This window comes from Cynocephalus volans, chromosome X, assembly GCF_027409185.1.
Source record: "Cynocephalus volans isolate mCynVol1 chromosome X, mCynVol1.pri, whole genome shotgun sequence".
Lineage (NCBI taxonomy): Eukaryota > Metazoa > Chordata > Mammalia > Dermoptera > Cynocephalidae > Cynocephalus > Cynocephalus volans.
This window is the reverse complement of record NC_084478.1, coordinates 133,276,260-133,348,348: the sequence shown is the minus strand read 5'-3', so window position 1 is coordinate 133,348,348 and position 72,089 is coordinate 133,276,260. Positions and strand designations below refer to the sequence as shown.

General features: G+C 39.6%; 1 protein-coding gene across 2 annotated transcripts; it reads left to right on the top strand.

Moving 5' to 3' along the window:
- Positions 1-13,816: 13,816 nt before the first annotated feature.
- Positions 13,817-44,496, top strand: LAMP2 (lysosomal associated membrane protein 2). 2 transcript variants are annotated; one of them, XM_063083285.1, is made up of 9 exons: positions 13,817-13,987; positions 23,922-24,040; positions 24,688-24,901; positions 28,461-28,619; positions 29,670-29,857; positions 30,637-30,759; positions 34,073-34,136; positions 34,556-34,720; positions 44,309-44,496. In XM_063083285.1, the coding sequence occupies exons 1-9, from the start codon at positions 13,924-13,926 to the stop codon at positions 44,446-44,448; spliced, it is 1,236 nt and encodes a 411-aa protein (XP_062939355.1). In that variant the 5' UTR covers positions 13,817-13,923; the 3' UTR covers positions 44,449-44,496. The 2 variants fall into 2 exon arrangements, with proteins under 2 accessions (XP_062939355.1, XP_062939354.1); XM_063083284.1 differs by lacking the exon at positions 44,309-44,496 and adding an exon at positions 37,095-39,611.
- Positions 44,497-72,089: the final 27,593 nt, after the last annotated feature.

Here is a 72,089-nt window from a genome sequence, read left to right as displayed (position 1 = left end):
GTCTAGTTCCTTTTCTTAAAGGAAAAGCTTTCAGTTTTTCCCCATTCAGGATGATATTGGCAGTGGGTTTGGCATATATGGCTTTAATTATGTTGAGATACTTTCTCTCTATACCTAACTTATAGAGGGTCTTTTTCATGAATGAGTGCTGAACTTTATCAAATGCTTTTTCAGCATCTATAGAGATGATCATATGGTCCTTGTGTTTGAGTTTATTAATATGGTGTATCACATTTATTGATTTGCGTATGTTTTTTTTTTTTTTTTTTTTTTTTTTTTTTTTTTTAATTTTATTTTGTCGATATACATTGTAGCTGATTAATGCTCCCCATCACCAAAACCTCCCTCCCTTCTCCCTCCCCCCCTCCCCCCGAACCATGTCCTTTCTGTTTGTTTGTTGTATCAACTTCAAATAATTGTGGTTGTTATATCTTCTTACCCCCCCCCCCGGTTTGTGTGTGTATGTGTGTATGTGTGTGTGTGAATTTATATATTAATTTTTAGCTCCCACCAATAAGTGAGAACATGTGGTATTTCTCTTTCTGTGCCTGACTTGTTTCACTTAATATAATTCTCTCGAGGTCCATCCATGTTGTTGCAAATGGCAGTATTTCATTCGTTTTTATAGCTGAGTAGTATTCCATTGTGTAGATGTACCACATTTTCCGTATCCACTCATCTGATGATGGGCATTTGGGCTGGTTCCAACTCTTGGCTATTGTAAAGAGTGCTGCGATGAACATTGGGAAACAGGTATACCTTCGACTTGATGATTTCCATTCCTCTGGGTATATTCCCAACAGTGGGATGGCTGGGTCGTATGGTAGATCTATTTGCAATTGTTTAAGGAACCTCCATACCATTTTCCATAGAGGCTGCACCATTTTGCAGTCCCACCAACAATGTATGAGAGTTCCTTTTTCTCCGCAGCCTCGCCAGCATTTATCGTTCATACTCTTTTGGATTTTAGCCATCCTAACTGGGGTTAGATGGTATCTCAATGTGGTTTTGATTTGCATTTCCCGGATGCTGAGTGATGTTGAGCATTTTTTCATATGTCTGTTGGCCATTTGGATATCTTCCTTAGAGAAATGCCTACTTAGCTCTTTTGCCCATTTTTTAATTGGGTTGCTTGTTTTCTTCTTGTAAAGTTGTTTGAGTTCCTTATATATTCTGGATATTAATCCTTTGTCAGATGTATATTTTGAAAATATTTTCTCCCACTCTGTTGGTTGTCTTTTAACTCTTTTAATTGTTTCTTTTGCTGTGCAGAAGCTTTTTAGTTTGATATAATCCCATTTGTTTATTTTTCCTTTGGTTGCCCGTGCTTTTGGGGTCGTATTCATGAAGTCTGTGCCCAGTCCTATTTCCTGAAGTGTTTCCCCTATATTTTCTTTAAGAAGTTTTATTGTCTCAGGATGTATATTTAAATCCTTAATCCATTTTGAGTTGATTTTAGTATACGGTGAGAGGTATGGATCTAGTTTCATTCTCCTGCATATCGATATCCAGTTATCCCAGCACCACTTGCTGAAGAGGCAGTCCCTTCCCCAGTGAATAGGCTTGGTGCCTTTGTCAAAGATCAGATGGCAGTAAGTGTGAGGGTTGATTTCCGGATTCTCTATTCTATTCCATTGGTCAGTGTGTCTGTTTTTATGCCAGTACCATACTGTTTTGGTTATTATAGCTTTGTAGTATACCTTAAAGTCAGGTAGTGTTATGCCTCCAGCTTTATTTTTTTTGCTGAGCATTGCTTTGGCTATTCGTGGTCTTTTATTGTTCCATATAAATGTCTGAATAGTTTTTTCCATTTCTGAGAAAAATGTCTTTGGAATTTTGATGGGGATTGCATTGAATTTGTATATCACTTTGGGTAGTATGGACATTTTCACTATGTTGATTCTTCCAATCCAAGAGCATGGAATATCTTTCCATCTTCTTGTATCCTCTCTAATTTCTCTCAGCAGTGGTTTGTAGTTCTCATTATAGAGATTTTTCACCTCCTTGGTTAACTCAATTCCTAAGTATTTTATTTTTTTGGTGGCTATTGTAAATGGGCAGGCTTTCTTGATTTCTCCTTCTGCATGTTCACTATTGGAGAAAAGAAATGCTACTGATTTTTGTGTGTTGATTTTGTATCCTGCTACTGTGCTGAAATCATTTATCAATTCCAACAGTTTTTTTGTAGAGGTTTGAGGCTGTTCGATGTATAGGATCATGTCATCTGCAAACAGGGACAGTTTGACTTCATCTTTTCCAATCTGGATGCCCTTTATTTCCTTCTCTTCTCTGATTGCTCTGGCTAGTACTTCCAACACTATGTTGAATAGGAGTGGTGAGAGTGGGCATCCTTGTCTAGTGCCTGTTCTTAAAGGAAAAGCTTTCAGCTTTTCCCCATTCAGGATGATATTGGCAGTGGGTTTGGCATATATGGCTTTAATTATGTTGAGATACTTTCCCTCTATACCTAACTTATAGAGGGTCTTTGTCATGAATGAGTGCTGAACTTTATCAAATGCTTTTTCAGCATCTATAGAGATGATCATATGGTCCTTGTGTTTGATTTTATTAATTTGGTGTATCACATTTATTGATTTGCGTATGTTGAACCAACCTTGCATCCCTGGGATGAATCCCACTTGATCGTGATGAATAATTTTTCGTATGTGTTGCTGTATTCTGTTTGCTAGTATTTTAGTGAGGATTTTTGCATCTATATTCATCAAGGATATCGGTCTGTAGTTTTCTTTTTTGGTTATATCTTTACCTGGTTTTGGTATCAGGATGATGTTTGCTTCATAGAATGAGTTTGGGAGATTTGCGTCCGTTTCAATCTTTTGGAATAGTTTGTAAAGAATCGGTGTCAATTCCTCTTTGAATGTTTGGTAAAATTCTGCTGTGAATCCATCTGGTCCTGGGCTTTTCTTTGTTGGGAGCCTTCTGATAACAGCTTCAATCTCCTTTATTGTTATTGGTCTGTTCAAATTTTCTACGTCTTCACGGTTCAGTTTTGGGAGCTTGTGTGTGTCCAGAAATTTATCCATTTCCTCCAGATTTTCAAATTTGTTGGCGTATAGTTGTTTATAGTAGTCTCGAATGATTCCTTGTATTTCAGATGAATCAGTTGTAATATCGCCTTTTTCATTTCTAATTTTGGTTATTTGAGTCTTCTCTCTTCTTTTTTTTGTTAGCCATGCTAATGGTTTGTCAATTTTATTTATCTTTTCAAAAAACCAACTTTTTGATTCGTTGATCTTTTGAATTGTTTTTTGGTTTTCAATTTCATTCAGTTCTGCTCTGATCTTAATGATTTCTTTCCGTCTGCTAACTTTAGGATTGGATTGTTCTTGTTTTTCTAGTTCTTTAAGGTGAAGTGTTAGGTTGTTTACTTGCCATCTTTCCATTCTTCTGAAGTGAGCATTTAATGCAATAAATTTTCCCCTCAATACTGCTTTTGCAGTATCCCACAGGTTTTGGTATGATGTATCATTGTTTTCATTAGTTTCAATAAATTTTTTGATTTCCTGCTTGATTTCTTCTTGGACCCATATGTCATTAAGTAGAATGCTGTTTAATTTCCATGTGTTTGTATAGTTTCCAGAGTTTTGTTTGTTATTAATTTCTAGTTTTAATCCATTGTGGTCTGAGAAGATACATGGGATAATTCCAATTTTTTTGAATTTATTGAGACTTGATTTGTGACCTAATATGTGATCTATCTTGGAGAATGATCCATGTGCTGATGAGAAGAATGAATATTCTGAGGTTGTTGGGTGGAATGTTCTGTAGATATCTGCCAATTCCAATTGGTCTAGAGTCTTGTTTAGATCTTGTGTTTCTCTACTGATTCTTTGCCTAGATGATCTGTCTAATATTGACAGTGGAGTGTTCAGGTCCCCTGCTATTATGGTATTAGTGTCTATTTCCTTCTTTAGGTCTAATAGAGTTTGTTTTATAAATCTGGCTGCTCCAACATTGGGTGCGTACATATTTATGATTGTTATGTCTTCTTGATGGATCAGTCCTTTTATCATTAAGTAGTGTCCCTCATTGTCTCTTTTTATGGTTTTTAGTTTAAAGTCTATTTTGTCAGATATAAGAACAGGTACTCCAGCTCGTTTTTCTTTTCTGTTTGCATGGTAAATCTTTTTCTATCCTTTCACTCTTAGTCTATGTGAATCTTTATGGGTGAGGTGGGTCTCTTGTAGGCAGCATATAGTTGGGTCCTGCTTTTTGATCCAGTCAACCAGTCTATGTCTTTTAATTGGGGAATTTAAGCCTTTTACATTAAGAGTTGTTATAGAAAGGTGTTGATTTATTCCTAGCATTTTATTGGTTGTTTGGTTGTCTTAGGTGTCTTTTGTTCCTTGCTTTCTGATTTACTGTTTGGTTTCTGTGTTTGTTGGTTCCTTAGGTTGTAGATAGTGTTTTTGTTAGCTTGTTTTCTCTTCATGAATGCCATTTTTATTATACTAGTGGGTTTAGATTTTTCTTGTGTTTTCATGGCAGTGGTAGTTATTTTTCAGGAACCAAACCCAGTACTCCCTTGAGGATTTCTTGTAAGGGTGGTCGTGTGGTAGTGAACTCCCGCAGTTTTTGTTTGTCTGAGAAATATACTATTTGCCCTTCATTTCGGAAGGATAGCCTTGCAGGGTAGAGTATTCTTGGCTGGCAATCTTTGTCTTTTAGTATTTTGAAAATATCATCCCATTCCTTTCTAGGTTTTAGGGTTTGTGATGAAAAGTCTGATGTTAACCTGATTGGGGCTCCCGTATAGGTGATTTGACGCTTCTCTCTTGCAGCTTTTAAGATTCTCTCTTTGTCTCTGAGTTGTGCCAATTTGACTATGACATGTCTTGGAGAAGATCTTTTTGGGTTGAATACATTTGGAGATCGTTGAGCTTCCTGGATCTGAAGATCTGTGATTTTTCCTATACCTGGGAAGTTTTCTGCCATTATTTCGTTGAAAATGTTTTCAATGGAATCTCCATTTTCCTCCCCTTCTGGAATTCCCATGACTCAGATATTTTAGCGCTTAAGGTTGTCTGATATCTCTCTCAGATTTTCTTCAATGTCCTTGATTCTTTTTTCTTTCTTTTTGTCTGCTTGTGTTATTTCAAACAGCCCATCTTCAAGTTCAGAGGTTCTCTCTTCAACTTCGACAAGCCTGCTAGTTAAACTCTCTGTTGTGTTTTTTATTTCGCTGAATAACTTCTTCAGTTCAGCCTGTTCTGCTACATTTTTTTTCAGGACATTGATTTCCTTGTACATTTCCTCTTTCAGATCCTGTATACTTTTCCTCATTTCATCATGATGTCTAGCTGAGTTTTCTTGTATCTCATTCAGTTTCCTTAGAATTATCACTCAAAATTCCTTGTCAGTCATTTCAAGGGCTTCTTGTTCTATAGGATCTAGAGTTTGAGATTTATTAACTTTTGGTGGTGTACTTTCTTGATTTTTTGTATTTCTGGTATCTTTTTTTTGGTGTTTATTCATTGTGGCAGGGGGTTTCACAGTCCACCGGTTTGAGACTAATGACTAACTAGGATGTTGCTGTGGTTGCCAATTTGGTATGGCTCCCTCCGTGACTGCTCAGTTGGCCTCTGGTGCCTTGTGTGTGTGGTTGCCTCGGGTCTTGGGCTTCTCCAGGGAGCCGCCTTTCTGGTCAGCTTGGACTCTGCTGGGCTGGTGGATCACGTACCACTGGGTGTGTGATCTCTGTTGAGCTTTCACTTCCTGTGCAGGACTTCTCCCCGTTCCGTGTGCTCTGGCCCAGGCTGTTAGAACGTGCAGTGGCGACCCCATAGGGTGTGTGGTTTCTGTTGAGTCTCCGCCTCCCTGGCCGCACGTCTCCCCACTCTGTGCGCACTGTGCTGGGCTGGGACGTGTCTTCTGCACCCCTCCTCTATCAGCTGGGCCTTCAAGACCCTGCTCGGCACCGCCTCACCCAGGAAGTCTACCAGGTTTCTGCTAGGCACAGACGACCGGTCGCTCTGGGTGCCTTTGTAGCACTGTGTAGATCTTTCTCGGGTCTTGTTCACCTTTGTATCCCCCCGGCATAGACCGAATCTAGCGCCCGCCTGCAGCCAGCTCTGTGGCAGGTTCAAGCGGACCTGGGAACTCTCCTACCACACTATTCCCAACCAGAAATTCGTTAGGCTTTTTTCCAAACTGGTGGCCACAGAGATGGTGTCTGCCTCCCAGTAACAGGAAGTTTACCGGGGGCCGGAGTCCAGGGTGTGGTGGAGTGACAGTTGGCCTGCCCGTACTTCCTTGCCCTCCCAACACTGGCCGGGGACGCCCCATGCCACCAGCCCCGCCAGATAACCGCGGAGGTAGTGGGAGGGGAGGCCAGCCCGCAGGCTCTGGAAAGCCCGGCGCCGGGCCAAGCAAATGGGAGGGCTCAGTGGCAGCCGAGGGCGGAGCTGCCAGCACCTTGGAAAATGGAGGCAGCGCCGGGGCAGTGAGTGGCCTGGTGATGCAGGCGGGCCCGGAACAGAGCTGGGCCAGGGGTCACTCACAGTGCTGTGCCAGGTCGGGTGCTCACTCTCTGCCTCTGGTTTGTTGCCTTCCCCATTCTCGGCCGCTGCCGCCTCGGGCTGTTCAGTCGTGGCGCGGCTCGTGCGCTCCCAGGAATCTTCTTTAATGCCGGCCTGAAACCTCGAATCCTGAATAGGGCAGCTGGCTGCCTTCAGCGCGGCCCCGGCCTCCGGGGTCCTGTCTGCATCCACAGCAGCCCTGGCACCGTGTTCCCTGTTTCGAGACTCGCTTTTGCAGCTAAGAAACAGTTCTTTTCCTGCTCCACACTTCAAAGCTGTTGCCTGTAAATGAGGCAGCCTCTCCTGCCGGGGGCAAAGTGGCGGTCACCCCCCCACGACCGGCCAGCAGCTGCGGTCGTCCCTTAAGAGATGGCGAGAGGAAGGTCCACAGGTTTCCCGGTTGCCTGAGGCCCAGTGGCCGCCTTTTCCACCTCAGCTACTCCACGCCAACCACCACAGCCTCCGCCATCTTGAAACCCGGCTGCAGCTCAGGGTTTAATGGTTGACCTGATGGGTCCTTCTGGCTCTCCAGAGACCCAGTGCACCTGGGTTGTGTAGAAACTCTGATCTGGGCCTGAGTCTTTTCATCAAACTGCACCCCATGCAATTCTATATTCCTGACCAGTCTCCTTTGAGTGGTCCTGTGCTGATTGGGGGGTGGATCTGCTGTCCTTGCTGTGCCCCAGTGTTCTCCCGGTGGGCCTGTCTTCCCCACCTCCCATGCTCCAAACAGTTCCCATGGGATGGGCCGTCTGCTGGTCCCTTGCAATGACTCACCGGCCTCTGTGTGGCTCCTTTTTTTCAGTTGTTGTGGCTCCTCGCTTCTATGTGGGTCCATGAGAACCCTATTAGTGTTCTTGCTGTCCTGGGGGCCACCAAGGCCCTCTTCTCCTCTGCCGCCTCCAAGCAACTCCATCTGAAGGGCACAGCTGCAGCTTCTGCCAGCTCCTGCTCCATGTGCAAAGCAGCTCCAGCTTTAAAGGAGTTGCAGCCCGAAATGCTCAGAGCAGTTTTTTCTTTTTCTCATTGTGGCTTCTCCCGCCTTTGTGAACTCTGTAGGTTTCTCCTCCTCTTCCCCTGAGCTCCAGCAGCCCCAGCTTGGCTGTTGGTGCTTTTTTATAGTTGTAAATTGGTTGATTTGTGGGAGAGAGTGATGCTGGGGACCATTTATTCTGCAATCTTGACCAGAAGCCTATCTGCAATTTCTGTTGTTATCAAATCACAAGTACTGAAAATATTATTGTGGTTTGTTGTTTACTTTAATAATTAAAGGAACTGCTAAATTTCAGTTAAGAGTTTGTGAACATAAAGATTTAATTTTTCCCACATATGAGGGTACTTGAAAAAATTGTGGAAAAATAGAATGAAAAGATAATACAAATCTTTCCATGAACTTTTTGAAGTACTCTCATATGTTCATAGAGCCCTAACTTCTTTCCCTGTACCTCAGATTAAGAACCCTTGAATTAGAAGGTAAAATAAATCCCATATATAAGAAATTGACATAAAAATTAATTGATGATGTGTAATTCATACCACAATGTGATATAATATATTAGTGTCTTTTTAAAAGAAAAAAGCTATGTTTTAAGCTTTATTGAGGTGTGATTGACAAATAAAAGTCATATACATTTAACATGTAAAACTTGATGTTTTTATGTACTTATTTTTATTGACTTCTATTAAATCCCTAATGAAGAGGTTGGCTGGATGGACTGTCTTTCCACTGTAAAGCCACTGAATGCTTATGTGAACAGTCAGCTTGAAAAGGGAATAAATAACATCTGGAAGAGTGAAGTTGCTAGGAAACTTACACATTTCAGTTCATAAGAGTGCTAAGGTCTCCATCAATAAATTCTGTACCAGAACTGAACAGGGCATTCAGTGTTTTCCTGGCCTTTCTCACTGACATAAAATTTTAATGAAGGGGGCCTTTTAGAGCACAGGACTTGAGCCAATCGAGAATAGAGCACTAGACAAGAAATACAGAGGTAAGAGTTCTATTCCCAGCTCTGTTGCCTACTTGGGCAAGTAACTTGACCCCTGTGGGCAAAATGAAGAGGTTGAAGCACACAAGGGCTCTTCTGATTTTAAAATGTCTGTCATTCCATATCAAGAGTTTGCAACAAGTAGCCCCCATCTTATGCCGAAGAGCTGGCTGCAGCCTTTTCAGTCACACTTGCAGAGTTAGGTTGTTGTCATCATCAATAGTGTTATAAAGGGCGAGGTAAGAAGTTTGGAATCTGAGCTCTCTCCTCCAAATCTCCACTGCAAAGGAAGAGAATAATATATTATTTCCTAAGTGATGCATCAGTTCACAGTTTGGCAGATCATAATGTCTTGGGATCATTCTGCTTCAAAATCTATTGAGTCGAAAGAGAAAATGTAGTCTGGCTGGTTGGCTGAGCTGATCGGAGCGTGGTGCTGATAACACCAAGGTCAAGGGTTCAATCCCTGTACCGGCCAACTGCCAAAGAAAAAAAAAAAGGAAAGAGAATATGGAGATCATAGTGCAGAGATAAGTAAGGGTGGCGTGACAGTGTGTGTGTGTGTGTGTGTGTGTGTGTGTGTGTGTGTGTGTGTGTGTGAGAGAGAGACAGACAGAGAGAAACAACGTGAGAGAGAGACACACACATACACAGAGAAACAAAGAAAGACACAGAAAGAGACAGAGAGATAAAGACAGACATGTAGACAGGGAGAAAGTGGTAGAGGTGAAAATGAGAAGTGTGTCAGTGTCAGCTGGCTAGTCTAGTGGGAAAAAAGCATACATCCTGCCACTTTCCCTGATGTGACATGGATGGAAAAAACCTGGGAAATATTCTGGGGAGATCATTCCACCAGCTCAGCGCTTAGGTCATCCGGTCTCCAAAAGCCAGAGTCTATTCTTACATCTTTCATTCATTCATTAATTCAATAAACATTTACTGAGTATTTATTATGAGAAGAGATTGGTGAAAAAATATGGTCGTGTTCTCTGCCATAAAGAAGCTCCCAGCTACTACTGGGTCTGGGCCAGTGAACAGACAATTGCATGAGGGAAGTCCAGGGTGTTAGGGGAGCACATGGGTGAAATCTCCCTAATTCAGCCTTGGCTGGTTTAAGGAGAGTTTCTTTGTAGAAAGTCACATCACCTGAAGGAGGAGCAAGAGCCATCCTCGTGGGGAGAGAGTGGGGCGAGAAGGAACGTTCTAGGCAGAAGTGGGCCCATGGATTATTTTAATCTCATCTTTGTGCTTAGCAGTGTTTTATAAATGTTCTTTATTGAGCATGTATTACATTTATACAAGGAGAATTATAAAATATGAAGGATAGGAATAGCCCTCAGGTCAACTGGCTCCCTTGTGCAGAGAGCACAATGAGAACTCCCTTAAGTCTGTGACATACCGCCAGGGAGAGAAGGGAACACTACACTTATTAATACTGATAACAGTAATGGATGATATTTGTTGAGTGCTTACTACATGTCAGCATTTTCTATGTACCTCGTCTAATCCTTCCAATAATTGTATAAGTTAGGTATAACTATTATCATCTCCATTCAATGGATTAGGAAACCAAGGCCCAGAAGTCACACAGCTGGTAAGCGGTAGAGGCAGGAATCAAATCCAGGCAGTCCAGAGCCAGAGCCGGGCTCTTAACTGCTACACTATATCGTCCCTGAAGAGTGCGATATGATTTTGAAGAAATGATAAAAGAGATGCATGCAAGAGACTAACTAGTGTTCTAAATCAGCCCTCTTCTGAGAAACAACTTCTTGCCATCAGCTGACTATGTCTCTGTCTCCTCCAAATCCAGTGGGAAGGGGTGTCCTAATTTGTATGTGGAGAGGGAGATAAGATGCACAAACAGGATGAAGTGACTTTCCTAAGGTCACATGATAATCTGATGGCTGAGTGGGTTCCACCAATCTAGTTCAGCATCATAACTGCTGGACTCCGTTTTGCTTTGGCTACACCAGCAACGCTTATCTTGTGACACGTTTCTAATTTCCAAAACAATGACATAAGTATAAATGGTTTACTAAAATTCCCTGTAAAATAAAATGGTGTTGTTCTGTGATGCAATTCTTATACTAACCACATGGTGATGCTGCAGATAGATCTAGGGATTCAATTGGGTAGGAAGGGTTTAAGAATATTTTTATTTTTATAAATTATGTTACAACTACACAATTAAAGGTTATACAGCCATTTGAAAAAATGAGTTAAAGCTATATAACTTATAAGAAACATCTTCAAGATATGTCACTGAGAGAGAAAAGCAACTTACTAAACAATATAAAGAGCATGCTCACATTTGTCTAATTAAAAAAAGGATATAAATATATATAGCGGTATATGTAGAGTTTTTTTTCCTGAGAGCATAAAAAAAGAGACTGCTAACAGGTGCTATTTTCGGGAGTGGAACTTCAGCCCAAGGGAGGGGAAAGAGTGTTTTCTTTTGATTTTGTACCTTTTTAAATTATTTGACTTTTTAATGATTTGCGTTAATTAATTTAAAAGCCATTATTACAGAAACAATCCATTTGTTGTACAAATTTCAACACTGAAGGCATTAATAAAAGTTCCTTCTCCCCCACCTCTTAATCCCATTCACCAGAGGACAGAGAACCACCAATAAGAATTTGGGACCTCATGACCCAAGAGTGTGGTCTCCAGCTGTGAAGCTTAGGTTGGAAGGGATCTCATGGCGTTCCTCAAACATCGACCTCAGTCCCACGTATAGATCTGCTTCTACCATAGAAAGCCTAGGAAAAGGTCCTTCAACCTGGAGTAGGGTAATGGGAGACTGCATACAAAAAGGGGTAGTTTTCACAGTGTTTTGGGGAAAAGCATTAAAGAATTGTGAGTATAGAAGCTCAGACCAAATAAAGATTTGAAAATTTGTAGCCTATTTATTCTGACAAAATACCCACCATTTACCTATAACTTCTAAAACACTGTTCTGTTTCACGAAGATTCCTTCCCAGTCAAGGATCCAGTATTTGTTTTTGTCTGAGGAAAAGGTTGTGATGGGGTTGGGGGCTGGGGGCAGGGAGATTAGTTTATAATTATGCTGGTACTTCACTGTGTTCTTTTTTTTTTTCTTTTTAATTTGATGATACCTGTGAGAGATAAAGGACAGCAATTTATTAAACCAGATGTTTGACTAAGTGGGACACTTTGTTTCCCAAAGCTGGGGCTACCTTAGAGATCACCTCTGGCCCATTAGTATTGTCTTGGGGAGTTTTGCAAAAAATACCATGCCCAGGCCTGACTCTGGACCAACTGAAACAGAATCTCAAGAGGTGGGACTAAGGGGCATCTCTATTTTTAAATTTCCACAAGTGGTTCCAATGTGCAGCCAGGACTGAGAAACACAGCTCTAGTCTCACTATTTTCATTTTACAGGTAAGGATACAGAAGCTCAAAGAGATGAGGTGACTTGCCCATGCCCAAGGTCACACTGCCAGTAAGTGGTGTCTCACACCCAATTCCTCTGACTGCCAATCCAATGTTCTTTCCACTATGCTCTTTTGTCTCTTCTAGAACTTAGGGTTTGGGGCTGGCCGGTTAGCTCACATGGCAGAGCTTGGTGCTGATAACACTAGGGATCGAGGAATTTAGATCCCCTTACCAGCCAGCTGCCAAAAAAAAAAAAAAAAACTTAGCATTTTGCTGCACATTAAAGTTACACAATTTGCAGCTGAGGGAGAAGGGCCAGAGTCCATCAATAAGGGATTACTGCAACAACCTCTGAGGGTTCAACTCAATTGTGGGTTCTCTGAAGAATACTATACTCAGGACCATAGCTCCTGCCAAGTCTTGTTGATCGTGGGGCAGTCAAATGGTGTTTTGCTAAAGTCAATGACTAATACTGTAGTGTATGTTAGTCCTGTGTTGGGCAAGTCACTTGCTCAGGACACATGATTGAAGTGTTCTCACTTTCAAGAATTAATCAAATTAAAGTAAATGCTAGTGGGGTATATCAGTGATTCTTAATATGTGAGTTGGGGTAGGGGTTAGGGTGTAGTGTCACAGGTCCCATTTGAGAGCTAGTGAAAATTATATACTGCCCCAGGAAAAAATACATATACATAAATGTTGCATGTAATTTCTGAGGATTCACTGACACTCCTCCCCTTACCCAGCTGAAGCTCATTCATAGACCCCAGATTAAGATCTCCTGGACTAGATGATTTTGAAACTATTTTGGTATTTCTCAAAGTGTGGTCCATGGGCCACAGCATCAGAATAACTTGCATTGTTTGTTAACAAAACAAAGCAAAACAAACAGATTTGTAGGACTGCCACAGACCTACTGTTTCAGAATCTCTGGAGAATGAGGTACAGAAATCTGTATGTTTTGAAAACTTCTCAGATGATGTTTTTGGAAACATCTGAGAATCAATGTTTTATTCCAACTCGAGATTTTTATGGTTTTTGAACACTTTCATCTGTTAGCGATTTTAGGTTTTGTCTTTTCATCTGTCAAGTATACCAAACAGTACGTTTAATATGAACACATTACAGAATACAAGGGTACTTCAAAAAGCTCGTGGAAAAAATAGAATTAAAAGATAGTCATAATAGGAATCTTTCCATGAACTTTTTGAGGACCCCTGATATTTGTGTGTATATACATAGGAAAAACATCTGGAAGGATAATATATATACTCTTAACAGTGTCTCTCTCTGAGTAGTGTGAATATAGATGGTCTTTATTTTTTTCCTTTTATTCTTCTTCTTTATTTCTCTCTCATTTTTTTCTTCCTGTATTTAAAAAAAGACCTTCCTCTTTGTGAGCTCAATTTCCTCATCTGAGAAACAGGCTGTTGTAACTTCAAGACCACGTCCTGCTCCCGTGGTCAGTGACTGCATACTACCCCCAGCTGCCTGGTCCGTCTAACAGCATGAACTGCACAGGTAACAATAGTGTTTGGAGAATAATCATGTATTATTTTGTATGTATTAGTCGAGATGACTAGCAAACGTTTTTACGCCAGGAAAATTATTCTCTTCTTCCCCAAGGAACCGGAACGGAAATGATCCGCTATCTACGGCCCTCAAAAGTCTATCCTCCCTTTTCAGCCTTAGAAAATGCCGTCCGCACTTGCTCTTAGGAGCATAAGGACTGTGAACCAAAAAGCCAGGGCGTGGCCGCCCCGCCCACCGGCACCGACATCACCACCCCTCTCGCCGCTTTCAAGCGCGGAGATTGGCTGAAAGCAAGAAAGAGCCCCGCCCCTGGTCTTATGACTCACGCTGAAGCGCCGCTTCCTGGCTTTGGCAGCGCTGTGGTCGGTGGTCAGCTGTGCTCCTACCCCAGGTCCAGTGAGCCTTTTCCCTGGTGTTGCTGCTCTCGTTGCCGCCGCCGCCGCCGCCCCTTGCTCTGAGTAATCATGGTGTGCTTCCGCCTGTCACCGGTTCCGGGCGCGGGGCTCGTTCTGTTCTGCCTCGTCCTGGGTGAGTTGTCGGGCCCTCCTGATCCGTCTCTCAGCCTGGGCCCGGGCCGCCGGTTCAAAGGCCACAACCTGAAAGACTGGTCCCGGGCGAGGGGGTTGAGAGGCTCAACAGCTGACCCTGGGCGGTGGCGGAACCGCCCGGGTAGGCAAACAGTGATCTAGAGAAGGCCTGACCGAGGGATGGTGGGGAAGAAGGGCCCGGGAGAGTAAGAAGGGGCAAGTAAGGAGGATGGACGCCCAGGCAGGAAACAGTGAAGTGGAGGAGGTCGGGGTGGAAAGAGTAACTTAGGGAAGACCCTAAGGAGTGAGCATAGGAGGGCGGTACATGCAGATTCTGGGGCGGCAGAGACATTTACAGTCCTGGTTTCCTGAGATCAGGGAAGAGTTTTGAAGATGGTGGAAACACCGTGGGGTGAGAAAGAAAACTGGGAGGGAAGAGACTGCCTGCCTGGAGTAGCTTGGGGGAAGAGTGTGAATGGGGGACAAGGACAGGGCTGGGAGTTTCGTAGGTAGGCATTTGAGGCTGGGGAGAAAGGGTGATCCAATAGATGAGGACTGATGCTGGATTTGAGTTTGGTAGTCAGAATTTTGAGAATGAAGGAACCTAAGGTGGCTGGGGCAATTTCCAGGAGAGAAAACTTGGACCTAACCTCTGGTGACTTAAAGGGATAAGTGGGAACTTTTGTGGGGAATGAATATCTGACGTGGAGGTGTTGAGGTTGTCGGCTTTCTACCAGTTTTGCTACCTCCTCCCAGCCAAACCCTGTCCAAAAAAATCCCCAGATGCTTCAGTTAGGAGGGCCTCCCACATGTGAAGTTTTGGGGGTGGTGTATCTGAGTTTTGTGTACTACCTCCTTACCTTCAGTCTCTTGTTTTCTCCTTCCCCATCGCACAACTGGCCTATTACCTCGTTCTTGGAGGAGGGGGTAGGTGACTTCCTAAGGATTGGGTTGTTACCAGGTTCTAAGAGTGGCTGGATTAATGATGGCTGATTGCTCTCTGCCCCATTAGGCGGTGGATCCCTAGCAGCTTTAATGCGTAAGGTGAACTTTGACCAGAGTGTCTCTTCCTGACCTGATTTATCCTGTTTGTTGCTACCTATTGGCTCCTGCTGTTTGAGACCTAATAAAAGAACAGAAGGATTAGACCCAGAGGGGAATGGGGAGGAAATAGACATATTAAGGGTCTGAGAAGGCAGTGAGGGGCATACATTTTGTAATTCACATTTCAGTAGAATAAAATCAACACCCTAGAACAGTGGGTTTTCAACCAGGGGACATTTGGCAGTATCTGGAGACATTGGAGACATTTTTGTTTGTGACAACTGGGGGATTGCTTTTGGCGTCTAGTGACTAGAGGCCGGGGATGCTGCTAAACATCCTACTAAGCACGAGACACAACAAAGAATATCTGCCTCAAAATGTCAATAGTGACAAGGTTGAGAAACCCTGCTCCAGAACCATAGCACTAGAAGGGTTCTTGATTATCTAAACCAGTGATTTCTCAAGGACCCTTTCCAGGGGTCTGTGAGATTAAAACTCTTCGAATAATACTGAGAAGGTATTTGTCTTTTTCACTCTCATCCTTTCACCAGTGTACAGTGGAGTTTTCCAGAGGCTACATAATGTGTGATGACATCACCACTCTGATGGATCTGATGTTCTTGTGTTTTATTCATTTCTTAGTTTTAATTTCTAATACAGTCTTTACTAATAAATATAACTCATACAAGCCAAAGCTCTGTGAGGTCCTCAGTGGTTAAGAATAAAAGGGTGCTGACACCAAAATGTTTGTGAGTCTGTGATCTATACAGCTGTTCACATGCAGGAAACTTTTCTGTAGCACTTCTGAAAGGGGGCCAGGAGGCTTTGCTTGAACACTTAATTTGAAGTCTTAACTCTACTGCACAGCACTTACTGAGGACCGACTGAGCCTGAGAGGATTGTTTATAAGGGAAGTTACCGTATCAGTGACTATCTGATTAAGCCTTCAGTTAATCAGTAGTTCCCTGCTAGCTGAATCTGTGCACAAATACAACACCACTATTGTTTGGAGAAAGTGAAAAAAAAAAAATAGTTGTCCTACTTGTTGGCTTTCATATGTCGTTAATTTTTTTTTGTTTTTTAATGAAAGCTTTTTTTTTTTTAAACAAAAGCAATGCTTGCTCATTGTGGAAAATAAATAGGCAAAAAGCATGTAAAAGAACTCATCAGCTCATCTGCTAGTTTGTCATTTATTGATTGGGACTAACTAGATTCATCCTCTTGGAAGATTTCCAAGATTGATTCTCTCCACCTCCGAGTTCAGAACAGGATTTGGAAGAGTAAAAGTTAATACCGTACCTAGATTCAATTTTTAAAAGGTTCCGGGATGAAATAGAAACCATATTTCTATACAGCTGCTTTTTCTGACAGCTCTTGCTTCACTGTGGAGCTCAGAATCTGTCCATATGGCTTTTTCTCCTAAGAATTTAGCAGGTCTTTAGTTGCTTGGTGGGTTTTGCATGTTACTTTCCTATATCAAAATGGATACCAAGAGTAGGTTTCTGAAAACTCAATAAATATTTGTAAAGTACCTGCTGTGTACCTAGAACTGTACCTGTGTAGTGTAGAGGGTACCAGTGAGGGAGGATCTGTCCTGAATTTATAGTCTTATTAGCATTAGTGCACTGGCTGTGCCAGTTTCACTTTGTAACTTTATAACTCTGTCCCAGCTCTACCGGTAGCCTTTTAAAAGTAGCTGCTTTAGAGGAAGTATAGAAAATAATTCTCAGAGGCTTTGTATTGATCTTTTTCATAGAGATTAAATTATGCTGATATTTATTTGCATGTGTTAGAACTGACCAGAGAACTTTCTGAAGAAAAATACATGATTTAGAGGCATTATAAAGACAGTAGTGGATGAAAATCCTTTCCTAACATCATTGCCTAATTATGTTCCCTTTGTGACATGATAAATTTCAGAATCATAAGTTATTGATTCTTACAACTAGCTTGACTTGTTTTGTTTGTTTGTTTAAGATTTGAGGCTTTTCTGGGTAGGAAAAACCTCATATAAATATCCTTAGTGTGTACTTCACTAGTTGAAGCCTCTCCCTCCTTCCCTTTCTTCCACAAATGTTTATTGAATGCCTATTGTGTCCCTGTCACTGAACAGAGCAATGAATAAGACAGACGAGATTCCTGCTGTCATGGAGCTTACATTTTAGTGGGGAAAGACAGCCCCGCAAATAAGTAATACAACTTCAGATAGCATGAAGGATTTCCTAGTTCTCCATATTACCCTTCATGACTATGTGAGTATACATGAAGGAGTACAGGTAAGAGACTATCTTGCCACGGGGGTGGGGTGGGGGTTGGAATTTATTTTTCCCATATGATAAACACTGTGAAGATAATAAAGCAAGTAATGAGGAAGGAGAATGCTCAGATGACAGTAGTGGGTGATGGAGGTTGACCTGCCTTTCCATTCTTTGGTCAAAAGGCCTTCCATTATTGGGTGCCTTTTGGACAGAGACTTGAATATTGGAAAGAGCCAGCCATATGACTATTTGGGAGAATAAGAATAAATCTTGTCTTTCCCAGACTCTTGAGTTATTACACTTGCCTGTTTTCCACTCTTTTTTCCCCTCCCAGTTCTAGTCAAGTCTCTTCTATGGTATTAGTCTATGAGAACAGAGACTATCCTGTGTACTGTTAATTCCCATTGCCTACCTGTCACAGGGCCTGGTACGTGGTTAACTCTCAGTAAATTTTTGTTGAGGGTGTTCATTGGTGTGCACTGGGATATGATGGTGAACTAAACTAATCTGGTCTCCTTTTTTCTTCCATGAACCTTAAATGATGTTTTGCAAGAAGTTCTTTTGTCTTTGGATTGAGAACTTCCATATCAGTGCTAAGTAGTACAGATAATTATGAAACCAGTTTACTAAAGCATAATCCCATATGACAATGCTAGTCTCTTTTTTAAAAAAATAAAATTTATTGTATATATTTAAGGTATACAACAAGATGTTATAAGATACACCTATATAGTAAAATGGTTACTATAGTGTAACAAATTAACATATACATCTTCACACAAAGTTACCCCTTTCCCCCCCCATGGCAAGATAATGATAGTCTCTTACCTGTACTCCTTCATGTATACTCACATGGTCATGAAGGGTAAATATAGAGAAGTAGGAAATCCTTGGTGAGAAGGAGAGTTAGGTTTTTACAAAGAATCGCAAGGTTCTGTTGAAATCATTCTAGCAAAAATAGAGATACTTGAAAGGACAGGCTTGTCACTAGTCCATTAGTCATTGGTTATCACATCTGATAGGATTATAGATATTCAAATATTTCCCATGAGTACAGCTTGCTTCTCCTATATTCTTGGGTAGATTTTGTCTGTAACCAAGAATTATTTCACAGCACTGGAACTGACTTAAGTGACCCTTGGTGCAGGAAGGCTGCTCTTCCTCCTGTAGTGATAAAAGCATTCTGATCATAATTTCATACTAAAGTGATCAGTGATCCACTCAGATCCAAAAGTGTACTTTTTAAGTACTTGTTGGTATCCTGCTGTGTATTGCAAAAGGATTCTGGAGGTCTGCCAAATACCACTCAGCAATAAGAACTTTCCATTAGTTGAATAGTGTTGAATTTTGTTTCCTTACCACTCTCTGACCTTAAAAAAATTGCCATTTTGTAGCTTAAAATCATATTTCTTATTAATTTTTAATGCTCCTTTTCCCATGTCCAACATTCTTAGCTTAATATCATATTATTACTTTTCTGTTTTAAGAGACTTACTGAAAAGCAAGAGTATAAGCAACTGAATGCAGCGAATATACCTATATTAGGATTTGTAAATGAGGAACGGTCAATCTGACTTAAACCTATAGAAAATCCATCACTCTGAATAGAAAAGAAAGAGTAAATAGGTACTGTATGCCTCTGTGTCCTGTTTTTTTAAAAACGAACTTTTGTTCAACATCATTCTGAGTTGATGAGTTTGAAGACAAGAATCCAGAACTTAATATGATGAAAGTAAACATAAACCTAAAGTTTGGGAAGGATCCTGTTAGGTGCAGTGTTTACTGGAAGGGAGGCTTGTAACTTGCTTGGCAAAGTTCTCTTATCCCTGAATGGTTTATATCCTTTCTAATAACCTATTAGAGAAATACACACTACACTTTTTAGCAAGGGGAAATTGCCCAGAGTCTTACAGCTAGTAATTTGGACTGCCTGATTTGAATTCTAGCTCTTCAGCTCCAGGGATGGGGGCTCTTAACCAGCTCGTTATATTGCCTCTTAGATCATTGTTTCTTACTGGTTTTGTTTTATTGCTAGTATTATGTTTTTCCACTATCCCCAATTTGTTGCAGGATCTTATCCTTAGGGAAATAAGGTCTGAGTTCTAAAAGAACCTATAAATGACCTTTTTAGAAACAGGATTGAGAGTATATTTGAATTTGGGAAAGTTGATTTTGAGATTTTGAAGCATGCCTTTTTCTTTTCTTTGGAGAATAAATTCTACTCTGTAATTATACACTCTAGGATATATTCAGCTGTGGCTTTTTTTTTTTTTTTTTTTTTTCTTTCTTGTGGCTGGCTGGTACAGGGATCCGAAGCCTTGACCTTGATGTTATAACACTGTACTCTAACCAGTTGGGCTAACTGGCCGGCCCCAAGCTATGGCTTTTTAGTGTCACAAAGCCTTTTAAACAAAATGATTTGGCTATTCTAAAATCAAACACAGCAATAAGGATGGAAATCGCTTGAAAGGGACTTTTTACCAAAGTGTAAATATTTCAAGTGTTAACTCTTATAGGAAAAGCATTATTCCTAGCTTGAAATGCAAGTTAAAATTTATTGAGGAGAAAAGTGACATGGGGTTTGAGGGGGTATTCAGAAGACTGATAGCTTCATGATTTGGAAGAGCTAAAGGACTGGCCTTCCAGTAATTAGATTAAGCTGTATTTCAGGTCCTTAATGCAGGGTATTTTCACCTTGATATAATAAGTCAGTATTTATTGAAAATCTAATATGTATTCAGCACTACTAGGAATGATAGGAGATAGAGGAAAAGTAATAGACATGGTCTCCCCCACCATGACACCTATGATAGATGACATTCATATAAAAGACACACTCCTAGGGGCTGTGGCATAGATAAGATCATCTGATCAAGGGGGCATATTGGAATTCAAATGACTGAGAAAAACATTATCAAAAGAGAATCTTAAATCTACCCATATATATCATTCATTTATAGACTTTGGTACTTTTTTTATTAGTAACAAATTACTTGCTGTATACTATAATTTACCATAGCACCCCAGTTTGTTGTGAAGTGACAGTTGAAAACTGCTGTTTTGGAGCTTATGACAGTAGGGGAGACAGGATTTACTGGCATAAAATAACTGAATAATTCAGGACAGTATAAAATATACAGAAATGTGGAGATACGCATTATTACTCCTTGAGGGCTTTTATAGTCGAGGAAAGCTCTGGAGAAAATGGCCGCTGAAAAATGGATCGCATATCAGTCTAGGTTAATTGCAAGCAAGAGAAATAAAATCTGATTGATTTTAAGCAGAAAAGGAATTTATTAAAAAGACAAGGACATATTGCATACCTTGACCCCACAAATTCATTCCTAGGTATATACCCAACAGACTCACGTGTTTACCAATATGTGCAAGAATGTTTACAGCAGCATTTGTAATAGAACCAAACTGGAAACTATCCAAATGCCCATCAGCAGCAGCACAGATAAGTAGTGTAGTATTCATCCGATAGTAGAAAGCTATTACACACAGCATGGGTGAATCTCGCAAAACATAATATTGAGTGAAAGAAACCGATGCAGAAGAGAGAGCATAGTGAATGATTCCATTTATGTTGAGCTGAAAAACAGGTAAAGCTAATCTATATGGTCAGAAGTCAGGATAGTGGTTACCCTTTGGAACAGAAGAGAAACTGGAAGGGGAGAAAAGGGGGTTTTGGGTAGTACTTGTAATGTTTTGTTTCTTGACACAAGTAGGTTCAGTTTGTGAAAATTCCTTGAGTTGTGTACTTAATGTTATGTGCACTTTACCCTAATGTATGTTATGCTGTGCACTTTTCTGTATCTATGTTACATTACATATCAATAAAATGTTTACTTTGTAAAAAAATGAATATTGGGTAATTCAGAATAACTAGTGCTCTTGGAGGTATATTCCAAAGCCTGATTCAGTACTCCAAATCATGCCACAGAACCGCACTACCACTGCCACTGGCCACTGCCTCTGGCTGTGCTGGCCTTGTTGCCTGGGAGCTTGATCCTTCTGCAGCTTCCCCGCCCCCCCCCCCCCCACTTGTCCCATTCCTGACTCCATTTGCAGCCCTACTGTTCAAAGTCTGGGGTGATACCTTTGTTAGACAGAGCCTAAGCACAAGTGCTCCTCCTTGCTGTGAGGGAGGCTGGGAAAGCAAGCATCCAGCATTCTCAGCTTTTGTACTGGGCTGTGATATCTACTAGGAATTGTTACAAAGTGGAGAGGGGTTTCCACATTTGGGCCACCAGTAATGGAGGGAAATCCTTCTTGAGGTGAACATTTAGGTCAGTAGAAGAAGGTAGATTTCAGGTTAGAAACAATAGAAACCTGGGGTAGAGGTTGAATAGAGTATGGCATTTAGGTCTGGTGGAAACAAGTTTAACTGGATTAAAGGGTGTGTTCTGGGAAAATGGTTTGACAAGTCGAAGGAGTAGGGTGGGACAAGATTAAGGATTACTTTGAAAGTCAGGCAGAGGAATTTAAATTTAATATGGGAATGTTGGAGCCAGTAAAATTTTTGAACAAGAAAGTGTCCTGAGAGGAAGTTGTATTTAGGACTATTAATCAGCAGCACTTTAGGGGCAGCTAGGAGGCATCTGCAGTAATTTGGACGTAGATTGGGAATAGAAATAAAAAGCAAAGTTTCGATTTAAGAGAAAATTTGAAGGACAAAAATCAATAGGACTTCATGAAGACAATGAAGCTATTTCTAAAACTTCTGAGCCTAAGTGATTGGTCCTGCCTTTCATTAGAAGCTGAGGAGGAAACGAGTTTGGAGGAAGTAGAAGAATGAATTTTAGTTTTCGAATTGTTGCATTTGAGGTGATAGGTATTTGAGTAAAAGTGATCCCTGTGTAGTTGGAGATGGAGACCAGTAACTAGAAAGAATCGCTCTTCCAGACAGAAAGGCTGTGAAGGGAATGGAACAGAGTGTGCTGGAGCCCTCAGGATGTTTCTCAGTTCTGTTTATAGGCCGCCAGTAGACTCTTGAATTTCAAGTAATAAATTTGAACCACAATCTGTGCCTTCTTCATAAAGCTTCAGTTCTCCCACCTTGGGACGCATTGATCCTATTAACTATTTTATGTGGTTTTCTTCCTGTTATTCTAATATCTTTGGAAAGAAAATGATTAATACATGTGAGGCTTTTCTTAGTTATTTTTAATAGTTTTGAATGCTTTGAATATAAGGAGAAGAATATGCTAAAGCTAGAGACTTTAAACAAGACCAAGAGAGACAGCATATATAAAGCAAACCTCCAGTTGGTTAGAAAAAAATGTAAGTTGGGGTTCTTAGCACTAATGCAGAGTAGCCTTGGATCAGTATGACAGCTCCATTCCATATTGTACTTGGAAAAGAATGATCATAAAACCTACTTAGGCCTCACAAGGTCTTTTTGAGGCTTGACCAATGCATTTAGTCACTGTCTGTAACCACAAGCTTTACCATAATATTCGGGCTTGCTGAGGCAGCGAGGTCTCCAGAGCATGACGATAGGCTTTTGTGTACAACTTGAAAGGTGTTGCTGAGGCACGCCTTCTTGGTATTCCTCTTAGGACTTTTTTCTCCACAATTTATAGCATGTCCCTACCTGTAGATGACACTGGATTGCCCAGATATCACTAAAGGGTATGCAGCTATCTTAACAGGAAACAGCTTAATCTGTGGGTAATGTGTGAGACAGTGGAGAAAATCCTTAGATAGTTGCCCATTATTTATGTTGCTGGTGGTTTGCTGGCATGTTTCCCCCCACTGAATGCGTATTTTTGAGTCCTTGGACTCTTCAGTTTAATAGGTAGTGTTTTCTATGTTTAAGTGTAGAAGATTGAAGGTCAAGTTAGCTGAAAAGTCCCAAAGCTTTTCTGCCTTTGTAAGATTTCTCTGCCTAAAGAGGTAGCAGGTTGAGAATTTAGAAAGTACCTTTAAGTCCATGTCAAAAGATGCATCAACTTTCTTATCAGTTGGATTTTGAAGTGAAACAAAGTGATCAACTTTGCATTTATAAAAATCAACCCTTTTCTTATGGATTTAACAGCCCTTTGCAACTCTGCTTCTTTGGTTACATGATATACATGCTTAGAAAGAGCTATCCCACATCTGATCACATCAGAGTAAAATAGTTTGGGAAGACATCTGTGTGGTCATGTAGCTTACAACTGGATTTAAAGCAACAAAACCGTACAACATCAGATCTATCATTATTTCTGCAGAGAGAGTTTCACCAGCTGGTTTGAGAGAAGCAGGAGTTTAACACCACTTCTAGGCTTCCCCTTACCTCATTTACCTCACAAAACAGTTGTAACAGGCAGATTATAATTTCCTAAAACAAAACTAGCAAGGTGCAGATGAATGTATAAGTGATTATTAAGAGGCAGAAGGCAAGCGTCCGTGCCATTACCTAAGCATTCTGGTTTCATATCCATTCTTTTAAGAAGGGATAATGCTAACTTTATCAATAGGATTCCATTAAAAATTCAAAGAAAAACAATCACCAGGATACCATATATGTTAAAAATACTTTCATTTTAGAGCTGGTTGAACTTCGATAGTGGATAGAGCTTGTTTTTATTTTATATGTGTTTTTGTGGTATAATTTTAAAATCTTATTTTTTTTAATAAATTCAGGAGCTATCCGGTCTTATGCATTGGAACTTAATTTGACAAATTCAGAAAATGCCACTTGCCTTTATGCAAAATGGCAGATGAAATTCACAATACATTATGAAACTACCAACAAAACTTATGTAAGTAAATATTTTAATTTTTCTTTAATTTTTATAGTAGGAATTTAGTTCTGATTCTTTTTTATCCTTTAGATACATGTATGCAAATAAGATTTCATGTTAACTGTCTAAACACACTTAAACTCTGGGTTTTTTTAACATATACACTTGAAGGTATTCTGTTTAGTGTTGGGATAAATATTTTTTCTAATTGGTTCTTTGGAGTTTTTTTGGAGTTGGTTAAGGGCAAATAATCTGAAGATTATGTGTATTCAGGTCTAACTACTTCTATAATGTGTTTAAAATGTATTAACATCAAAGTGTGCCCCCCTTTTTTTTAAATAGCTTGCTATATAAAATCTTTTTCGGGTTTCCTCTTAATCCTTTTGCCTTCTTCTTTTTCTTAAGGTCCTTCCTGCTATACAACCTAAAAAATCAGCAGAATAGTTCAGGCCAGTTTTCCTTTTCTTTTTAGACACACATGAATTTGTACCAGAGGGCTGCTGTATAGCTGAAGAATCTGAGACTGGTTTACCCTGCAGACCAGGCAAAGGACAGCCTGGCCATGGGGAACGTGTGATTTAGACTGAAGTGGCACGCCCTGCATAGGTGCTTGGTGCTCATCACTGCCTCTTTGTTCCTCACCCCCAAACTTCTTTTTCTTTTAGAAAACTGTAACCATTTCAGACCTTGGCACTGTGACATATAATGGAAGCATTTGTGGGGATGACCAGAATGGTCCCAAAATAGAGGTACAGTTTGGATCTGGTTTTTCCTGGACTGTGAACTTTACCAAGGAGGTGTCCAATTATTTAATTACCAGCATCTCGTTTTCCTACAACACTAGGGATAACACAATATTTCCTGATGCTCAAGATAAAGGTAACCTTATGAACTGAATTTGTGTTATGTTCTCTTTTTATTAATAATAAAAAATGTAAACAATTTAAAAATCATCATTATGTCTGTCCGTCTTCCTAACTAGAATGGAAACTTCAAGTCTCTGTACCTGCCCACCCCCCACAACCCCGCTCTGACCCCATGTGTAGCACAATGTTCGATACAGTGATGATATTTGCTGTCATTGCTTGTGTGCTTTACTCTGTGCCAGGTAGTACCCTAAGTATGTTACCTGCAGCATCTCACTTAATGCTCAACAGCAACCCTGAGATGTAGATATTGTCTCAGTTTTACAGGTAAAGGGAATGGGGCTTGATGGGATTAAATGACTTTCTTAAGGTCACACAATCTAATAAGTGGGTGAGCTGGTGCTTGAACCAAAGTCTGTTGAGCTACAGAATTCATACACTTAACTATTATTATTTATTTCATTCAATAGTGGACACTAAACAGAAGTTGAGTGAGTGAGAAAATCTTTTACTATTAACTATTTAAATGTGTACAAGTTCAGTAGTCTGACAGGAGAAGAAATGCCTCATCTTCAAATCTTTTTATTATTTAGATAGAATTTTGACTGAAAAGTAAATGATCATTAATTAAAGGTAAAATAACTAAAGTCAACATTTGCTGCATTTTGAGACAATTGCAGGTGAAAATGAACTTGTGAAGGCATTGGCAATTAGGCCATTCTTATGATACTCAGAACTGAAATGTGTAATAAAATATTTTGAAAGCATAGATAGTAGAGATTTTAATTTATGGACATAATTCTCTCCTTTCTTCCCACTCCACTGAGATTGGGTTGACATGGTGTTTGTAGTAGCTTAACTCTTCTCACAGATGGTATTTCATTCTGACCCCAGAAACACAGGTACATGGGCTTTGGTTGCCTAGATCTGGGGATTATTAACTCATTTGGACTTGTGGATATCAAAAGATCATATTTTAAAGACCCAGAAGTGAATAAGCTTATGTAAAACTAGGGTGGTATCTCAGACTGAGACTTGGAAATCAAGTCCTAGTTTTCTTTTTATTAATCTTGTAGTTTGATAGGATAATTAAAGCAAGTGGTTATTGTGATCTTATGTATTTATCTCTGTGCCCTGCATTGTCTTTCAGAACTGGTATAAGATTTGCCCCTCTGGGGAGCTAAATTGTGTTCCCAAGTTATATGGAAAAATAGGAAAATGTTGACCTTACTTTGATTTTGTTGTTGTTGTTTGTGTTTTTGTGTGAGGGAGTAGAGGGTTCATAAATCTTTTCTGACAATGTGAGGAAAGCTCTAGACCCTACCTCTCAAAAAAGAAAAAGTACACAGTAAATTTTGCATATGGTTCATAGTCCCTGAGCCCATCTGAGGATCCCCGAGGTTAATTAAGAGTGCTGGATTTAAAAGTGTTCCCACAATTGGTCCTGATTAGGAGCAGAGAAAAAGGAGAGGTAAGTGTGCATTAGAGGAGTGAGCTGGAACTTGACTGATGGTAGAATTTGAGTAAGTGAAGGATATTGAGAGGATGTTTCCAGTAGGGGGAAGCACAGTATGTGCAGCAGTAATTGGAGAGCTGCCTGATTCAAATAGAGGCTGTGTTTAGCAGAAGGAAAATAAAGTTGGCTAAGTGCAGTGGGTCTAAATTATAGGAGCCTTGGAAGCCAAGGAAAGGCATTTAGCTTGATGGGGTAGGCACTGGGGGATCATTTTAGGTTTTTTAAGCAGGAGAATGATATAACAAAAGTACAGACAGTAGTTTATAAAGAATATTCTGCAGGATAAATTTGGAAGTGTGGAGACTGCAGCCAGAGATGGCAGTTTAAGAGGCTGTTGCAGTAATCAAGGGATGATGTAATAAATGTCTGGACCAAGGGGGCAGCAGTAAAAGGAGGAGGGGTTTAATCTGCCATAATTGGATAGAAAAACAATGGACTCTAAAATGTTAACCCTTCTTTCTCCCCACTTTTATTTTAAACAAGGGGAGGACTGTTTTTTTTTTTTTTTTTACTAGCTTCTGTATAATTAGACATTTGAAATTATTTGGAATTTAAAATGGCTTCATGAAATGGACTGTTGATAATTGTTTTTGAAATAATTCAGTATTTCAAAATACTAATTTATTTTTAGGCATCTGATAATTGAAGTAACTTTGAAGCTGCTTTCTTTTTTAAAAACTTTTTCATGATTAAAATATATAACAGATCCACATGTACCCATTACCCAGAATTAATAAATGCCATTTTTTATATTTGCTTAATTTTTTTGTTTGTTTAAAGAAATGAAACCTTACAGCAGATACACTTGAGGTTTCCTTCGTCTTTACACCCTAAATTCATTTTCCTCCCTGGCTGCTGAGAGGCAACCACTCTCACGAATTTGGGGTATAGCCTTCCCGTTTGTGTGTTTATATTTTATTACATAAGTACATGCTCATAAACAATACATAGTTTAAAAAACTTATATAGTTTCATAGTATAGCTCCAATCAATATGTCTACAACATATTTTTTCACTCATCTGTTTTTGAGACCTTGCTATACACAGACAATTTATATATCTGGTCATTTTTGTTAATGGTAAGAAACAGTTTGGGGGAAAATGTTCTAGTTGATTGCTTTAAAAAAAATTCCTTTGGCCATTAGGGGGTGCCAAGGCTGCCTTGCTACATGATGGAGAGGCCCAGAAGGCAGCCTGTATTAGGGACCTTAAATACCTTCCTTTCTTGCTGCTTCTCCAAAAGATACTAAGCCTTTGGGTGGATAAGTGTGATCACAGTCTTTTGAAGTTTCACTGTAGGCATTCTGATAAAAACTCTGTACAGAAAGGCTGTAACTTACTGCTTTCATGCCTGAAATGGAATAGTCCTTCAATTCCATCCATGAAGAGGTTCCACAAGCTCATTAGCGTTAATATAACTTATTTTGGGATAGTAGCACAAAAATAAGTATTCATTATAAAGTCCGTGATTAATTCATCTCTCTTTCTTCTTTGTTTATAATCACTAAGTTCTGTTGAGTCTCCCTTAGATAGATAGGTGTTTTCAGTTTGGCCTCTTCGTTCTCTTCCTACTGCTGCTCACCATCTTAGTTTAGGCATCGTCCCCCACTCCCCTTCACCTTAACCAGGCCATCAGCTTTCTTACTGTTTTCCTTCTTAAATGGCTTCCCTTAAACATTTTCTCACCTGACCATCCCCTACACATTTGGTGTCTTCCTTAAAGTAAATTATATGTGTATTATTTCCTGCTTTAAAAACTGAAGCTGGCCCTCCATTGCTAGCAAAGAAAGCCCAAACTGTTCTTAGATTGTAGAATATGCTTCAAAGTGTGGCTATCTGCAACTTGCCTTTCCTTCTTGACCCCTATTTTTTCTTCCCCCTTACTCCCTATGTTTCAGCCACTGTGAATTTGTCATTCCCTTGAATGTGCCATACCCTTTGTCACTTTGGGCATGAGGTAGAGGCAGACAAAGTGAAGGAGAAGACAGCCTATATGAATATATTACATTTTCCCCCTATCTTCTTGGAAACAGCCATTGTTGATCTTGTTTTATAGGAATTCTTACTGTTAATGACCCCGTGGCAATCAGAATTCCATTGAATGAAATCTTTAGATGCAATAGTCTATCAACTTTAGAAGAGAATGATGTTGTCCAAAACTATTGGGATGTTCTTGTGCAAGCTTTTGTCCAAAATGGCACAGTGAGCACAAAAGGTAAGTACGTAAAGTATATATTTCTATATAGTACTTGGGTCCTAATTTAAGATTAGGATATACTAAGTAGCTTTCATTGAAGTCATTATCTGCAAGCATATATATATATTAAGGCTTATTTGTGGCTTCCACTAGACTGTAAAAGTTTTTGTAAATAACAGCAATTCTTATTTTTTGAAACTTGCAGTTTAAAGTTTATGATGTACATGTTGTGGAATGGTGTTTTAAAAGGCTTTACCTATAATGTTTTCAGCTGACAAAACCTAATCTTTGTTTGAACAGATCTTCAAATAGCTTGATCATCAGCTCGTTATCAGTTCCAAGACCAAAGCTTAGAAATTAGATTTCTGTGTTCTAATCTTGAATTTTTTAAGTTGATTTTGTAACTTTTATATGGCTTTATGGAAATGTAATATTCATCAGTTCATTCACCAGTTCTGGAAAACTACTAACACTTCCTGAGAAGAGTCTGAAGTGCCTATGATTTGCTATAGGGGTAATGCATGTAAAAGGTTCATTTGTATTTAAATCCTTTAATGATCACTAAACTTTTTTTAGTAAACTGTATTCTTCCTTATAACTTTTATGTGGGAATGAAGAAGGCAGGCTAGGTAGGGGTGAAATATTTTCAAACTTAAATCTCTGAATTTCACGTCAGAGGCAAGTGTAGTTCTTTGGGAATAAAGGGGTTTAAGGGTCTGAAAAAGATTAGTGTGCAGCCACGTGTGAGTAGAACATTTGGATGTGTCCCGAGTTTGTCTGCTGTGTTGTAACCCATAGAGATTGTCTGTATATAAAGCAGCAGTTTGAGAACCTCTGCCTCGTTTAATTTAAAATACGAGGGATCTTCAAAAAGTTCATGAAAAGATTGGTATTATCTTAATTCTATTTTTCCATGAACTTTTTGAAGTACCCTCATATACTAATAAGGTATTCCCTTCCCCTAATGTAACTCTCTTCGACTTCTATTGGAAGAAATATTTTGCTATTCTGTGGCCTTATGGATTAAGAAAAAGTCAACTTTATTTTGTCCTTTTTTGTTTGTTTTAGAGTTTCTGTGTGATAAAGACAGAACTTCAACAACGGTGGCACCCATCATTCACACCGTTGTGCCATCTCCTACTACAACACCCACTCCGAAGGAAAAACCAAAGGTTGGAACCTATTCAATTAGTAATGGCAATGGTACTTGTCTGCTGGCTAGCATGGGGCTGCAGCTGAACGTCACTCAGGATAAGGTATACTTGTTTGTCTTTATCTATACATCCTTTTTTGTATTTCCTTTCAAATACTACCTTCAGTGCAAGAGTACTGTTACTAGAATGATTCAGTTTTAAATGGATATTTGATGTTGACTTGTTGAGTTTTGATTAGTTTAGATTTAATATAACGGTGAAGAATTAATGTTGCTTTCAAGGTGTTGTCTTGGCCAGCAGAAAACCTAGCAGTTTAAAGGACTCTTTGGGGTTAGATTCTCTTTACCATCAGTAGATCAGAGTTTAAACAGTTAATCTTTCTTTCAGTCAGTTTAAAATACAACTCCTTCACACTTTCATCTGAAACACGCTGTAGGTTGGTGTACGGGAACAGTGCAGCTGTGTTTCTCCAGCTGTTTGATGACTGCTGTTGTGTAGGGATGCTCAAGTACGTGATGGCACGTCTAGTTGCAGTGTTCCACTGAGGCTACAGAGGGAGTGCCAATGAACAAATCCCCTTTCCAGGATCCTGTGACTTAAACAAACTAGACAGATGGCTCTTGTGCTCCATAAAAATGTGTGTTTCCATTTGGCTCATTACTGAGGAAGCTTCCCTCTTGTTGTTGTTTTTTTTTTTACGTCGTCTGAGTCATAGCTTGAGGGCCCATGCCAACTTTATTTGAAAGTAAGACACCATGAATTTAAGTATCCAGACAAAGGATTTTTTTGTTCTACACTGAAGTTGGTCTTATTAGAGTATAAGGCGCTGCTGTCAACTTTTATAGTTAATCGGTACCCCTGCCCCCCTTCTTCCCCTGAAGGTTGCTTCGGTTATTAACATCAACCCCAATTCAACTGACTTCACTGGCAGCTGCCACCCTCAAACTGCTCTGCTGAGGCTGAATAGCAGCATCATTAAGTATCTTGACTTTGTCTTTGCTGTGGTGAGTAACAAATTTTCCAAAATTAGGTTCATTTTCTTAGAAACATGTTTGAAAGTCTAAATAGTTGTGTGTGTGTATGTGTGGGATATTTAGCTTTATTTTCCATTTCAACACTACTTAATTATAAATTGTAGTCCATTGATCCCTGTTCATCCCTCAGAGTCTTCTTGGTGATCTGTGGACCGGACTCTTGTATTAATGTTCACCAAGAGTGGCCATTCTGCCATTATATAGTCTCTAGGGTAGGAACAAGAATTAACACACATCAAAAATCTATATAATCTATCCATATGTAAGTAATTTCCATGATAATATTTTTCTCTATTATTGGTTAGACAACTCTCATATTTGTCTGTTATAATATTTTAAGCCTTTTGGAGGCTATGGTATTTGTAATAGTGTCAGTAATAGTGATAGCTAACATTTATTGGGTACTTACTATGTACAAGGCTCTGTGTAAGTACATGTATTAATCCATTAAATCAGGATAATTTATATGGTGGCATTTGGGTTTTTGTTGTTGTTCATGCTTGTATCAAGAGCTGATCCCTAAACAGAAGGTTTCAGGTTAAGCATCCCTGTTCTACTTTTTGCTAGCATAAGTTAATCATTGGGGACCTTTATTTCTGCCTTCTCAGAAGCAATTATTATCCCCATAATTTTTTGTGAGAGGGTATATGTGTGTGTGTGCTGTGGCAAATGAGAGTGGGGAAAATGTTGACCCACCAACAATTCTCAGAGTAAGAGCTATTGAATAATTGGATAAAAACCAATATATTAAAAGTAGATATGTTGTTATTTCATATCTGAACTCGGTATCTTGAGTCTAAATCCTTTTTTCTCTCCAGAATATATGCTGAGTAATTGAGAATTATGTTAGGCAATTGTTTTAGAAAGGTTTACAAAAATCTTCCTTTTTGTAGCATTCAAATAATTCCTCTGGTATAGTACACATATGACCAGAAAATTACTATTAAAAATGTCTAATTAAACTTGTCCACTTCAATATGGTAAGAGCAGGCCTCCCCAGACACATTCTCTTTTAAAGTTATCTCATAGGGGTTATGATCAATAAGACTGAGGAAGGTAATATTTTAGGTTCATTCCCTTTTGAGTGATTGAGTTTGATCTTTCTAGCTGTGGTAGGCTCCTAAAAGGAACATGGTTTCTTCTGATTCTCATGGGAAAATGTTTAATATTTAATAATTATAATATTTAATTTGCCCGGCAAACTATTTTAAGATGTAATCTAAAATAGTGACACTTTAACCATGCTACAGGCACTTTGAAAAATCCAAAAACACCTGCAATGTCACCAGAGTTCAGTGGGGCCCATATCACCTTCAATTCTGTCGTGTTAGATGCTCCTTAGGAGAATGTATAGAATTCAAGTGAGTTATGTGCAGGCTGCTATGGTGGGATACAAAGAAGAAAGCCTGTATTCTTAAGGTGCCCACAGTTTAGTGGTAAAGATAGAAATACACAAATAATTACCATTTTTGTGGAAGGCCTAAATGCCATGCTAAGGCTTTTGAACTTGATTCTGTGGGACAATAGAGTACTGTGGAAGGTGCGTACACAGTGGGCTGAGTGCCAGACTAGAGGTTAATACAAAGTGCTGTGGGAGAATAGAGGAGGGAGAGGTTGATTCTGGCTGGAGGAGAGACAGGAATGTTTAATGGAAGAAATGGCATTTGATCTGGGCCTTCAAGGATGGGTCAGATTTGTGCATGTGGAGATAGGGGGAGTAAGCGGAAAAGTGCAAGTTATCTCTAGATAAAGGAACATAATCAATACCAGCTGGGAGAATGAGGCATGTGGTATGTTTAGTGAAAGTATGGAAAGGTATTTGGGACAAATAGCAGAGAGCCTTGAATGCCAAGCCAAGACATAGCTTAAGCAGAGGAGTGGCATGATGAGCTCATGAAGTCCTCCTTTATGCTTCCTTCTGAAATGGCTCTTGAGTCTGTCCCTTCGATTTCATTCCCCACTGCCTTTTCTCTGGTTCCAGTGGTATTGCCTCTTGCCTGGCCTGTTCAAACAGCCTCCTGTGTAGTCTCTCCTCTTTCTCACTGCCCCCAATGTTCTTCCACATTAGCTTAATCTTCCTAAAGCACAGCTCTTCCTCAAACACCTTCAGCGGTTCTGTTTTGCCCACAAGGTAACATCTAAACTCCATGGCAGGTAGTTCAAATCCCTTTTCCCCCATGCAGTGTAGCCTGCATTTCCAGCCTTTGTTTCCTTCACTCCCTTTTCATGAACCTTACGCTTCCCACACCCTGTCCCCTGTGCATATCTCGTGAGGCAGGAGAACATAGTAGTAACCCTCACCTCTGCAGCTAGACTTCCTGGGCTTAAATCCCAGCTCACAGACTACTAACCATATAGCCTTAGGGGAAGTTAGTTAACATCTCTGTGCTTCGATTACTCCATCTCAAAATGGGGATTACGACAGCACCTGTTGCATAGGGATATTGTAATTATTCTTTGAAGCCTCATATGGGAAGTTTTAAGAACTGTGCTTGGCACTTAGTGAGTTCTCAAATGCTAGTGTAGTCATGGTTCTGCTTGTATGCTGACTACCTTTACTCATGCACTCATGCTGTTGCCATCTTGAGTACCCTTTTTCCACTGGTTTCTAACAGAATCCTACCCAATTCAAATGCCCCATCCCTAAGCTAGCATTACTTTTGTTCCTCTCCAGTTGAAAGCAATTTCTCTCCTATTAATTTTCATAACTTTTCATTTTCTTTTTTGTAGTATGGTGATTTATTTTATCTTTCCTGGCCAATTGCAGACACAGTGAGGGCAGGATCCAAGTCTAGTTCATTTTGCTAGCTCCCTGGAGCACTTCGACATGTTACCTTGTATTATCCAGCACTCAAATAATTAGAATGACTGGCTGATCAGATGAGTGCTTCAAAAAGATAATAGCAGTAAAAATGAAAGATTAGAATTGGAGGGGCTGAAAGGCAGGGAGCCCAGTAAAGAAGCTATCATGATCCAGACTAGAGTTGGTGAGGGCTCATCAAGTGACAGGAGGAATAAAATTGAGGAGATGAATCATCGAGTATCCAAGAACCACATGACTACCCCTGTGGTCCAAAAGTTGGAAATTAAATGCAGAGGAAAAGAGTTTCTCTCACATTTTGAGTTCTCTTTTACTTAGTTGCCGTTTATTCTACTGCCTCAGGTCTAATCCATGGTTTCTTCTTCTGTGTAATATTATTAGATTGCTTTTCTTCTGTAGATATTAACTGTACCTGCAGATGGTTGTGATATGTTCATTAACTGGAAACTCTTTTTTGAACAGAAAAATGAAAACCGATTCTATCTGAAGGAAGTGAATGTCAGCATGTATTTGGTTAATGGCTCTGGTAAGCAAAGCATTGGCCTGGGGGAAAAGAGTGTGGGACACACTGAAGGAATAGAAACCATAATTGTCATGTTACCAAATAGTGCCTTATTTAATGGAACAGAAGATGCTTTGTAAAAAGTGTACATTGACCACAACTTAAAATCAGTAACTTAGAACTATGGTGTTCTATCTTTTGCAGTATTCCATCTTTTCAAAGTACAGTGGATAATAGTTAAGGATATGAGTGATGTTTAGACTATTTATAGATGTTTAGAAACATCTACAGAAAAATAAGGGAACCTAGTGATGGTAAGAATTGCTTTTTGTGGGTAGACTGTCCCCCAAGCGCCCATACTTCACTGAAAATCCCTGAGGACTGTCCTATTTTTTTGATGCTGATAGGATCAGAAGTTACTAACCTCTTTCTTTTTTTTAAAGTTTTCAGCATTGCAAATAATAATCTTAGCTACTGGGATGCCCCCCTGGGAAGTTCTTATATGTGCAATAAAGAGCAGACTGTTTCAGTGTCTGGAACATTTCAGATAAATACCTTTGATCTAAGGGTTCAGCCTTTCAATGTGATGGAAGGAAAGTATTCCACAGGTAAGAATCACGCAAACTTTATTAATAATTTATGTTCTTATGTTGATTGATAGGTGGCTTTTCCTTAGAGTCATGGAAATCTTAATGTTGGTATAGAGAAATATGAGTTCACCTCTTGACTCTGTTGTAGAGTCCTCATAGCCTTGAGCGAGTTGTGTAACTCTATATTTGGCTCATCATTTTGCTCCAACAAGATGTTTTTGTGGCCTGGAAACCAGTTGCAGCGAAGTTCTTAAAGCTAAAAACTGATAGAAGCTTTAACTGAGCTTTATTTAAGGTGTAGGTGCTTCCTGTAGGTTTTAGTTTATGGGGAGGATGGCACTAGGGAGCAGCAGCTTTGAGCATCTTGTGTCTGCTTCCTTGGGGCCATCTTCTCACTGGAAACATTGTCATACCTGAATGAAGGCAGTTTGGTCTGATTTTGTTAGGACAGAAGCTAAAAAGTGGTAGCAAAGCCTCAAATATCGTGAACTGTGTTTTTACAAGCCAAAATGATGTGGATAGTTTTCAAAGCATTTGCTAGTGTGAATGAAGCTTTTTGAAGATCTCAGGGCTAATGGTGGTATCTCAGATTTTTAATGAAACCCTTGTGTGAAGGGCTTGTTATAATGTATTCATATGAAAGGATGTATTTGGCATTATAAGATTAAAATTTACATGAAGGAAAAAAAGTACATAAAATTCCTTAATCGACTTGAACTCTTAAGCCAATTACTTAAAATTGGGGGTTTATGGATCTCAGCTCTGCTGAGCAGAGCTATTCCAGTCATCCACATCCTTTTTAACAATTAATTCTACAGTTTAGAAGGAAATGTGGAAGCTGTGTTTAAAAGTGAATATGCTGTGAGCCATTCAGCTGCTTTTGCAGTGGTGCTGAATACCTAGTCTGACTTGGTTAGGCGAGAATAAATCGGGCTCTTCACCCTACTGTTCTTGGAAGTAGAGAGGTTAATCACATTTTTAAAATATTTTCAAGAATTCATTTTCCCTTTTGTTGGTTTTGCTTATGTACTTCAATTATTTTGGTCTTTTAATAGCTTTATTTTGGAGTCTTTATCTAGCTCCAGTACATTATTACCCTAAATTTAGGTCCAGATTTGTGTTAAGAATTTAAAATCATTTGTAATGTGAATATCAGTTCAAGCCTATTTATCTAGTCAGCTATAATAGAGATGAACTGTGTTCTTTCTCTAATTTGAAACTTTGGTTTTTATGCACATGGAATTAAAAATGTCATCCAAAGGGGTATACAGCATTTAATACTGATATTGAATGTATAATCTATTTGTAGAACTAGTTTCTTAGCTGTGGGCCCCTGTAGTTACAACATACAGGGAACACTTGACTATATAGAGGGAGGAAATAGAACTGTGTTAGAAGAGTGTTGATTGGATTTTACTGGATCAGACTATTCTCTAGAAATAGAAAAAATAGACCCCATGGGCTGCCAGCCCTTACTACATTGATAAGAAATGTAGTAAATACACTCAAATTAGTAAGAGGTTCTAGCTTCTTGACTTTTACAGCCACTAAAATTGTATATTCTAAGTCAGGGATCTGCAAACTTTTTCTGTAAAGGTCTAGAGAGTAAATGTTTTAGGCTTTGGGGCCATATCATTTCTGTCACTGCTATTTAGCTCTGCTGTTGTAGCATGAGCACAACCATAGGCAATACATCAACAGATGAGTGTGGCTGTGTTCCAATAAAACTTTATTTATGGATACTGAAATTTCGATTCCACATAACTCTTACAAAATATTGTTTTTCTTTTTCTCCCCAACCATTTAAAAATGTAAAAGCCATTTTTAACTCTTGGGCCAGATTTGGCCCATGGGTTATAGTTCGCTGACCCCTATTCTAGAGGAGCTCCAGAGCCAGCCTGGCTGTTCAAATCCCATGATACTTTCCTGATCTGTTCCCAGTTTCCCCAAAGACATTCACTCTATCACTGAGAGGCTAATCTGGCAATGTAGAAATGCGCTAAATTAGCTCTCTTCAATTCTGGTACGGTAATACTCCTATTTTGGGAAGGACTTGGAATATAAACAAACACACAAATACACATATGGGTGTATAATACCGTATAATACAAACAGTGTGTGCTTATTCATAGATAGAAATAATTATATAGATATTCATATGTGAATACCTATATGTACACACACAAACATAAGTGAAAGGACAAATAAGTTTTAGGATTTTAGTTCTAGAACAGAAAATAATTTTCCGTAGTTTTATAAAAATATGCCTGTCTTAGTTACTTGAAGTTGATCTTATAAGAGCATTTCTGACTTTTGAATCAACATCTTTTACTTTCAGACATTCTTTTTTGATTGTACTCATTATTTGTTACACACTTTTTCTCACCTACAGCCCAGGAGTGTTCGCTGGATGATGACACCATTCTAGTACCAATTATAGTTGGTGCTGGTCTTTCAGGCTTGATTATCGTTATAGTGATTGCTTACCTAATTGGCAGAAGAAAGAGTTATGCTGGATATCAGACTCTGTAACACAAATCCATATGTGATCTCTGTTACAAAATAATAAAGCAAGTACAAATTCCAACATGCAACATTTTTCAATTTAAGGTATATTTAGTTACAGTCCTGCTCTTAAATGGGTGGTATGGGGGATTTCGAACTTAAAACCTCCCCAAAACTATAAACTACAAGTTAGTCATATGATTTGGTTTCCCCAACCAAGGAATTTAAAACTGTCATTTCTGCTGCAAAAGACATGTGCAAACTCACTTGGATTATAGGTTCTATTTTACTGTCTTGAATTAGTATTTTAGTATATTTGCTTTAGATATTCTGACTGGTAATATATGAGAGTACTTCAAAAAGTTCATAGAAAAATGGAATTAAGAGATAATAGAAATCTTTCCATGAACTTTTTGAAGGCCCCTTGTACAGTTTAGGAAAAACAATTTTTCAAAAGAAATTTCTTTCCCCTGAATGTAGTTGAGTTGGGAAAACACATTCTATAGTGGATTTGTACTTGCTCCTTTTGCATTTTTAAATTTTTGAGGGGTGATTTTCTTTGCAGGTTAACTTAGCTACTTTGGCATTGCTGCATATTTGACCTATGAGAGATATGCTAGTAGATTTGAACAGGGCCTAGTATTATGTTCTTAGCAATGAATGCTTTTCTAATGCTTTTTGAATACATTTGTATTTAATGTGGCTGTAATGGCAAAAAATACAAAAGCTTTCTAAATTTTAGAATAGGTGTTAACCTTATTGTTTAATCCTTTTTTAAAAAATTGGATATTTCAGTCTTTTAAATTGCAAGACACAAGACTATTCCAACTGGGCATTTCAATCCATTTTTTAGGTGCTTTAGAGATAATTGCTAGACAGTGCCAAATGAGGGTATTAGTCCTTTGTACCCGTAAGTTGGCCTCCACATGCGGTAATGAAATTAATGCGGATTTTCTCTCTAGCCTTTCAGTATTCCTTGTTGGTGGTAATGTGTTTTGTTCTTTTCTTTTTCTTAAAGAAGAAATGACAGTATGTCCTAGAACCTAGATAAAGGAGTGCACTTAAACATAAAATAACTTGCATCTAACCTAAAAAGTCTTGGTCTTCTCTTAGTCCATTAGAAAGTTGTTCTTTGTTTCCAGCTTGCATTGATTGCTACAACATTTACTAATTTGGCTTTTACATTTAAATGGTTCTGTGCTAATCAAAACATACATTATTATTGTTCATTATGGTAGAATCATAATTAATTCACATACTTTGTAGTCATATTTGTGCTCTGAGAGATGCACCAATTGTCCACTTGCCCTGCACCACCTAATGTTTATATGAGAAAGCAAAACATTTCAGCTTGACAGGTAACACATCATGTATCTCTTGCTGCTTCTAGGAGATCTTTTCTTGTATTGGAATGGCTGAGCAAATATTTGAAAGTTGTTAATATGCAGCCATATATGTAAAGTTTCTGTGTTTTCTTGTTTTGTTTTTATTGGGGGGGATTATGTGCCTCCCATTCACTAGAACATGAGAAAATATCTGGGTTCCAAAATATTGATATTAAATTCATCTATAATATACATACACAGACACAGGCAATTGCATGCTAGCATGTGTATGTCCATGACTATGTTTTGAATTATATTCTGGTAAAATATATAGTGGTAAATATTTTCTCTCACTTAAATTTGCTTTCTGTTTAGCCTGAAAATTTTACTGGCTCAGAATCAGATTCTTGACCAACCCTTCTCTTAGAACTACATTAAGCTGCATTGCTAGCTTAAAATACTTCTTAAAGACTAAATATAAATATGATTTTTAAATATTATTTTTTATTTAGATTGTGTTTTAGTGTAAAATTGTTAACCTTATAAGAATATAAGAGAGAACTTATATGAGAACTTATATGAGGCCTTAGATATTTCTCATGAGTCAAAACAAAGCAGCTTAAAAAAAATTGGAAGCACAAGTGGGTGGCGTTGGCTTAATGCTGTTAATGTTTCTAAAAGTTTCTACATTTAGATTATGTATCAGATTCATATTAAAAGCACTAATAAGCACTGTTTTATAGAAGATCTGACTTCAGTGAATATTTTTGTATTTTACATGGGCCAGTTTGTATACTGCTGTTTACACTATTATTTCCACTTGTTCTTTGTACCTTCTGAATTAGTTTTATTTGTTGTAATGGGTTTATACCTTGATGGTAATACTCTATATGGCTTTGGGTGTTTTTCATGTTTTAGCATTTGTATAAGGAAACTGGTCCATGTAAATACTTTCCGTATTTTTCCCTTAAATGTCTAAACCACTAGTTGATGTATGGTATCTCTCTTTAGATATTTGCCTGTCTGTTTGCTCAACATTGCTTCTAAAACAATAAAGATTGTTTTATTTCTTAAGGAAAGTTGCTCACATTTTTTCCCATTGGTTAAAGTCAAGATTTTGTATACTACATAATGGCAATTTCTTTCAAAAGGAAAAACTTTAGGAATGCCTAGAATTAGAGTTAAATTATTTCTAAAATGCTCTGTGTGTGTATTACTATCCCGAAGAATAGCCCCGTATGCAGGCCTCTACTGATGCTAGGCTGGGTACAGAATAAGTATCACCTGGGAAGCACATTATAAAAATACAGATTCCAGGCTCCATCCCTAGAGGATTTTTTAACTTAGAGGGTCTGGGATGAGTGTGTGTGTGTGTGTGTGTGTGTGTGTGTGCTTGTGTGTGTGTGCTTGTGTGTATGTGTGTATGTATGTATGTATGTAAACTCCCCTGGTGAATCTCATGCATAGCCAGTTAGTGAACCAGTAATCTAGAATATTTATTTCATGGTAAAAGCTTCAGAGAATCTCTTCGTACACTTTTCTCAGCTCCTAAGGTGAGACTGATATTTAATATCTATATGTAGCAGCTTTCTATTGCAGCCATACAAATGGAGCTATTGATCAGAACCAAAGTAGGATTATGTGCATTCTGTCTCTTAGATCACTCTAAAGTACTTGAACGGTCCAATTTCTGGATAGTTTCTCAGTCACCTTAATTAATATATCACACAAGAAAATTTAGCAACCTAGCTAGGACTTGCCTCTGGATTAAGCAGTTAAGCCATGTGAATGCCAGTTAGCCATCATGGCTCCAGACTCTGCTATTGGCTACCATGTGACTTTGGCCAAGTTATTTAACTTCTGAGATCTTGGTTTCTTCATCTAGGGGTTAGGGGCTTTAAAATCCTGATACTCTTATTTCTTTGAGTGATAGTTTCCATTTCAGAGAATATAAATACATATTTGAGTATTTTTAGAAGGAATCTGATAAGAAGCTACTTGTTATATATCAAGAACATGCTTTACGTTCAGTGTAAAATGGACAATCTCGTTTCCTGCATTTTTTCAGGAGGAATTCTTGTAAGACTCAGATTTTTTAAGATTATAGCATTGCATGTGTTTGTTTAGGTAGATAACGTTAAATGGTCTTAGGTTCATCTCTCTCCCACCGATCTCCTTTTCTTTTACACTGGTGGCTAACTTTCTGCGTCAGTAATTACCATATCTTGTCTTTGAAACTGGTATACACCTGCATGAGTGATACTGAGTAGTTTCAAATATTTTTTCATATTTATGTGATATACTTCAAACAGTTTGAGTATACATCTAAAAAGTATATAATAAATGTCATGTTAGAATGTGATTCTCAACGCTGATTCTTCCAAAGAGAAATTTTGACTCAGTTGGTTTTTTTTATTTTAATTTATCAATATACGATGTAGTTGATTTTCATGTCCCTTTACCAATTCCTCCTTTACCCCTTTCCCTCCTTCCCCCATCAACATCATATCTGTTCACTTGTCTTAACAAGTTCAAGGAATTGTTGACTCAGTTGGTTTTTAAGAGGAGTTTTATATTTTGTTGTAAATGTATATCTGAACTTTCCAATTCTTATGCTGAAAATTGTATTTGAAAAATTTCTGAACTAACAAAAAATTGAAGAGTAACATTATTTTTAAATCTACATGAAACTTTCATTGAAATTTTAGTGGACATGAAACTTTTTAATCTTTAAAAATCTTTATTGCTTTGCGGCTATTACACTCTTCCACAAATATACTTTTTCTTTCCCCAGAAATATTTTCAATAGGTATTAAGTGTACATTAGGCAAGTAGATCAGGTCAAAATGACTTACAGAATGAGATTTTCTTTTCTTCAGGATGTGATCCCATTAAAATTACTGTTTTACCAAAATTTCTTTCCATTACCAAAAGAATTTTTAAAGGCTGAATTCATAAAATCAATAGTTATTATAAATTAATATTTCACATACTAATTGAGAGCATTTTAAGTAAGTGACAGCATGTAGAAAGATCTTTGTATTAGCGGAATTGCCTTTCTGATCTACTCTGGGAATATTTGTCTTACATGAAAGCCTTATTGGCAGTATTTATGAAAGCCGTTTCAGAACTAGGTCAAATACCCAATTTGGGAAAGAGAAGACTATGAGTTTGTTGCCAGAATACGAAATTAATCTACTAATGAATTTTTTAAAAACCAAGTTATATTAAATCCAAGGCATAATACTTTATGGTATGTGTCACCTAATAGTTTATGGGCTGGGTGGTAATTTGGGAAATTGAAGAGTAGGAGTTAACTAGGGACTCTTAATACCATCTGTTCACAAGTTACATCTGGCAACCTCAGCTATCTAGATTCTTAACCAAAAAACAAGTAAAAAAGATAATTGAGCTGGCAGCTGTAGGATTGCATTCTGTTTCCAGTTATTGCCCCAGAGGCTAGCAAAAAACAAAACAAAACAAAACAAAAAACAAAAAAAACCCAAGCACTATCAGAATCACCTTGCAGCCTATTCATCCCTATTTTCTACACAATTCCAATAAGCTTAATTATCTGATTTATCAAGCCCTGGTAGATTGCAAGCTATTAGGAGAACTAGGGCAACAGGAGACAAGGAAAGGGGAAATAGTGAGAAGTGGCAATTCAACATCCTAGCCCTCTTCTTCCCTTTCTGTAAGTGTGTATCCATCTGTACCACTCTTTCCTCCTCTTCAGTCTCAGGTAGGCTTTCTTTTCTTGGTCAGTAGTTCTGGAATCCCATTCCTCCTTACCTCCTAAGAGACCTTGTACCATTCAGCATCTTCAACTTGTCAATTGTTAATGGCTCCTTCTCTTATCCTGTAAATATGCTTAAGCCTCTTCTACCCTGACACTGTCTTCCTATAAATAGTTAAGTCTCATCTTACAGACATGTTTAAGTCTCTTCCATCCTGAAGCTATCCTTTCTTGTCCCTAGGTCCCCTTTCTAACTACTTCCCTATTGTCCTCTCAATCATTCTCAACTTCTCAAAATAAGTATGGTATGTTCCTCATCCCATGTTCTTGATGTTGTTACTGATCATTTCCCATTCACTCCTAAACTTGACTCATACCCCCCACCCTCCATGTTGCTAGATCCAATGGACATTTTTATTTCAGGCTTCTCTAATATTTTAGGCTATTCTCCTACCCTAATTGAAACTCCTTCCTTCCTTGTGGCTTCTGTGGCACCATTTTTTTTTTACCTGTCATTTCTACTCCCCCCCCCCATTCCTTTGTCTGTCCTTCAAATATTGGTGTTCCCAAGGGTTTTGTCTCTGGTCCTCCTTTTATTGTACTTGCCCTCACTGAGAAATATCGTTGTCCATGGTTTTAACTATCACTTAGGTTCACATAACCACTTGGTTGGGACACAGGCATCTTAAACTCAGCATATGCAAAATTGAGTGTCTCCACCTTCCACATATCCTTTTCTGTCCCCCAATCTCCCCCCAACAAATAACTCCAAGCAAAACAAAAATGAAATGCATATATTCTTCCCTCTGTGTTTCCTGTTATGATGAATGACACCAGCATCTACATAATCACTCAAGTATGGAATTGGAAACCATTTTATTATCTCCTCTTGCTACATCCCCTACATCCATTAGGTCAGTTCTGCCTTCTAATTGGATCTCCAGTCTGTCCCTTCTGCATCTGCACTTCATTAACCCAGTTGAGGACCATATTATTGGTCACCTGGACTCTAGCAATAGCGGCGACTTCCAACTGACTACCTCCAGTTTTCAATGTGCCATAACTTCCGAAACAAATATCCTACTTAAAATCCTGCTGCTAGAAATTTTTTTTTTTCTATCAGGATGAAGCCAAACTATCTAAGAGCATCCAGTGCCTTTATGAGCTGATCCTAGTACACTTTTTTGGGCCTTCTTCCAGCCAAGAGTACCTCTTGATCCATTGTTTTAGCTATGCCAGCCTGCTTGCATTTTCCCTCAAGTGCCATGCTTTCTTTCCCTCCATATTTTTGTCTGTGTTGTTTTGTATGCCTTGAATGCTCTTCCTCTATTATCTGCATGCTTAATTCCTACTTATTCTTAAAAACTCAGCTCAAGTGTCACCTTTTCAGTGTGTCTTTTGTAACAAGGCTAAATTTGAGTGTGCCACTGAAACACTACAATGACACTGTGTTGCCTCCCCCTACCACAGCTCATTTTAAAACTGTAATCACTGATTTTCTTGTCTGACTCTCACACTAGATTGAACATCTTGAAGCAAACAGTTATGCCATCAAGGCCAGTTCATATCTCTTTTCCTATTACTAAATGACTCCAGATTGCTGTGCATTGAGTTTTAATGTCTGCTTAGTGTAGTTGTTCATTTGGTGAGTTAATACTTCACAATCTGCAGTATTCCAGGCACTGTGCTTCTTCAACATCATAACAGGTTGCTTCTGAAAGCTCACAATCTCATCATCAGGGAAAGTCATTATATTTATTCATTATGTTCTGTTTAAGAAATCTGGGAAGTATGTGATCATTTTATACATCTTTCATCCAAAATGACTGAATTTTTGGTACTTAAAAGTGTATGACTTGTTATTTGGAAAATCACTTTTGTGGAACATCTCATTTGCTGCTAATGAATGCCAATGACTTGTTACCTTGATGTAAAAAGCAAAATATACGTGTTGGGAAGTGCTGTCATTTTAACTTAAAATTGACAGATTTGAAATTTTATCACTATTTCTGTTCTCAATTGTCCTTTCTCCACATCTAGCTCAAGACTGCAGTGCAGATGACGACAACTTCCTTGTGCCCATAGCGGTGGGAGCAGCCTTGGCAGGAGTACTTATTCTAGTGTTGCTGGCTTATTTTATTGGTCTCAAGCGCCATCATGCTGGATATGAGCAATTTTAGAACCTGCAATCTGATTGATTATATGAAATACATGCAAATAACAAGGTTTTCTTGCCTCTGAGTTTTTGGAACACTTTGCTCCTTAAAATTGATATGTTGAAACTTTCATTCTTTTTATTTAATATGGTTAATTTTAATTATAAATTTTGGCCATAAAACAAGTCTTAATGCATTTAAAAAGACTAAGATCACAGAAAATGTGTTCTCTGACCACAATAACAGAAGGAAATTTAGAAAATTCACAAATGTGTGGAAATTAAACAGTACTCTTCTAAATAATGGGTAAAAAGAAAAATCACAGGGAAATTAGAGTACTTCAAGATAAAAATCAACATCAAAATTTATAGGATGAAGGGCTGTTGCAGTGCTTAGAGGAAAATTCATACTTGTAAACATCTGTTTTAAAAATAAGAAAAATCCCAAATCAGTAATGTAAACTTCTACCTTAAGAAAACAGAAAAAGAGCAAACTAAACCAAAAGCAAATATAAGTAGGAAATAAAAAAGATTACAACAGAAGTATATAAAATAGCTAATTAAAAAATAATAGAGAAAATCAACAAAACCAAAAGTTGATTTTTTAAAAAGATCAACAAAATCGGCAGACCTTTATCTAGACTGACCAAGATGAGAGAAGACAGAAATTACTAAAATCAGAAATAAAGCAGGGGTATTATTACATTGTCATTATGTTTTTTGGTGGTGGTAAGATTTAGTTTCTCTTTCTCATTTGCATTTTTTTCTACCAGTGGGTTTTGTTCTCTCTTGTGTATTTGTGGTAATGATTATCGTTTTTCAGATTCCAGATGCAGGACTACCTTGAGGGTATCTTGTATGGATGGTTGTGTGGTGGTGAACTCCCACAGTTTTTGTTTGTCTGGAAAATATACTATTTCTCCCTCATTTCTAAAGGATAGCCTTGCTGAGTACGGTATTCTTGGCTGGTAGTTTTTTTACTTTTAGTATTTTGAATATATCGTCCCATTTTCTTCTGACCTGTTTAGTTTCTGCTGAGAAGTCTGCTATTATTCTGATAGAGGCTCCCTTTTGGGTGACTTGACACTTTCTCTTGCGTCTTTTAAGATTTTCTCTTTGTTTTTGAGCTTTGCCAGTTTGACTATAATGTGTCTTGGAGAGGATCTTTTTGGGTTGAATCTGTTTGGAGAGGATCTTTTTGGGTTGAATCTGTTTGGGGATCTTTGAGCCTCCTGGATCTGAAGGTCTGTGTCTCTCCCTGTACCTAGGAAGTTTTCCGTTATTATTTCATTGAATAGGTTTTCAATGCCTTTTCCTTTCTCCTCCCCTCTGGAACACCTGTGGTTCAAATGTTTGTGCAGTTACGGTTGTCTGCTAGCTCTCTTAGATTTTCCTCATTTTTAAATCCTTTTTTCCTTTTTTTTGTCTGTCTAGGTTATTTTGAAAAGATTATGTTCAAGATCAGAAATTCTTTTTCTCCTCTTTCTAGCCTGCTGCTTAAGCTATTGGTTGTGGTTTTTTTTTTTTTTTTTTGTCTTTTTCATGACCGGCACTCAGCCAGTGAGTGCACCGGCCAGTCCTATATAGGATCCGAACCCGCGGCAGGAGCGTCGCCGTGCTCCCAGCGCCGCACTCTCCCGAGTGCACCACGGGCTCGGCCCTGGTTGTGGTTTTTTATTTCACTGAGTGAATCTTTCAGTTCCATGGGTTCTGCTACATTCTTTTTTAAGGTATAATCTCTTTGTAAATTTCCTCCTTCAGTTCCTGGATTTTTTTTCTCATTTCATTATGTTGTCTAACTGAGTCTTCTCATATCTTGGTGAGTTTCCTTTCTTAAGATTGTTGCTCAGAATTCCTTTTCAGTCATTTCAAGCGTTTCCTGCTCTGTAGGGTCTGGTATTTGAGAATTACTGTATTCTTTTGGTGGTGTCATTTTTTCTTAGGTTTTCATATTTCTAATATCTCCATGTTGATGTCAGGTCATCTGGTAGAGCAGTTGCTTCTTCTGTTACTTTGGAGTGGGCATTGAGGAGAGAGACGTCCTCTTTTTTCAGTCTCCTTGTGTTAATACAGTAGGGTGTCTGGCAGGCCACTTTCATGGTGGCTGTGACTACTGCTGGGGTGTTGAGCCACTTTTGCTGCAGCCATGGCTGTGGGAGCAGCTGTGGTGGGTCACCTGCATGGAAGTGGTGTTTTCAGTGTGCTCTCTTGCCTGCTTCCAGGTGGAGGGGGCTGTCCTTGGCTCCTGCCTAGGACCCCAGGCATGCTCTCTTGCCTGCTTCTGGGTGGAGGGGACTGCCCTCCTGAAACTTTAATTCTTAAATTAATCCCAGCATTTTGAGATCAGTCTTGATTAATAAAAACTGCTCTCTGATCAGCTTAAAATAAAAATTGTTGCATTTACTTGTCCTGAAGACAAACTTGTTAAAAAGAACATTGGTGTGCAGTGTGTTTTAAGGTATATTTTAAGAAGCCTTGGCCAAATTTTTATCCTAAGATGCCTGAAACTTATTAACATGGCCATTATAAGAATAAAATATGTAGTGTGTCTTAATGGAATTAATAAATATTGTTTCACTACCAGTGTTCTGTTTCAGTGTATAAAAACTGTCCTGATTTAAACTCATCACTCTGCATATAGTTCATTAAATAAATATTGATGTGGCATAAATGCCCATCAGATATGCTCAAACTTGGCTTTCGGTTGAATAAAGTAGAGACTGTCCTCAGGACCATCAGCATTTTTAAGGTTATGCGACTTTTGTTGATTTCTTTGAGTTCAAGTTAAGGATGAAGTCAGTACTGCAGGCTTGTGATTTTTCCCTAGATAAAAAATAGACCCAAGAGGCTACACCAGAACTTGAACTGGCTTCAGAATTAAGAATGTTTATAAGAATTGTTTGTTTTTCAGCAATATAGACTGAAAAGATCCAAGCATATTTAACTACTTGCCTTTTTTTTCTTGTGTTTTACTCTTCTTTGGATGCCTGATTAGCATTGAAAGATAGAAATATTCTGTGAACTAATTAGGACAGATTGTGTTGTGTTTCTCTACCTCATCTTGTTGATCTCTGGAGCATTAAAATCTATTTAGTGTTGTCATCAGACTGGTACTTATGAAATGTAAGCTAATAGCAATCTCAGAAGGGAGGCAGTGAAGCATAGCAACTAGGCTCTTTCTTCTTCAGAATAGCCCCTGTGGGGCCGAGCATAGATGGGGTGTAGAGAGAAGCTGTTGGCATTAAAATGAGCTAGATAATCAGCCCTTATTGACGCATATTCCATGGTAAAAGTGCAGCACAGATATTGAGAGTATAGATAAATAAGGAAGCTTAATAGATGAGAAGACTTTCATATTGAAGTGATAATTTTATTAATTCATTTTATGTATGTATTGACTTGTTTTAGAGTTTCTGTAACTTACTGATTAACAAGTACAGTGTATCTTGGTACCCAGTACTCAGTCTGAGAGCTTTCAGTAAATTCATGTTCTATACTCAACCTTAGAAATTTTTTTTTTTTTTTTTTTTTTTTTCCAGCTGGCTGGTACTGGGACCCAAGCCCTTGACCTTGGTGTTATAACACTGAACTCTAACCAGCTAAGATAACCGGCCAGCCCATTAACAACTTTTTTATGAATGACAAAAGTGCAAGAGGAGGAAAAGTTAAAATTAGAGGAAAAATGCAAGTTATTGCTCAGTCGTAAATCACACCAAATATCACATTTTGTTAATTGCATTAGCCTTATACTGGAAATAACTTTAATGATTATTTGCTCTCACTTCATAATTTTATAGAAGGGGTTGTGACTTCACTGAGGTTACACAGCTAGTGGACAACAAAACCATTATTAGCACTTTGATAAAAATTGCCCCAGGCCGGCTCCGTGGCTCACTCGGGAGAGTGCAGTGCTGGTAGCGCCCAGGCTGCTGGTTTGGATCCTATATAGGGGTGGCCGGTGCGCTCACTTGGCTGAGCGTGCTGAGGGTTGAGATACCCTTACCAGTCAAAAAAAAAAAATTGCCCCATGAAATCTAGTTACTCAACAGTAAAACAAATGCTAGTTTAAACTTGAAATTATCAGATCAGAATTGGACACTTTGAGCTTCTGTACTAACTACATTTTGCTTAAGTATTTTAAAAGTACTGAATACTGGATTTTTTGATAATAATATACTGAAACACTCCTCTTTTGATCTCAGTTTGCTTCTTCATAACCTAAACCTTCTCAAATGGCATCATGAACATGGGAGGAAAAGAGAAGGGAATGAACACTTGTTGACCACCTGATGTGTGTCAGATTCTTTAGAAATATAGTTGTATTTAATCCTCAAATAGCTTATAATGTAGGTATTATTATCCCCTTTTCCAGATGAGGAAAATAAGTCCCAGTTTAAATAACTTGACCAAGGTCCTTTAGCTAGTACTTGAAAGAGTCAAGATTCATACTCAGTTCTGTCTGAATCCAGAGCTCAAAATCTGCATTGCATGCATTGCCTTCCTGGTGGTCCAGCGGAATGAACTAAAACATATTTGATTCTGCTGTTCTTCCAGGCCACTGCTCATCTAAAAATAATTGTGTATAACCTGATAGCTACCTTAATGCCTGTGTGAAAAAAATTATACTGCATTTTCTTGGTTCAAAGTCTTTTAACTTAGATTTTATTACTTATATGGAATTCTTATTTATACTTTAATGATAGATGTGGCAAGGGAGAAAGGGAGTGGAGAAATACACAGGCAGTGGTTTTAAGTGTAGACAATAGCTCTTTTCCCCAGTGCCATTAGACAATTAAACTAAAATCTTCCCATATTAGGCAAGCACAATTCTGTATTTTGGACCTTTTCCCATTCTTCCCTTAACTTCTGCTTTATGTACTGAGGAATTCAGTGTGATTTTAGATGAAGTGACAGAGATGTAGGATGATCACTTGCTTAGAAATATTTGAGTAGATATTGAGAACATAAAAAGAGTAGGGGTAATACTATGAAAGACTAACCTATGTATAATTTCAAAATGCTTGTTACTTGTTTGCTCATTGCCACCTAATTGCATTCTTTACTAATTTCCTGTCTTTGCTCTCTGTTTGTTCTTTTCTAACAGCTGAAGAATGTTCTGCTGACACTGACCTCAACTTTCTTATTCCTGTTGCAGTGGGTGTGGCCTTGGGCTTCCTTATAATTGTTGTCTTTATCTCTTATATGATTGGAAGAAGGAAAAGTCGTACTGGTTATCAGTCTGTATAATTAATTAAATATAGTGCTTTTTTCTTTTTCTTTCTTTTTTTTTTGCAATCAGAAGTTATGTTTCCATTGGCTGAAAGCCAGGAAATGCTGTGCAATAGATGGTTTAAGATATGCAGACTAACCTCATTGAGTTGCTAGCTAACTTGGGCATGAGTAGCACTTATTTAAAAAAAATGTATTGGGACCAGTTTTTTCCCTCTTTTCCTTTTCCTTTGTTAAAGTGTAAATGAAAGAAAAATTGTGGTTTGGAATATTTTTTTTTTAAGTAAATAATGATTTTAAGCCTCTGAATCCAATTATGAAATCATTTCTACAGAAGTATAATTTTATATGTTGCGGTTACTTGTATTTTGCTACTTTGATGTTATTTGCAAAATCGAAGCTTTTAGAGAATTTAACTCGCTTCAGAAAATAAATTCAAGAACATAAAGAATTCATTTTCATTGGTGGCAAACATTGGTTTATAATAAAACTTCCTTTCCCTACCTCCTAATCAAGATTATTTACATCTGTGTTTTTCTGCTAGTTAAAAAAGAAATGGCTTCAAAATATTATATTTAATAGCAAAAGTCTGGCTGTTTTCTCCATTACTGTTAGTGGCTGCTATATTTTAAAAAGGGTGTCTTTTTGTTTTGCCTTCTGGACTGTGGAATATATTGATTATCTCAGACCTGTCATCTGTGGTGACGGATAAAAGTAAGACCTTCAGATTTTTTTTTAAGGTGTTAAATCAACACCTAAATCTAAATCAGAATGGGTTATGGTTTTTTAAGGTTATGATTTATATATTTTTTTCCTTAGAGCCTTAACTTGTTCAGAAAATTAATTCATCCTGTCTTTAAAAAACACTTCTATATACTCTGTGTGTCTCCTGCACTCTCCCATTCCCTATATGGATAAGTCCTAATTGGTATTTTTTGATGCATTGAGTTCTTTTTTTCCCACAGCAGCAAGTGCTGACTCTAGAGGCTAGTGGGCCCTGACATGTCATCTGTGACATGGCTGCCTAGCCAAAGCTGGACCAGGATTATTCTGTAAATTTGTTGATCTTGATATAGACTTATATCCCTGTAGGACCCTCTAATGTCTCTGGCTTCTGGAGTAAGGTGCTAGAGGCCACTTATTTCTGTGTCTGCTTGATTGGTTCAGCTGCTGAATTGCCCTTTTATTTGGAAACTGCTGAATTGCTCTTTTATTTGGTTGTCTAGAGCCCAAATGGCTGCTTTGCACACCTGTCATTAGCATGAGGCATGTGTTTATTTTATAAAACTATTTTATCTTTACATTTAACTAAAAACAAAAGTTCCCAAAGATTTGCCTTTACTTCAGAAATTTTCCTTGGATTAAAAAATTAAGCCTAAACCTTGAAAAAAAAGTTAGTTTGTTATTAAACCCAAGGATTAAGTCCCAGTCTACCTCTCAGCACAATGTAGATGCTCACCACTGTATTGCTGCCATTAGCTGATGCCAGAACTCTTTGCCAATAACTGGAATTACAAAATTTTGTTAAAAAGAAAGAAAATTCATCAGCATCTTTCTTTACTATCCTATCTATATGTGCATCTCGAAATCATACATTCCAAACTGGAGTAGAAAGTCAGATTGCTCAATTACATCTCCTTTAGAATTCTGCAGCTCTGACTCACAGATTCAAGTTCTCCTCTACTTGCTAAGTATATAAAGAATGTTTTATTTTAAAACGTTCTCTTTTGAGAACATCTGCTTATTTGTTATTTGGTAAAAGGCATTTGGTCAAAATGATGGCACCATAAAGAACAGTGGCTTCATTTCAATACATATTTTTGAGATTGTCTAGAAGTCACATTAGTTAAATCAGCCTGTGACCTCGCTAAATATATGAATTAAAAATTCAGGTTCATTCACAATTATGGGTTCATTTAAAAGTTTTCTACCTTTTGGGTAGGAGATTAATATCACTAACTCTTCATTAGGTATCATGGCTTTACCTTAGAAATTAGTAAACGTGTGTTTAATTCTTTGAGGATTAAAATATAAAATATTAACAGAGGGTTCAAACAAAAGCTGCTTCAACTCCAATAAAATACAGGAAGCTCAAAGTCTATGGACTGAGTGTTCAATTAGCTTTGCTCACTGAGTTCATTTTTATGTCAGTAAAACAGTGGATCAGTAGGACTTTGAACTCATAGGAATTATTTTTCACCTAAGCTTCTTTGGAAGAACTGATGCTTGCTGCTACCTAAAGTTTGGGATATATCAGTTTAGTGAACTAATTAATACCTGCAAGATAAAGCATATTGTGGTACTCCTGTTTGATTTGATATGTGTGATTTTAGATTGATGGATTGAAAAATAATAAAGATCATATGTTCTATGCCACTATGGATAACTTTATTTTTTATTCTATATGTTCAGCCTGAAGAGTTTAGCTTGATTTGTATAATCTAAGTTCATTAAATTCTAATCCTTGAATTGTCAGCAGGAATCATATGATCTCATATGTCTCCAACTTAACCAAGTCCCATCATTAGGAAGGCACTAGAACTTTTAATACAGGCACTTCAGATATGGAGACTACATGGTATTGAAAATTCCAAGAAAACATTGAAGACAAAATATGGAGATCTAACAAATGTAAGAGCATTTTAATAAATGTACTTCCAGCATATTTCTGTTTTTATTGGTGAACTTTACTCATTTGTTGAAGTGCTTTCCATTTTGAGCAAGATATACCTCAGGGATATGGCAGGGGCAGGAGGAGCTAACCATTTTTGGAAATTCCTTTAAATTCCTTACAACCCAGTCCAATGCACAATTTTTATATGTTTGGGTTAAATGACAACACATACATAACACAATCTTTTTTTACCTAAGGGGTATTTTTGGTGGGAGGAGGAATTGAATAGTTCCTGAATGATGGAGTTTCACTTTCTGCTTGTTACATGTTTAATAGCTTTTAATTAAGTCAAAAATTGTCCTTACTTTGCATTTGTGTGACTGGTGAGGGGGCCTCAATAGAACCTGTCTGTCTTGTCTCAGCTCTTTCACTGAATATACTTCACAGCTGTGCACCTCACAGGGCCTCTGAGAGCACTTTAAGATTACTGATAGCAAGAAGAGCGGTTCTGTATATGTTGCTGTGAGGGTTTCTGTGTATCTAAAAAGTCACCTTGGAGATTAAACTTTTTAAGTTCAATGTGTATGCTCTTTGAATGCTAGAACTGCCTTTAGAACTCTGAGGAAATGTTTTTCTTTTCCTTTGCTTTTACTGTTTGTATTTTTGTCAGCAGTGTAAATTTGGGCTCCCTTATTTCAAGAGGTATGCATCGTGAACAGGAAATCTTGGTATACAAGGCACTGTTAGTAGGAAAAGCAGCTGTAGTCTAATTGAGCAGTTCCCTTGCTGTGCACTTCATACACATTATTTCATTTAATATTCACAGCAACTCTCTAAGGTTGGGTGGTATCATCCCCAGTTTACAGATGAGGTAACTGAGGCTTGAATTGGTTACTTAACCAAAGTCACATCGGAGTAAGTGGCAAAACTGACATTTGAGCCCAGCTCTGTCTGCTTCCAAAGACCATGCTCTTTAACCACTATGCACCCTGCCCTTCTAGGAAACAGTAGATTTTTTAAAAAGCATATTCCTTACATTAAATGGTTACAAAAACCTGACTTCTGTACTCTTCTTTCCTGTAAGTAGTCACCTTATAAATATTCTTCAGTTTTCTTAAAATAAGTTTTGTCTGGCCCACTTGAGAGGCAGACGGATGTTGTGACAGCATGACTTTCGAAAGATCAAAACCAAGGCCACTTTGCTCTGTACCTCATCATTAATGTTAAGCCCTGAATGTCACTTTTTGCAGGGTAGCCTCAGCTAGTTATTCTGATCACGTATCATTATCATTCTGCCCTCAAACTCTTCTGCACCATGAATCATTTTGACCATGCATTAGTGTGCTTAAGAGACTAAATGGAACCGTCTCTCTCCTCACTTTCCTTAAATTAATGCCATCCTTACCCCCAGTCGTCCCTTAGATTTAAGTGCAGGATAGCCATGACACTTAGCAATCCTTGCTAGGTAGGTCTGAGCCCCAATACACAGTTCCTACTCCCAAATCTAGAGCCTTTTCAAGAAATACTTACCTGCGTATTTGAAGTTTCCAACCATGCGTCAGAACAGAGTTTGAATCCTCTTACCATGCGGTAGCTCTGAGACCTTGGACAAGTTACTTAACCTCTCCAAGCCTAGGTTCCCCCATCTTTAAAATGAAGATTATACTATTTTCTATCTTGTAGGGTTTTAAAGAAATTTAAATAAGATAATGCCACCAAGTACACAGTAAGCAATAAATGTTAGCTTTTTTATGATATCAATCTGTATCTTCTTCCTAAAGATAATAGATGTCAGATGTTTAGATAAAATCATGGAAGAGGTAGTGGAGAGAGAAAAGAGAACTGAAATAAAACCCTGAGGAATAGAAATCTACTCAAACTAGGTTAAAAAGGAAGAATGAATTGTGAAGTTATACGGTAAGTCTCACAAAATCAAATTGAAGGAAGTATATCTGGGACTCAAAGGAATAGGGAATTAGATTATAAAGCTTCAACTGAGAGAATACACAGGTGATGACTACCAAGAAAGTTTAGAAAAAGTTGAATAACGAGTGATAACTTGCAGTGCATTTATTAAAATGTGTTATAAAGCTAGAATCAAATGTTAGGTGGGTATAAGAACAGACCACCATGTAACACCAAGGTCAAGGGTTCGGATTCCCGTACCAATCAGCCACCACAAAAAAAAAAAAAAACGGTTCAAAGGACAAGACACAGTATATGCATACACACACGCACCCATTAGTATGTGTATATATGTGTGTGTGTATATAGTCATGTATCAATGACAGGTATATGTTCTGGGAAATGTGTCGTTAGGTGATTTCATCATTGTGGAAGCATCATAGAGTGTACTTACATAAATCTAGATGGTACAGCCCACTACACACCTCCAGCTCCATTATAATCTTATGGCACCACCATTGCATATGCTGTCTGCCATTGACAAAAACATTGTTATGCGGTGCATGACTGTATATATAATTGGTATTTAATAAAGACGTTCTTTTCAGATCAGTGGGGAAAGAACAGATCATTGAAAAATGATGCTGAGACACTAAGATACTAGGTTAATTATTTGGGGGGAAAATAGATTTAGACACCTCCCCCCAAACACCAAAATAAATTCAAGAATGACTAGAGTTAAATTTTTAAAAAGCCATAAAAGATATAAAATCAAATATAGTTGGCTGTGTGTCTTATCTCAAAGAAGACCTTCCTAAGAATAAAAGAAAAAGAAGAAATGATGGTGGAAAAGAAAAGATTTCAATATATAAAAATTTAATATTTCTGACCATTAAAATGCCACCTGACACAAATTTAAAGATAAACTACAAACAAGGGAAAAATCCTTGCAATCTGAAGTATGACAAAGGGTTGGGTTAATATTGTTACTATCGAATAAATACAAAACAAGATGAATATTCCATGAGTAAATTTAAATAAAGATATGAATAGCCAAATCATGACAGAAGAAATACAAATGGACAAGCAACTGGAAAAACTCTTCTGTCTTTCTAGTAAACAAAGAAATATAAACTAAACAAGATACTTTTCAAACTGGCTAAGGTATTTTTAATGATAATATTCACTCTTGGCCATGGTACAGAAAACTGTGCAACTAACAATGTTGAGAGTGAAAATGAAAATTTGGAAACAACCTAAATACCCAATAAGATAGAACTAGTTAAGTATATTGTGAAACAATGACATGACAGGATGTTACACAGCCATTTAAAATCACATTCTCAAATAATAATATGGGACTCTGCTGGTGTCCTACTGTTAAATAAAATGAATGTTGGAAAGAAATATGTACTATTACGCTTTGGTAAGTAGATCTCTCTCTGCCTCTATCTCTTTCTCTACCTTTATATCTATATCTAACTGCCCCTCTACCACCCAAAAAGTACTTCTCCCTATCGTTGTACCTTCCCACATGCTGGGTGCAGAGTCCACCACCGGAGGGTCCAGATCGGAGCCACTACTTCTGCAGTTGAGGAGGCTACAAAAGAATATGTACACTATCCTGTCTTGTATACATGTATATGTATATATGTAAATATGTGTGTGTATAAAGTAAATAGATGAGAGCATAAACAGCAGTCACCTCCAGGTTTGGGGATTATGGGTGGCTTTAGTTGCTTTTCACAGTTCTGTTTAGGTGAATCTGGTTTACTGTGATAGTCAGAAGGGCTTCAAGAAAGTGATTTCCAAGAGAGTAGGTTTTGAATCTCCTTTTTTGTGTGTGTATGTGTGTGTTCTGCTCATAAGTGAGAGCTGGCGAGGACCCAGCCTCCATTCCTACCAGATATGTTAAAGAGGGAACTCTCCTCATTTGAAACATCCTTTTATTTTTTAAAAAAATCATTTATTTTACATTGTTCATTAGTCCAGTCACCTGGCCTTGATCGTGCACAACTCTCTTATCCCACGAGGGATGCACAGGCACACTTATCTTCGGTCTATTGTTGGGTCCTGTGACACTTGAGAATTGCTTCTCCCCATCCCTACCCCTTTCCCAAGCTGTTTGCAGAGGCCCTCACAGGGCGGGTCTGGGTTGAAGCCACTACTTGTAGTTCAATGAGACAAATGGGAGTGGAAGTGTTGGTGACTAGGGGCCCTGTGGAGGTGGGAATGGGGGACATGCCAACCACCACATGCTGCCCTGCTTCTTGCATCTGTCTCTGCAGGTTTCACTAGGAGCCATGTCCACAATCCTCTCTTTCCTCCACCTCCTTTTCTAGCACCAACACGATCTGCAGTGACCAAGCCTGACACTTTTGCCACCTCCACCCACTTTCCTCTCCATCAGACTGCCTCTCTGACTCAAAGTTCCTCCGTTATTGTCAGTTCTATGGGTCAAGGTATCAGCAGACCCTGTTAACTGCTGTTAATTGGTAAGGGTAAAAGGTTAAAAGCACTGTGCTGTAGTAGAAAGAGCACAGAGTTTGGTGCCAGGCAAGTTGGAGCTTGAACCCAGGCTTCACCAAGTCCCAACTGAATGATTGAGTAAGTGATTGAGTTGTCACATCTGTAAAGCGGAGTAAAATATCCTCCTTGCAGAACTATTAACAGGGGGTATCTGTTATACTTCACAGAGCTGTGATGGCCACTAACAGGATAATGGCCATGGTCCCACGTAGTAGGCAGTCAGTGGGAATCCCTTTTACCCACTGCTCCGTCATCACAGAGCAGAACCCCGAGGGAAGCAGAAAGAAGCCAACACTTTCCAGGGCGTGGAGAAATTCAGTAACTTGTTCAAAGTCACACAGCTAGTGAATAGCAGAGCAGGGATTTGAACCCAGTTCTCTTCTGCTCCAAAGCCCAGCCCAGAACTAAGGGAGAATTAACAGCCAACTTCAATGATTCTGGCCAAAGATTCAGGCAGATCACCGTGAAAAGAGTCAGCCCTGAAACTGGGTAATCACATTCAGCTGTACAAAAGCTATGCACACACCGACAGACATTCCAGCAGACACCATAATGTATTGTGAAGCCCTAAACGAATCAACCATCAGAACTTCTGGAGTCAGGAGGCCTGAGACGGGTTTTGAGAATTTGCATTTGTAACAAGTTCCCAGGTGTATTAGAGTTCTTCAGAGAGACAGAATCAATAGGATATATAGATATTATGTAGATATAGATATATGAGAGGGGATTTAATAGGAAAATTGGGCTCACGTGATCATGTAGAGTTTTACAACAGGCGGTCTGCAAGCTGGAGACCCTGGGATGCCGGTAGTGTGGCTCAGTCCAAGTCTGAAAGCCTCAGAACCAGGGAAGCCAATGGTGTGACTCTCTGAGGCCAAAGGCCTGAGGACCCTGGCGGCAGAAGGGTAGTGTGGGGATAGGGCTGGTGTAAGTCTCGGAGTCCCAAGGCCAGAGAACCTGGAATTATCAGAACTCCAGGCACAGGAAGGGGAGAATGACCCAGCTTCAGAAGAGAGAGAGAGAGAGACTAATCGCCTTTCCTCTGTTTTTGTTCTATCGGGGCTGCTGGTCAATCGGACGATGGCCATCCACACTGAGGGCAGATCCTTCCCACTCTGTCACTCAGACTTACACGCCAACCTCCTCTGGAAACAACCTCGCAGACACACCCCAAAATAATGCTTTACCAGTTGTCTAGGTATTCCTTAATCCAATCAAGTTGACACCTAAAATTAACCATTACATCAGGTGTTCGTGACACTGCTGGTCCACAAACCACACACTGAGAACCACATTAAAATGTACTACAACATTCCCAAGTCTCATCTGTGCCCCATCTTCCCAAAATTCCAAGGAGCTCTCAGCACACACAGGAATATCACAAAGCCAGAAAACCTAGCTTTGGGTTTGATGTTCCTGATGGACATCTTCCTCTCCAGCGCTCCCCTTCTAAGTAACCAGGACCCTCCTGGTAATCGCGACTCTGAGGGAAGTGAGAATGCTGGTGGGGCAGGGCCACCCCTGTTCGCTGTTCCCATTCCTGTCGGTATACCAAGCAGGTAGCCCGCCCTCACCCACCTTCACCACATGCAATGATTGTCCTGTGAGCAGACAGTCTACAGCCTGGTGCTTTCCAGAATCCTGAGCACCTTGCATAGGAGGGAGGGGACATTTCCTGTAGAAATGCAGGAGGGAAATTTCTACTCATGGAACATCGGGGGACCTCAGGGAGACAAGGTCTCAGGGAAGGGAGGCTGGACCCCAGGCATCAGGGCTCCCAGCCTAGGCAGAAGTACCTGCCCCACCTCACCCCTTGTGCCCCACTAGCTCTGGAGCAGCAGTCATGTGCACCTGCAAGGGACCATGTGATCTTGAACAGTGAGAGTAGCAGGGACAATCACCATGGATTGAAAGCCCCTCAGAGGTGACCCCCAATTCTTGGGTAACTCGTCAGAAGAGGAGGGGCCATCCAATAGTGAATGAAATTGAGCTTCCCTTCACCTTAGTGGGATGGAGGAAAGATGCAGATTTAAGCTGCAGCCTCTGAGCAAACCTGCCCCAAGATGCACACCACACAGAAGACACAGCAGTCAAGTGCACACTCTGTTACCGTTAGGATTGGAAAAACCCTGACAAAGGTTGACCTTGATGAGCTGGGAGGGATCTCATGGAGGAACTGGAGGACACCTTTTGTTGAGACTGGAGGCGGATCTAACCTCCCACTCCTGGGCTCCACCCTGGCTCCCTCCTTGGCCTACAGCAGCTGCCTTGGGGGAGCAGAGAACCTGCAGAGAAAGAAGGGGCCTAGAGGCATTCTCTAAAGTGCTCACCGCAGTCCAGTTCCATTTTTAACCCAATTAGTCCTCCCGAGAGAAGCACCATGCAGAGCTCGGTGGTCGCGATGTCTGTTCTTGGAACCCATTTTGTCTTTCATCCACTGTTGACTGGAAAGAGATGGGGGGGCAGCCCAAGGCTGAGGGCTGGAGCATGTAGCCCATGGTCCCCCAAGCACTGTCTCTTTTCAAGACAACCCAGTGGTTTTCCAGGCAGGCGGGTGGGCAACCTGGAAAATAGCTGCCCCTCTCAAGGGAAGAAATCAACAGAGGATCAGAAAAGCCCTGCCTGCACTTTCATGAGGACACTTTCCTGATCTTTGCCACTGCTCATTTGTCTCCATTGGGACTAATGAGATGAGCAGTTTAGTTACTCAAGTCCTTTCATGAAAGTCTCTTTCCCGCTGCCCCCAGAACTGCAAGAATGGATCTGGATGTTATTTCAATTGGGTTTACCCAAGGCCACACTACCTGCAAGGAGAAGACGACACCCCTGATCTACACTGTATCTCAAAATAGGCTCTCTCCTGTCATCTAATCAAACTCCTTCAATTGGATTATAATGTGTGCACCAGATTATAACACATAATTGTAGTTCCTAACACATACTAGGCCACCAGTAATTATTCACTCAATGAATTAATGAATGAAATTCAACAAACTTGCTGTAATCTCTAAAATTTAATACTGCCCTTCCAACCCTCTTTGAACTCTGCTGTGTCAATCCCTTTTCTCCAACAGAAAGATTAAGTTCTAACAAAATCTGTGGCAGATGTCTCCTTCTTCTTGACTTCTTCATACTTTCTTTTAGCTCCAGTCAGTTGAGGTCTTACTGAGATGAAGGCTGCTGAAGGGCCGGAGGAGGATTCACATGCTGGGAGCTGGAGCTTCCTCAGCTTCTTGCAGAGTTCCTGGAACTTAGAGATAAAAAGAACAGGCCCTCACTTATGAATGTTATAAAAATAAATCAAGAAACAATTGTGAACACTGCTGCAGTTTACAACATAACAATAGCATTCTCAAGGAAAAAGCACTTCCTAGGACATAATGCATCTTATGTTCTAAAAGCATGGCTATTCCCAGCCAAAGACCTGGTGTTACGGAAGAGAGTCGATTAAGAAAAATGCAGAGAGGAGAAAAGAGAATGTTCGATAATGTCAGCTTCTTCAGGGTGTCAACCAATCAGTAGCAGCCATCAAGAGCTGACCATCTGTGAACTTAAATGCAACTGGAGAAATTTTCCTTTTAAAGATTGACAAATAGAATCTCATCTTTCTTGAAAACAATACATATTATATGTACACATATATATGTAGAATATGAAACTGGGGAAAGAGATCCGTATGTGGAAATATAATAATGTAGTAAAAATGGTTATTGCTTGATGGTGGGATAATGAAAATTTTTGTTTGATGGGTTTTCAAATGATCTATAATGTAAATAAAAGTTAGTTTTTGGTCAAACGGGGGCCTCCAGAAATTGATTTCCCTTTGGAATATGTCTCCATTCTTTTTCTACCTCCACTGAATTCAGTGAGGAACTTGTTTTGGCTCAAGGCTTCCCACCTCACCTGGTAGCTAGGTTTCCTTGCATTTATAGCAGGCCAAGCGTCAAGAAAAATGAACACACTTTACACCGTGGGCGGTCCCAATCCCTCCTCCTGAGGTCTGGGGCAAGTTTCTCCTCTTGCTGGGGATTCAAAGGCTTTCTTACCTTTTGGTAGCCTGGCCACCTGTCTCTGAGATTGTTGCTTCCTTGGGCCTCCTTGGTTCTGGCTGTGCTGAGGGGGGTTTTTGAAGTGGGATCTCAACGGACCTTCCCCCTGGCCTTGTCTCCTCTGGTCCCGCAGGAAGGCTGTCTCCTGAGACCCCATCACAGCTGACTGCAGGCCAGGTAGGCAGATGACCCTAGTAGGCAACTGGCGTGGGACTGAACCTCCTGTCACCACTTGTGCTTCCATGACTACTCTGGGTGGGGGAAGTTGTGAGTATGGGAATGGCACTGGGAATGGTGTAAGGAATGGCACTGGCAGAGGGGGCTGAATGACCTGGGCCCAAGGACTAGGAAGTCCTGGCCCATAAAGCACACGTGTCGGGGGTGCCACCCGGGCCTCTTTCCTCTGGGACTCTGCATCCTGCCCACGCTGAGACCCTGCAGCCAGCGTCTCCCTTGGCTCATGTGCATCCAGGAGCCACCCCTCAGACCCGTGCTGCTGCGCTCCCGAGTTGGGTACGACTTGCTGGGGCAGCGGGTGGGCCTGGGCCGACCTCTCCAACTGGAGCAGCTGCCAGAACAGCATGTCACGCTCCTCTAGCACCTGCCGCAGGCTGCTTTCTGCGCAATGCAGCTGCGAGACCACCTCCTCACGCTCCTCTTGCAGCCGGTGCAGGCTGGAGGACATAGCCAAGGCGGCCACGTCAAGCTGCTCCATCTGCTCCTGCAGCTTCCAGACCAGGCGCACCTGCTGCTCCCGCTGCCCAATGGCCGCTCGCAGGTTCATCGCCAGCGCAGCCCAGGCACAGGCCCTCTTGATGGCGCGTGGCACCAGCGAGTCGGCCACGATGGCCTGCAGGATGTCCTCAATTTCGTTCCAGGACGGCAACTGGAAGGTCGGATAGAAGTCCAGGCCGCCGCTGTCACTGAGCACCTCTTCGTTGATGAACATGACCACTTCACGGTGGCGGAACCCGCTCCTGAAGTCCTTGGGGTCTATCGCCATGGCCACCGCGGCCTGATCAGCCGACCCTCTGCTACTGTTAAAGCCGTGGGGCCCCTCACCTTCCCGTTCAGTCCTATTTCAGTCCTTGTCCAGTCCTCCTCGGCCTCCTTCCCCACCCATCCCCTCCTTTTCCTCACAGAGACTGAAGCCCTGAAGAATTCCCCGTCATACTAACCCCTTCCTAGGCAACGGGGTAGCACGTCACAGACATGAGCCCTAAGTGGTGCTGCAAGGCCTTCTGGGACCAACGGTCCTCCACAGAGCTCTACGAGCTCTAAGTGGTGCTGCAAGGCGGGAAGCACGTCACAGACACGAGCCCTAAGTGCTGCTAGGCCTTCTGGGACCAAACTTCCTCCACAGAGCTCCCCCTGCTCAGCGGACAAGTTTGACAGGTAAGGGGATTGCAACCCTCGGCTCGGTGTCGTCCGCACCACGCTCAGCCAGTGAGCGCACCTGGCCATCCCTATATAGGATCCAAACCCGCAGCCTCGGCGCTACTAGCGCCGCACTCTCCCGAGTGAGCCACAGGGCGGCACTGTCTTGACCTTCTTAACACGCCTTTCTCTCTTCTTACCTCTATCACAACCCTATATTTCTAACTTAGGCTTCTCTTTGATTTTCAGATGTATATTTTTTTCTTCATTCGACAGTTACTGAGCACACAGTAAGTTCACTTGACAGGAAGTGGTGGAAAATATTGAAGAGTTCCTGGTCCTTATGCTGTTTATATCCCGTTGGTGGAATAATAAATTTTAAAAAAAGTAAATAAGCAATGTTTATTGTAATTATAAATTGTGATATGTGCTGTCAAGTTAATATATCATCAATGTGAGAGATAGAGACTCCACCGAGAGTTAAGGTTGTCCCCTGTACATAAGGAGTTTAGTGAAGGTCTCTTTGAGAAGATGGCATTTGAGCTGAGATCCAGAACCCCAGTAGCAAAAGCCTCAATGTAGAAAAAACTTCAAATCTCCAAGGAATAGAAAAGATCTCAGTGTGACCAGAGCATAAATTAGGGAGAAAGTGGAATGAGATGTTGGAAACATAGACAAGGGTGTCATCATGCATGGCCTCAGAAGCATTATTAAGAAGATTGAAAAAAAAAAAGAAGATTGAATTTTTATTCTAGGTGTGAGGGGATGACACCGTAGTGTTTCTAATGGTAGTGTCATCAAATCTGGAGAGTTTTACTCTGGATGCTGCATGGAATAGATATCATATGGGATCAAGAGTGTAAATAAGGATAATAGTTTGGAAGCTGTTGCAATTGACCAAGCAAGAAGTGATCAATATTTGGCTTAGTCTAAAATGGTGTTAAAGGAGATGGACACAAAGACAAAGATTGAGAATATATTTTCAGAGCAAAATTGACAGGTGTTATAGATTGTTTGGATGGGGTGTGTGTGTAAAGACTGAGAGAAAGAAAGGAGACAAGGATGACCCCTGGTTTTTAGCTTTGACTGAGTGAATGGTGGTGCCATTTCTGAGATGGATAGAGAAGAGTGGGGAAAGAAAAGAAAAGGCAATAGTACTTGTAGTGAATTGGATGTCTCCCCCAAGCTCATTGAAGCTTGAATTGTGTTCCCCAAGTTTTATGTGTTAGAAACTTGGCCCCCACTGTGACTGTTAAGAGGGTGGGAAATCCTATTATAGTAATTGAAAGGTGGAGCCTTGAAGAGGTGATTAGATTGTAGGACCATGCCTTAGTGAATGGATTAAAAATGGTGGTCATGGACATGGTTTGGAAGGCTTTAAAGAGAGAGTGCATGAGGAACGATCTCTCTGCTCTCTCTGCTTCCACCGCCTTGCAATGTGAGGGGTCACTGTTGCCACCACCAGTGTGTTCCTTGGACTTTGGACTTCCCAGCCTCAGAAACTGTAAGCAAATTTTGTTTTCTTTATAAATCACCCCATTCTGTGTATTTTGTTATAAGCAACAGAAACAGACTAATACATCACTGTTTCAGAGATGTGGTTTGTGATGTCTCTTAGCAACCAGGTGGAGATATTAAGTAGACCTTCTGGGGTATACAGGTCTGGAGCACAGAGAAGAAATTGGGTTGAAAATTAATATTGAATTGATGATATTTAACAACCTGAATGAGATCCACTAGGGAAAAGAGAGTCATATAGAAATGACTAGAAAATAGTGCATGACTCCTGGGGCACTCCTTTTTTTTTTTTTTTTTGTGGCTGGCCAGTATAGATATTGAATCCTAGACCTTGGCGTTATCAGCACCATGCTTTAACCGACTTATCTAACCGGCCAGCCTAAGCTCTACTCTAAATTTTACAAGCGTAGTTAGAGTGTAGTCAGTCATTAAAAGCACAAAAATGACGTCATGTTAATTCCTATTTAACTTTGAAAATCAGACAATTATGGTGATGTATACTAGTTCAGCAACAGAAAAATATTAAAAGCTCCCCAGACCATTTTGTGTAGCCATCATAATACCTAATGAGAAAAATATATTACCCAAAAGAGTGCTATTGACCCATCTCATTTATAAATATAGCTGCAAAGAGATTGCACCAACATTTCTATGTTACTTTTGGTTAATATCTAAGAGAAATTCCTTGTTGTGAGGTTTGTTCATTATTCATGAACTAGTATAACTTTTGAAGATATATTATGATAAATTAAAGATGAGTATTGTAAGCTAAAGGTGTATATTCCACACCATAGAAAAGATGGACAGCTCCCCAGTTCATTTTGTGAAGCCAACTAAATTTTAATAGTTAATTAGAAAAATAGTGCACAAAATAAAATAATACAAAATATATGATACATCTGCAAAAATTCTACGTAAGATATCTGAAAAGGGACTGTATCAACATTCTTGTGGCAGACATTGTTGGTTAATAAGCAACAGCAAAGCCCACTCTCTCCTTTGCTAACAGAATCTACATTGCTCAGACAGTGATGTGTCTGGATAGTGTCTCATGATTGGTTTCAGCCAACCTTGTTCCCTTTTGAAGGTGACTGGTTTAGGAGTGGCCATTTAACCCTGCACTGGTCATTGAGACATATCATGAAATCTACTGGGGGCTTCAGGGAAAGATTTTCTTTTGTGATTAGATAGGGGACCAATAAAGTGAAATCCTTTCCCCATGAGCCCCCATCCTTTATGTTTGAGATACTGGTATCAGGATGTGTTGTTTGGAGCTGCAGTAGTTACCTTGAGACTGTGAGAAGAGACATGGCAGACACATGTGACCATCATGCAGAAACAAGGTGAACCCCTACCCAGAATTTAGTTCAGAGGTCAAGACTGATGATACCACACACACTAAGACGGTATGAAAATGTTGATTACCTACATAATCGAGCTTTCTTGGGACAGCAGCTAAGCCTCCCAGGTTGGTCCAAAAATGGCTTGAGAGAGCAAGGAAAGGAGACTGGCTTAGAATTTTTTTTTTAAATTTAAAATTTTTATTTGTTATTGGCATATTCATTTTTACAAATCGTGATATTTCTTTATGCCTTTTGCTGGTCCTATCACTTCCCAACCCCCCCCCCTCCCTCCCCCCAACTCTAGTATCCTTAGGTTCGTTCTCTCCTTCTGAAAGTTCAACGTATTATGGTGGTCTTTTCTTTCTTTCCTTTCTTCATTCCTTCTTCCCTCCTTCCCTGCCCCCCTCCATCCTTCCTTCCCTTCCTTCCTAGCAGCCAGTTAGGAGTGAGAACACGCGGTATTTCTGTTTCTTTGTCAGGCTTATTTCACTTATAATTTTCTCCGGACTCATCCATGTTGCTGCAAATGGCAGAAATTCATTCCTTTTTATGGCTGAGTCGTATTCCATTCTGTATATATACAGTTTGCTTATCCAGTCATCTATCGATGGACACTTAGGTTGGTTCCATATTTCGGCTATTGTAGATAGAGCTGCAGTGAACATGGGAGTGCAGGTGTCCCTTCGACATGATTTCCATATGATCCAGCAATCCCACTACAGGGTATACATCCAAAGGACTGGCTTAGAATTTTAATTGTGGCTAGGGGTGAGGCAGGGTGAGAGTTCCTGTGTGCAAACAGAGGCTTATGTGGTTTGAAACTCCTGTTGGCATCAAAGGAGCGAGTACCAAGGCTTTCTTATCAGCTTGCCCATGTGTGGGGCCCAAGGGGAGAGGGATGGGTGAGACTTAAAAGCTGTTAGCAATCAAACTTCCAAAAATGGAGTCAGGCTCTTCATTGCTTACCCCTGATGTTTGGGTGATGACAAAAATGTACCATGCTTAATTTCATTGAATTTGAACTTGTTTAAATAGCAAGTTCATTATGGAACCCTGTGAGCCCGAAGCCTATAGCCTGTGAGGAAGGTGAAAGCTTTGTTCAAGAGCCCAGCATTGTGTATTCCAAGAAGTGAAGTAAGTGCCTTGGTCACAATCAGTAACGTTTGGAATTCCAAAGGGGAAAGGAGTATATTGGTGAGGCCTTGTATTGTGGTTTCGGTATATGTACAGGCATGTGTGACCTTGATTAATATTTTGGGTATCTATGAGGCAGTGGATTATCAGAGTTTTTACCCCAAAGGGGGAAACCTTGGACAAGGAATTATTGTTGCTGCCACTAGCCAGACCAGAGAGCCAGACCATTGGCAATGGCCCAAAAATCTGTAAAATGGTGCAGATGGGGATGATTTTTGGCCAGGGAAAGCAGTGCTAAGATGCCTGCCTGAAGTTTGGCCAATTGGGTTGACACCTGAGTCCCATCTTTTATTAGGCATTTCCTGGTTGAGAGATGAAAAGCAGTAGCTCTGTATTGAGCTCCAATTACATGCAATGGTGACAATATTATCTGTAAAATGTACAAATTTCCATTGCTGTTCACTCATTTGATCCAAGAGTGCTCCCCAGGTAGCTAACGGGTCTTGTGAAAGAGTGATCTTCTCCAGCATCATAACATCTGGCAAGGAACTGAGGTCATGGGAGTCCACTCCCTCCTGCAAGTATGCTATGCCACAGGGCCTATGTTAGGTTCCATACTGTAGTAAAAAGGCCTTGGTGGCCATGGCAATCTTGTGAGGTGCTGCTTCCATGACTCAGCGCATAGTGGACATCAGGGTATGGAGGGCCATGGGCTCAAGGCATGTGGGGCCTGTATTTCTAGGAAAGTACAGTATGCAGTCAGCAATTGCTGCTCTAATGACATATAGCACAGGGCTGAGGAGGGCAGTTTTTTGCATAAGAAGCCCATAAGCAGCTTATGGCCATTATTGATGGTCTAGAGTCTCCAGGAGGCATGAAAGGAGGTTATTAAAGCCTCCACCATGAAAGGAGTCTGATGGGGGGCACTAACAGGCGGGGCTGTTGTACTGCAATTTGAGCAGAATCTAGAGCCGTTTGTTGGAGTGGTCCTGTTCAAGGCGGGCTGTTTTGCAAATAACCACATAAATGGGGTTAAGTGAAATTTGTAAAGGAAGAATATGCTACCCCCAGAACCCAAAACTCCTAAAAGATTTTGGACTTGTTTTTACATTGTACAGGCTGAGAGGGTAAATAGCTATTTCTTGACAGTGTCAGGGATGGAGCAGCACTTGGTTTGCCAAATAATTTTCAGGACTTTACAGAGTTGGTGGGGCCTTGCTCTATGTGAGGCAGTAGCCCATCTATTCTTTCAGTCTCCTTTGTGGGTATCTGTATGTTCTGAGTGAGTGTGTCAAATGAATATCCTCAGAAGAGAACATCATGAATATAATATCAGACCTGTGCCCCTGGAGAAAGTTGGGTGTAGTTAAAATTACGTTTGCAAAAATTGTGTGTAATAGCAAGGTTGCTGAGGTACCCCATTGGATATCTGGGTAAAGATGTATCATGTCCATTAGGAGGAAAAGGAAAACTGCAGCTGACAGGTTGTTAAAAATCGGCATTGAACAAATCATATTGGCCAAATCTATTACAGCAAAATAATTACCAGTTGCTGATTGGATGGTGTGAGTAATTTCAACAATTTTGGGTATAGGATCTTAATGGATGTGATGATCGCATTGAGGTTGCAGTAATCAACTGTGAGGCACCATTAATTCTTTCCAAGACTAAGAACAGGCCAAAATGTATTGTTAAGTGGAGGATCAGTGGTAACAATCACCCCTTTTCTTTTTTAAAATTTTTATTGAATCATAATTGGTTATACATATTTTGGGGGTTCAACATTGACATATGTTGATCAAATCAATATTACTTGCATATATACTGTTACAAATCATACTTATTCTTTATGCTCCTTGTCCAATCTCTCCCCATCCCCCTCTACCTCCTTCCCCCACTGCTGATAACCCTAGATTTCTGCTCTCCTCTGAAAGAGTAATGGTTACTCTGTTGATTTGTAGCCTAGATGGTCCGTCCAGTGCTGAGAGGTGTGTTCTGCTCCCCCAATATTATTGTAGAGCAGGTGCTTCTTCTGTCACTCTGGAATAGGCTTTGTGGAGAGAAATATCCTCTTCTTTTCTTTGGTCTCTGCTGCTGACTCTCCTTGTGTCAATGCACTTCAGTGGCTGGCGGACCATCTGCATGGCGGTTGTGGCATCTAGCCACTTTCATGGCAGCTGTGGTTATTGTGGTGGCTGTGGTGGGCCACTCACATGGAGGTGATGTTTTTGGCATGCTCCTTACCTAGTTGCTGGTGGCTCCTGGCTCCATACCTCAGGACCCCAGGTGGGCCCCATGGCACTGGCCGTGTGCCTGGTTGTGGCAGGAGGGTCCAGTCCCTGGCTCCATACCTCTGGACCCCGGACAATAACCCCTTTTCTAAATAGGTCTTGTATAATGGGTTTCAATCCTTGAAGGCCCTATTTTAATTTTCCTTGGACCTTATTCACTATTTTAATGGGGATGGGGAGTGGGAAAGGTATATGTTCCCTCATTTTGTTCAAAGCCAATTTTTAAGTTTCAAAGGCTTAGTTTTAATTTAGTACCTACTGGGTCAGAGCATCCATGCTCCCTATGGGATATTTTACAGTGGGTGTTACAATCATGGGGAATTTAGGCAAGGCAATTGTTCTAATAATTAAAGTGAGGCATAACTGTTTGTCCTCTATTTTATGTTCAGTAACTCCCCTAAGATTATAGGAGGTGTGTTGTTCAAATTTAGAAGGATCCTCAGGTATTACTGTAATTTGAAGGTTTGCCAATTGGTGCATTTCAGCAGATATTAAAGTTAATTCAGAAGCTATGCTGTAGAGGTGCAAAAGCAGTTCAGAACACACTTATCTTTCTGTTTTATAAATTAAGTAAATTTTGGATTTCCAATTGGGTCAAATTATAAACCTGTTTCAGTATTTTGTTTCCTCTCCTGTATCCAGATTTCCTTCCTTCCTTCCTTCCTGCCTACCTGCCTGCATTTCTATCTTATCTGTCTTTTCTTTCCTTTTTTTGTAATTATTGAATATAATTTCTCTCTACTCTTTTTGTATTTATAAATTTCTTTCTCCATAAAGCCTCAAATTAGAATCATCAGTGTTAGGGCCTCTCCCATGGCAATGGTTGCTTCATATCACTTAAGAACCTCAGGCTATACTCAGGTTTGAATTTATTCCTTTGCTGTGTCACAGAGGTGCTGTGGGTGATTTTCCCTATAACTCTGAGGATCAAGATCTTTGTTGTGGCATAGGTGCTAGCAGTAATAGCAACAAAGTCATTTTGTAGGGTCCTAATAAGCCTTCTGCCTTTAGGAGTGTGGACTCAATAATTAAAATCTTCAAATAGCAACTGCTCCTCAAATAGCTATCCCTCTTCCTTCACACAAGCAACCACTCAATGGGCCTGTGTATTGCACAGGGTATAGTCTTTCCTATGAGTGCTCTATAGAATGGTGGCCAATGCTTGGTTGAGACATGACCAGTCTCTGGGTAAGACTCTTTCCCCTGAGCCTAGTATTAGTCACAGCTTATGCTGAAATCAAGGCAGATTATTCATTCTAAAACACACAGATAGGTCTGGGCCAAGACATACAGTCCAGAATTACTTAAATGCCAATCAATGCTTGAAACTTCTGACTTGGGTCAGTTAAATCTATAACAGAGTCTCAGTAGAACTCAGCAAATGCAGCCCAGAGCAGCACAACTCAAAGTGCAAGCTAGCCAGTAGGCAGCAGCTCAAAGTGCGTGCTTACTGTCAGGCAGCAGAGTCCGTTAGCAAGTCAAAGCAAGAGAAGGAAGACACCTGTTGGTGGTGGTAATCATCTTAGCATCCTGCTCACAGTACCATTTATGGACACTCTAAAGAAACAGGATGGACTCCCACCCAAAATTTGGTTTTGAGGTCAAGACTGATGATTCCATACATACATGAAGAGGATATGAAAGGTGCTTACATAATGCGGCTTTCTGGGGCAACCAGGGAAGACATGCTAAGATGATTTGAAAACGGCTTGAGAGAGCAAGGAAAGGAAACTGGATTCAGATTTTTATGGTGGTTAGGGGGTGGGCTGAGGTGAGAGTTCCTGTGAGCAGGATGGGACCTGTATGGTTTGAATCATGGCCAGTACCAAAGGAAGGAGAATCAAGGCTTTCTTATCAGCTTGCCAAGCTGTGAGGCACAAGGGGAAGAGGGAGGATGAGGCTTAAAATGTGTCAGAAGTCGAACATTTGTGTTGCTATAACAGAATACCCAAGAATGAGCAACTTATAAAGATAAGAGGCTTAGTTGGCTCACAATTCTGGGACAGCTGTATCTGTCACAGGCCTCAGGCTACTTTTACTCATGGTGGAAAATGGCAGGGCAACAAACAGGTGCAAGGAGATCATATGGCAAGAGGAAGCAAGAGAGAGAGGGAGAAGAAATGTCAGGCTCCTTTTAACAACCAGCTCTTGCAGGAACTAATAGAGTGAGAACTCACCCACTACCCGCCCCCCGGAGAGGGTATTAATTTGTGAGGGATCTGCCCCCATTACCACAGGGTCAAATTAATAATATACTTAAAAAGGCTTTCACAAAATTCAGCAACTATTCCTAATAAAAAGACAAGGTAAAAGAGGAGTAGAAAGCACCTACCTAAAGACTTTTTACTAAAAACTAGCATCATTCAAACTGAGGAGGAAAAAGTAAAACTATCTCTGTTCACAAATATGATCTTATGTGCAGAAAACCTTGAAGACTCAAAAAAAAAAAACAACAACAACACTGTTAGAATTAACAAACAAATTCAGCAAAGTTGCAGGATACAAAGTCAACATGCAAAAATCAGTTGCATTTCCATGCACTAACAATGAATAATCTGAAAAGGAAATTAAGAAAATGATTTCATGTAAAATAGCATCTGTAGTGGATTGAATTATGTCCCCTCAAAACTCATTTGAAACTTGAATTGTGTCCCCCAAGTTTTATGTATTAGAAACTTAGCTCCCACTGTGACTGTTAAGAAGGTGGGAAATCCTATTATGGTAATTGAAAGGTGGAGCCTTGAAGAGGTGATTGGATTGTAGGACCGTGCGGTAGTGAATGGATTAAAAATGGTGGTCAGGGGTGTGGTTTTGAGGACATTAAAAGAAGAGGACAGTCTCTCTGCTCTCTCTGCTTACACCATCTTGCAATGTGAGACTCCCACGATGCTGTCACCACCCCCAGATGGACTTTGGATTTCTCAGCCTCCGAAACTGTAAGCAATAAATTTTATTTTCATTATTAATTACCCAGTTCCAAGTATTTTGTTATAAGCAACAGGAATGGACTAATACAGAAAATTGGTATGAGGAGTGGGGTGTTGATTATAACAAATACTTGAACATGTGGAAGCACCTTTGGGACTGGGTGTTAGGCAAAGGTTGGAGGAGTTTGGCGGACTCAGAAAAAGACAAAGAGATGATAGAAGTTTTGGAATGTCTTAGAGACTAGTTACATGGTGGCAAGCAGAATGCTGATAGAAATAAGGACTGTAAAGACCATTCTAGGGAGGTCTCAGATAGAAATAAGAAGGAGTTTTTCAGAAACTTGGGCAAAGATCACTCTTGCTGTGAACTGGCAAGAACTTGGCTTCATTGTGTCCATGCTCTACGAGTTTGTGGAAGGTGGGACTTAAAAGTTCTGAACCAGAATGTTTAGCAGAAGAAATTTCCAAGCAGCAAAGCATTAAGGAAGTTGCATGGCTACTTGCAGCAGCCTGTGCTGAGTTATGGTGGCAAAGGCATGACATAAAACCAGATTTTAAAAGGGAAAAAGTTGGAAAGTTTGCAGTCTTGGAAAGACTTGGAAAGTTTGCAGTCTGGACAAGTGGGAGAGAAGCAGAGAGCATTTTCAGAAGAAAAATTCAATGGTGTTAAGAAGATTAACACAAAATTATGGGATTATCAAGAGAAGGGGAAATGGGCCCTGAACGCATTCCATTTCAGGCCCAAAGACC

Bases quoted from the DNA above. Each gene is read 5' to 3' on its own strand.
- LAMP2 (XM_063083285.1), top strand. From the start codon at position 13,924: ATGGTGTGCTTCCGCCTGTCACCGGTTCCGGGCGCGGGGCTCGTTCTG. The intron at 24,902-28,460 runs GTAACCTTATGA...CTTGTTTTATAG, and splicing joins TCCTGATGCTCAAGATAAAG to GAATTCTTACTGTTAATGAC. The intron at 34,137-34,555 runs GTAAGCAAAGCA...TTTTTTTTAAAG, and splicing joins GTATTTGGTTAATGGCTCTG to TTTTCAGCATTGCAAATAAT.